The sequence below is a fragment of the Oncorhynchus mykiss genome, chromosome 2 (genome assembly GCF_057628025.1).
Source record: "Oncorhynchus mykiss isolate SJ-2025 chromosome 2, ASM5762802v1, whole genome shotgun sequence".
NCBI classification, from domain to species: Eukaryota; Metazoa; Chordata; class Actinopteri; order Salmoniformes; family Salmonidae; genus Oncorhynchus; species Oncorhynchus mykiss.
Window position 1 is genome coordinate 36,698,845 of NC_143023.1, and position 72,089 is coordinate 36,770,933.

The 72,089-nt window shown below is 42.8% G+C and overlaps 1 protein-coding gene across 1 annotated transcript; it reads left to right on the forward strand.

Annotated features, from left to right (window-relative positions):
* The first annotated feature begins 5,919 nt into the window (after window positions 1-5,919).
* Window positions 5,920-54,851, forward strand: LOC110488976 (four and a half LIM domains protein 3). Its single transcript, XM_021561486.3, has 6 exons — window positions 5,920-6,308; window positions 48,255-48,439; window positions 49,480-49,654; window positions 52,248-52,417; window positions 52,650-52,836; window positions 53,149-54,851. The coding sequence occupies exons 1-6, from the start codon at window positions 6,230-6,232 to the stop codon at window positions 53,304-53,306; spliced, it is 954 nt and encodes a 317-aa protein (XP_021417161.1). The 5' UTR covers window positions 5,920-6,229; the 3' UTR covers window positions 53,307-54,851.
* Window positions 54,852-72,089: the final 17,238 nt, after the last annotated feature.

Consider the following 72,089-nt stretch of genomic DNA (forward strand, 5'->3'; position numbering starts at 1 on the left):
CCGAGCAGTTGCCAAACCAGGCGGTGATGCAACTGGTCAGGATGCTTTCGATGGTGCAGCTGTATAACTTTTTGAGGATGTGGGGACCCATGCCAAATCTTTTCAGTTTCCTGAGGGGGAAAAGGTTTTGTCGTGCTGTCTTCACGACTGTCTTGGTGTGTTTGGACCATAATAAATCATTGGTGATGCGGACACCAAGGAACTTGAAACTCTCGACCTGCTCCAATACAGCTCTGTTGATGTTAATGGGGGCCTGTTTGGCCCGCCTTTCCCTGTAGTCCAGGATCAGCTCCTTTGTCTTGCTCACATTGAAGGAGAGGTTGTTGTCCTGGCACCACACTGCCAGTTCTCTGACCTCCTCCCTAATAGGCTGTCTGATCGTTGTCGGTGATCAGGCCTACCACTGTTGTGTCATCAGCAAACTTAATGATGGTGTTGGAGTTGTGTTCGGCCATGCAGTCGTGGTTGAACAGGTTGGACAGGGGGGGACTAAGTACAAATCCCTGAGGGGCCACAGTGTTCTGGATCAGGGTGGCAGGCGTGTTGTTGCCTACCCTTACCACCTGGGGGCGGCCTGTCAGGAAGTCCAGATTCCAGTTGTAGAGGGAGGTGTTTAGTCCCAGGGTCCTTAGCTTAGTGATGAGCTTCGTCGGCACTATGGTGTTGAACGCTGAGCTGTAGTCATTGGACAGCATTCTCACATAGGTGTTCCTTTTGTCCTGGTGGGAAAGGGCAGTGTGGAGTGTGATTGAGATTAAGTCACCTATGGATCTGTTGGGGCGGTATGCGAATTGGAGTGGGTCTAGGGTGTCCGGGAGGATGCTGTTGATGTGAGCCATGACCAGCCTTTCAAAGCACTTCATGGCTACCTACGTGAGTGCTACAGGGAGGTATTCATTTAGGCAGGTTACCTTCGCTTCCTTGGGCACAGGGACTATGGTGGTCTGCTTGAAACATGTACGTATTACAGACTCAGTCCGGGAGAGGTTGAAAATATCAGTGAAGACACTTGTCAGTTGGTCCGTTCATGCTTTGAGTGCACATCCTGGTAATCCATCTGGCCCGGCAGCTTTGTGAATGTTGACCTGTTTAAAGGTCTTGCTCACATTGGCTACCGAGAGCGTTATCACACAGTCATCCAGAACAGCTGGTGCTCTCGTGCATGCTTCAGTGTTGCTTGACTCGAAGCGAGCATAAAAGGCATTTAGCTCATCTGGTAGGAATGTGTCACTGGGCAGCTCGCGTCTGGGTTTCTCTTTGTAGTCCGTAATAGGTTTCAAGCACTGCCACATCCGACGAGCGTCAGAGCCGGTGTAGTAGGATTCAATCTTCATCCTGTATTGACACTTTGCTTGTTTGATGGTTCGTCTGAGGGCATAGCGGAATTTCTTATAGTCTTTCGGATTAGTGTCCCGCTCCTTGAAAGCGGCAGCTCTATCCTTTAACTCGATGCGAATGTTGCCTGTAATCCATGGCTTCTGGTTGGGATATGTACCACAGTACCACAGTACGGTCACTGTGGGGACGATGTTGTCGATGCACTTATTGATGAAGCCGTTGACTGAGGTGGTATACTCCTCAATGCCATTGGATGAATCCCGGAACATATTCCAGTCTGTGCTAGTGAAACAGTCCTGTAGCATAGCATCCACGCCATATGACCACTTCCGGATTGAGCGAGTCACTGGTACTTCCTGCTTTAGTTTTTGCTTGTAAGCAGGAATCAGGAGGATGGAATTATGGTCAGATTTGCCAAATGAGGGTTGGGGAGAGCTTTGTATGCATCTCTGTGTGTGGAGTAAAGGTGGTCTAGAGTTTTTTTCTCTTCTGGTTGCACATGTGACATGCTGGTAAAAATTAGGTAAAACTGGTTTAAGTTTGTCTGCATTAAAGTCCCTGGCCACTAGGAGTGCTGCTTCTGGTTGAGCATTTTCTTGTTTGCTTATGGCCTTATTGAGTTGGTTGAGTGCACTCTTAGTGCCAGCATCGGTCTGTGGTGGTACATAGATGGCTACGAAAAATATAGATGAGAACTCTCTTGGTAGATAGTGTGGGCTACAGCTTATCAGCCAAGCAATACCTCGAGACTTCTTTAATATTAGACACCAGCACCAGCTGTTATTGACAAAAAGACACACACCCCCACCCCTCGTCTTACCAGACTTAGCTTCTCTGTTCTGCCGGTGCATGGAAAATCCCTCCAGCTCTATATTGTCTGTGTCGTCGTTCAGCCATGACTCAGTGAAACATAAGATATTACAGTTCTTAATATCCCTTTGGTCGGCTAATTGTAACCGTAGGTCATCCATTTTATTTTCCAATGATTGCATGTTAGCAAGTAGAATTGATGGCCATGGGAGTTTACTCGCTCTCCTATGGATTCTCAAAAGGCAGCCTGATCTGCGTCCTCTTTTCCTTCGTCTTTTCTTCACACAAATGACGTGGATCTGGGCCTGTTCCCGGGAGAGCAATATATCCTTCTCGTCGGACTCGTTAAAGGAAAACGATTCTTCCAGTCAATGGTGAGTAATCCCAGTTCTGATGTCCAGAAGTTATTTTTGGTCATAATTGATGGTAGCAGCAACATTATGTACAAAATAAGTTAAAAATAATCAAGATCTATGGCCTGTTTGGTTTTTAATATGACCCCATAAAAATAACAGCAGTGAAATAAGCCTGCTGGACAGTGGCTGAGTTCAGGACTCTGGTCCTGTCTCCACTGGCCCTGACTATTGCAGGGCCTTTTTTACAACAGGCCGACCCTGTCAGAAAAGTCCTCGAAAGGAGTTCCTTAGTGTGGTTCTAGATCTGTTTGTGCTGTCTGTCTAATTCCTATGGTCATTGGCGTGACAATGGCCATAGACGTTGGCAAACAGCCCAAACAGATCTGGGACCAGGTTAGGAGTTTAACATTTTAGTCCCCCGACCAAGACCACAGTATTTTTCCAGTACAATTACATTACATTTCTATGACGAGGCCCAGCCTCTAAGACATATAGTGCGAGACATAACATTTTTCCTGTCTTATCTCCCCCGCTGTTCCTCGAGAGCCAGCAACAGTGAGTGCACCCCTGGACCTGATTCCCACCCTCACTCTCCAACCACAAATTCCTATAAAACGTAAATCATCTACAATGAACTGTTAAATCTGCTGCTTAATTTCTCTGCTTGAGGTTGTGGTGTATATTACTGGATTACCTGTTATATTATGGAGCCTCAGAGTGAGGTAGAGTGGGTGGTGGGTGTTGTAAGTCTCCAATATATGTCTGCAATCCTGAGGTAAAGACAGTTCATCTCAAGCTTCAGCTCAAGCAGCTGTGAGCTTTAGGCCTAGGATTCTCTTATTGTCTTCTACTTATGCACAGCCTACATTTAATTTTTGGACAAGCAACCAATTGGATATTGCATTTGGACAAGCAACTACCACTTCTTAGACGTGGTCAAAAATACGTGGTCTTAGACATGGTCTATAGATAGCTACTCTAGCCTATGGTGACCCATTATGGCTAACTCTCTTGGCAGATGCGACAACACACTTCAGAAATGAACATTTCTTTTTTGTGTGCCAATGACACATATAGTACATGACAGTCACCTGGCTGAACTCATAACAGGTCATACCAGGTCGTATTCCGAACCACATCCAAATCTGATTCTAAATTGAATCTAAAACTCTAAATCTAAATCAAAGGTCAAAATGTGTCCTGACATTACTGGACTCTGATGGAAAATTGGCACTCGTGTTATTTTTGCTGTGACGGTTCCCAACCCGACACCACACACACGACAGGCTGGGTGCAGAGCAGGGTCAGCCGCAAAGCAACACCCCTGGAGCAGTTTGGGGGATAATACCTTGCTCAAGGGCACAATGGCTGTACAATAGGTGGTACCTGAGATAAATGCCAGCCTCCGAATGCCAACTCACTCCATATTTTTCCCATCAGCACGGGTAATCCCCCCCCCCCCCCCACCCCATCAGGAAATGTATCATACTCATATCTCTAGAGTCATAGGGCTTCAATTAAACTCTGTGCTTCTTTTCCAAAATTGAGACAGAGAGTTGTTCTGTGTTGGGGTACAATATGGATCTCAACATCTCTGGGAAGAAGATCACCTTTTTCCCTGTGTGAATGAATAGAGCAGCTTCGATTCTCTAATTTGTTGTGCAGGACAGACAGGCTTCCACCGAGGTGTGTAAAATAAGAATGTATAATTAGGTGAGTGAGGTGTTGATAGGTCCTGACAGTATCAGAGACACACTCTTCCAATTGTCTTGCCTTTGAACCGTGAAGACTGAGGAGTCTCACATGTCTTAGGAAACATGTGAAGAATCCTTGCTCATCAACCCTCCCTCATCATTTTAAGAAATGTGACACAATAGTTTTTTCCATAATGTTTTGCAACCCATGCAGGTTGTAAAATATAAAATAGGGGTTCTAATATGGTTCACATCACATGCGTGTGTTCTTTATCCCATCAAATACAGTATACTGAATCTAACGGTAAGGACCCTGCTTCAATGTCAAGACCATATCCACCCAGTTACTTTTCCAAATGACACTATCTTGTTTTCCATCTATGTACATTGATGATCTCGAGGCAGCACTCAAAACACTTTTTTTTAAAAGCTGCTTTTAAGAATAATCCAAGCAGTGTTCAAAACTATTTCCTTGTTCCCTTTTTAAATTATAATTTGAAAACCATAGATTTATTTTATCACATCCATCTTTCTCTTGACCAAGTCCTCCGTGAACTGGCACCGTTGGCACCCAGTTGGCACTCATGCCTAGTTATGTAAAATGTGTTTGGACTGAGTGCAGAACCATGTGAAATGGCGATCTGCTAGAGCTAGCCTTGGCACTTGTCTCCGTGTAGTCTAAATAAAATGTGACGGTCAAAACACACCAGTTCAGACCAGAACAATATCATGGTGCAGGGTGATGCATGTGTCAACATCATGTTCTACAGGCTCAGCACAGCTTGCTGATGAAACACTTGGATTAACCTCTCCTCTATTCCTGGAAGTGTATAAAAAAAGTTTATATAAGTACCTGATCTAGGATCAGGTAACGTCATGTCCTTATAATGTTATTCATTATGATCTAAAAAGCCAAACTGATCCTAGATCAGCAATCCTACTCAGAGACACGTTTTGCATACTGGCCCAATTTCTACCCCAAGGACATACAGCTGTTGACATTTATATTGAGAACGCTCCCTCTTGTTGACTCATATAGACAAGATGAGACAAATGAAAAAAAGAGGGGAACAGAAGACAAATCGTATGAAACAGGAAGTGAGATCATTACCCATATTGGGGCAAAGTGCGCCAGAAAGATCATGCCTGAGTTAAGAGAAAGAACAGCTGTGCAGTTTAAGGAAAATAAGAGAAAGTACTGATTCTGGTCACACACACACATACACACATATAGGTTTCAGTTTAACACGTGTAAAAGCTATCAATAAACTTACAACAGGAAAAAACGTAATGAAAGAATGACCAAAGGAATTGAAAGCAATACCAATCCCAGAGGGCCTATTACGCACTTGTTGACAACATTGGATGAACTCTACGCAATGGCAATTCAAACCATTCAAGCTAGGCCTACTTGTTGTCTGTTATCCCCAACTACATGTTATGTGTCTAGCAAAAAAAATGATATCAGCTGTAGCCTAGATTGCAATCAAATCACAATTTCCATTAAAATATTTTTGGGAGGACTTGCATCTGTGTAAGGTGTGAATATACTTTGTTAGGACTAATTGAGTGACTGTCAGTGACTGACATAACAATAGAAAAACTACTGAGGCACAACCCAATTTAGAAATTGCACCTTGTGTATTCTACTATTAGAAATTGCACCTTGTGTATTCTACTATTCTTACTCTCAACAGTCAATTGAGACCCCGACTTTTGGAGGGGAATTCTTCGCGGGCCTACAAAAGGGGGGCTGTCAGTTCCCCATCCCTGGCCTACATGACCAAAGCACAGCACAGTACAGTCCGAAGGTTCGAAGTCAGAGGGAGGAGATTTTTCTCCAATATCGGGGCGGGGTCTTGTGACTCACCATCAACTTCCTCATAGACAGTAGAGCCGGTGAACTGTGTTACACTTCAACATTGTACAGTTAGAGGTCTGAGTAGACTGCAGGGAAAAGGAACGGGAAAAATTGTACAGTATAATAATCTGCCACTGGAGTAGCGACCGGCAGAAATTCACATCGTTTGAATGTCTGGTGACACAGCGCGAGAGGTGGGCTTCGATTGTCAAGTCGCAAAGGTGCATTCAACAGCAGATATAACGTCGGGTAAGCGCGATTACCTTGAATAGTGAATTGCAAACTTTTCGCCATCATATCTCCACTGTTCTTAGGTAGACCTACGTAAACTCTAGAGTAGGCCTACACACACGTTTCTTATTCTTTGCACATGGATATACTGATGAAAACCATTCTTTCTTTTTAATCATTCTATTGTGCTATTTTTGAGTCGTCCCATTCATTGCGCATTTTAGCCAGATGTCAGTAATGTAGGCATAATATGCATTTATTGAAGGAAATACGTTTAATTTGAACTTTTCAGTTTTGAACTTTTCATTTGCAATGTGAGGCAGAAAAGAAGTTGAGCAGTGCTCCCGGATTCTGAATGAATGAATGAATGAAGGATAGATACAACAATGTATATAATGCATTTCAGGACAGGAAGAAAGGAATATCCGACAATTTAGAAATAGCCTACTTTGTAGCAGTTTTGTCCATATTATACTAATGAGACTAAGTAACCTGAGAACAACTGGAAATTGAGACTAGACTATACTTATAAACTAAAGCTTTCTACTGGACAATGGAACAACGGGAGTTATAAAGTAATTCCGTACGCTTTTGTTGTCTCACGTCAAGCATAAGAGCCTCAGAATGGGATCTAGTGCCTAATGATATGTCAATTTCCATATGACGTTTCTACTTTCCACATTTCTAAAGCAACAAATGGTCAATAGCTCCCACCTAAACCTCTCCAATTATGTCCTTATAAGTATAGTAGGTAAGGTGACCTAGTAGGCTATATCACTTCGTTCGTGGATTTCTGCAAGTCTCAGTTGGTTGGAGAGATATTTAATATGTCTGCATATTGTTCTGTCTACTAACTCAGTATTTAACCATGTCTTCTATACAAGGGTATAGAAGTGCTGAGATAATTGGAGGTTCTCTAGACTTTGTAGTGTCCCTGAACATGCTCCAGTTGCACTGAGGGAAATGAACATTCTTGCCACTTAGCACCTTCAGTAATTACACACTGTGATAACTGGGACTGAAGACAGACGGAGCCATGAATGGAGAAGAGGGAACGATTGCAGGGAAAAGGGGACTATTCTTGTCACATGGAGTGCTGGCCTGTCCAGTGCCCACAGATGGGGCTGGAGCCCTATTCCCCACAGTGGAGGCTGCTGAGGGGAGAATGGCTCATAATAATGGGTGGAAAGGAGCAAATGGAATGGCATCAAACGCATGGAAACCATGTTTGATCCCATTCAACTGATTCTGTTCCAGCCATTACCACAAGCCCGCCCTCCCCAATTAACGTGCCACCAACCTCTTCTGATTCCCTACAGAAACTGCAACACATAGGGCCCCATATGGCTCTGGTCCAATGTAGTGCACTATGTAAGGAATAGGGTACCATTTGAGACGGAGCCATGGGATACTTACCACCACTATTCCCTCTGTTTTTCCTTGGCTTTCGTGCTACATGTTGTACCCCGATGCTGTCATCAGGACTGGCATGCCTGGGGCATCCTGGCACTGATGGAGGTAGCTAGCTGAGCAGCTATCTCCTCATTGACTCGGTGGTCAGTCCCCAAGGCTGAGCAGTTCTTGGTTAGAACACTTCTGGAATCAGTATGGACTAAGCAGGAAAACCTGGGAATTTTGAAACCCTAGTCATGTTTCTGTCTCATCTGTTGCCGTTTCACACGTGTTACATTGGGCGAGAAAGGGAAGATAAATCATACCCTTAAAATAGCTGTGTTACCAGGCTTACTGTGAGTTCCAGACCGACTAGCTAAGGTGCCAGCGCAGTTGGTTCTCCTTTGCATGCTGCCTGCCTCCTGCTTCACCTGGGACAACTTTAGAGATCCCTGTTGTCCTAAACTTAAAAGACTGCAATAGCCACAAGGCTGTTGACAACCAAAGCATCCATTACTGCAGTTGTTTCGCAGTTAACCCATTTCCTGTAGTTTGTTTCATGTAATCATTTTATTTTCAATTTCTACTTCAAGTGGCACACACTTTGTTAATAACATGTATTAAATAATATGAAATGTAATTTAAAAATAAGTTGACTCACCCACATAAGTATACCTTGATGCACATGTATCAACATTGAAATATGTTTTTCTTTGTTTGGCTAATGGCTAGGCTAATGTGGATTCTACCTAAAGCGCAGACATGGCAGTGGCAATAGCCTGCAATTCACGTCACCCATGTAGATGGCAAACATTTGTTTAACTCTCAGTGCCCGGCCTCTTTCCCTCCAAACATTGTTCATTTAGCAGCATTGCTGCGTGAGCTAGGCGATGGAGACCAACTACAGCACTGCTCAATTCACTGCCCTTTCGCCCACACAGGCAGTGACTCTTCTTCTGTCGGTGGCATCATTTAGGTTGGCCCCTAGGTATACTTTTTTTGGGCTATGAATCTAGCGCGAACCGGCAGAGTTCCCACATTTGTTGTTGCGTCATCTCGCCTTAGCTGAGGAACGCACCCTTAACCTCTGACAAACTACAGTGTTCTTTGAAGGATCCTCTCTTCTGGGTGTGTTGGTACAATATAACAGATGCTCAAGCTAATTCATAAATCGGCACCATTCCAATTACTTTTGTGTATATAGTGTATGTGGACACCCCTTCAAATTAGTGGCTATTTCAGCCATACCAGTTGCTGACCGGAGTATAAAATCGAGCACACAGCCATGTAATCTTTTTGGACAAACACTGGCAGTAGAATGGCCTTACTGAAGAGCTCATTGACTTTCAACGTGGTGCTGTCATAGGATGCCTCCTTTCCAACGAGTCAGTTCGTCAAATTTCTGCCCTGCTAGAGCCTCCCCGGTCAACATTAAGTGCTGTTATTGTGACGTGGAAATGTCTAGGAGCAACAATGGCTCAGCTGCGAAGTGGTAGGCCACACAAGCTCACAGAATGGGACCGCTGAGGCGCGTTTGCAGCACTCACTACCAAGTTCCAAACTGCCTCTGGACGCAACGTCAGCACAAGAACTGTTAGTTGGGAGCATCATGAAATGGGTTTCCATCGCCAAACAGCCCCACACAAGCCTAAGATCACCATGTGCAATGCCAAGCGTCTGCTAAAGTGGTGTAAAGCTTGCCGCCATTGGACTTTGTAGCTATGGAAACGTGTCCTCTGTAGTGATGACTCACGCTTCACCATCTGCCAGAAGAACACTACTTGCCCGATTTGTATAGTGCCAAATGTAAAGTTTGGTAAAGGAGGAATAATGGTCTGGGGCTGTTTTTCATGGTTCGAGCTTGGTGTTCATAGTTCCAATGAAGGGAATTCTTAACGCTACAGCATACAATGACATGCTAGACAATTCTGTGCTTCCAACTGTGTGGCAACAGTTTGGGGAAGGCCCTTTCCTGGTTCAGCATGACCATGCCTCTGTTCACAAAGCGAGGTCAATACAGAAATGGTTTGTTGAGATCGGTGTTGAAGAACTTGACTGGCCTGCACAGAGCCCTTACCTAAACCCCATCAAACACCTTTGGGATGAATTGGAACACCAACTGCGAGCCAGTCCTAATCGCCCAACATCAGTGCCTAACCTCACTAATGCTCTTGTGGCTGAATGGAGGAAAGTCCCTGCAGCAATGTTCCAACATCTAGTGGAAAGCCTTCCCAGAAGAGTGGAGGCTATAGTGGCAGCAAAGGGGGCATCAGCTCCATATTAATGCCCATGATTTTGGAAAGAGCTGTTCTACAAGCATGTGTCCACATGCACTACAATACCAAAAGTATGTCTTATAAAAGATCTCATACATTATTTAAAATAAGAAAATAAGCTATTGATTTCATAAACAAGGATGGAAATAAGTGTCTTACCACTGTAAATCTTATGCAAAAACCTTCATTTATTAGATCAAATACAACGCTTGTTTCATAAACATGGATAGAAATAATAGTAATCCTTGTCTTTGCTCTATGCTAAATTACATTTGATTTATAAAATTAGGTTAAATGAGAATTAGATTACTTTCGACATCGATGCTCTTCATTTTTCTGTAGCATCACATTGTCACTTATGAAAGTCCAAGGTCATACCCCCAAGACATGCTAACCTCTCACATTACCAATAACAGGGGAGGTTAGCATGTCTACGGGGTATGATCTTTGACCCTCTCTAGGGTCCTATAAAATCAGTGTTGCGGAGAACGCGGACGGAATCACAGAATCCAGACATTTTTAAAAAGGAATTCAACAATATGAAAACATTTATTGACCATAGGAAATCAACTAAATGCATTAATATGCCAAAGATTATCACAAGACATGAACAAAATGCATCAGTGAATCATATTTTCCTGTAAGCTTTCTGAAGAGGCAACGGCCCAGGAATTCCCCTGTCTGAATTTGCGCATTTGTCTACCACTTTGTGTAGCCGGTAGCGATGATGCTAATTTAAGACAACCTCTTCTGGTAGATGGAAAGGTTCCCAAAAACCTTCTCAATTAAATGTTAACTACAAAGTAGCCTATGCCTACCTGGCAGAATGTTAACATGATTGTTTGTATCAATCCATTGGCCACTTGTTTTGTAAAATCTGCAATCACATGATCATTACAGAAACATTGCTAACCAAATGGTTACAGGATGGTGCACAGTTAAATTTAAAGGGTAACTACACGCAAAAAACGAAATTGTCTTAGATTTTTCCAGACCCCAAGTGGTCTCCTGATATGGTTTAAGCATTGTTGTGGACTTAGAACATCCAATTTTGTTTTCTATTACAAAGGTGTGATTTTGAGAGCAAAAAGCAGAGAAAAACAGAAACCTGGAAAATAAACATATTTTTTGGGGGGGTGACTAACTGAATCAGGCATAAGATTTGACAGATTTTTTTTATAGGGCCCTACCTATGTAACTCAAATGTAACACTACATTATTTACCATTTCATTTCTCTTGGGCACAAAATAATCTGAAAAAGAAACTGCAAATGCATCCAACAAGTTTGGAGCCACAAACTTGATGCAGTCATGGCGTGCTAGGAATATGGAACCAAATACTAAACTTTTGACTACTTTATTTATAGGAATCTTTAGTAGTGATGGGAAGTTCGGCTCTTTTTACTGACTCAATCTTTTCGACTCCTTCAGTCAAAAGAACAAATCTTTCAACTCATTTTGTTCATTAGAGTCAGTAATGCCCAGAACACGCAGGACCCCTTACCAGTGAACAATGAACTGGTTCTGCAAGCCTCTCGTTCACATGTCAGTCATCATAAGGGGCTTATTGGAGCTGTCATTTGTCACTGAGACTTGGACATTGTTTTAAAGCACAATTTCATTTGTTTGCGAGGCATTTGAAGTTGTGGCCGTAACCAAACTAGATTGTGAACAACTCTTGGCATAATGCATTGCTTGACTGCCGTGAGTGTGATTGGCACTATATTTTTCGCGAATTGCAGCACCCCCACCCAACGATTCATTCTCGAGTTCGAGTTTGTTGAGCAAAGGCTGTGTGTACTGTATGATTTGGTTCTTCAAATCTGTCCATAACATTCAATAATAAATTAATTGCATTAATTCTTACACCATGCGATCAGTTATCAGTTCTATACATGTATATAATGTTTTGTGTGTATTTTACCCACTTTTTCTCCCCTATTTTGTGATATCCAATTCCGATCTTGTCTCATCACTGCAACTCCCCAACGGGCTCGGGAGAGGCAAGGGTCGAGTCATGCGTCCTCCAAAACATGACCCGCCAAACCGCGCTCCTTAACATGCGCCTGCTTAACCACGAAGCCAGCTTCACCAATGTGTCAGAGGAGACACCATTAAACTGACCATAGAAGTCAGTCTACAGGCGCCCGGCCCGCCACAAGGAGTCGCTAGAGCGCGATGAGCCAAGTAAACCCCCCCCCCCCCCCCCCCGGCCAAAACCTCCCCTAACCCGGACGACGCTGGGCCAATTGTGTGCCGCTCTATGGTACTCCTGTTCACGGCTGGTTGTGACACAGCCTGGGATTGAACCCGGGTCTGCCGTGCCACTCGGGAGGCCCACATGTTTTCTTCTTTATGCTGCCAGCAGCATGAAATGTTTCCTTGCCCGCATATATGACAGACAGCTGTTGGTCGGAGCACAGCTCCCAAGCCACTGAGCTGAAGGAGTGCGTATTAAGTCATTCAAATAATGAACTGTTTGCGAACTTCACATCACTAATCAATGTCGGTGTCAATCATTTGATAAAAAAAATACTTGCTAAACAAAATCTTTCTGAGCTATTTTTTTTTAGTGTAAACAATTTCCCATTTTTTGTTGTTGCATACAATATTATTTGAATAATTTATTTTCTAAGTCATTATTAAACATCTTTGTCAAGGGTGTCAATCATTTCTGACCCTACATGGACAGTGGTAGTTCCGCTCAAAGCCATGTACTATCGTCAACTTTTTAAACAAATAGCTCTTCCTCTCAATTGTACACCACAACTCAACTTCCTCCTATGAAGAACTGTGTATCTGTAGTGTCCTGCTGTGCCAACCAGGCCAATCTGATGGTTTTACAGTTACTTTTTTTCACAAGAGGGCAATAAAATCCAAAAGTAAACATCCTTTATGTAGCGTCTGGCATGCCTGCCTTGACCCAGCTTATGGAGTATATAATGTATTTGTTTGCCTCTCTCTCTTTCCTCTTTTCTCTCTATGGTGTTTTAAGCAATCACATTCTGTTCCCTGGGCGCCGAAGACGTGGATGTCAATTAAGGCAGACCCCCCCCCCCGTACCTCTCTGATTCAGAGGGGTTTGGGTTAAATGCGGAAGAGACATTTCAGTTGAACACATTCAGTTGGACAACTGACTAGGTATCCCCCCTTTCTCTTTATTTGGAGGTCTCTGTGTTTTTCTGAAGGTTAGCAGTTCTCTGTTTTGGAGTGGTGCCATGTTTAAACTTCAGTGGGACCATAATGACTTGTAATCAAATGTATCAGTCACATACACATTCTTTGCAGATGTTATTGCGGGTGAGGTGAATTGCTGGTGGGTGGGTTTGGGGGCTGACAGTTTCTAGCCCGTAGTACAACGATGACGGACAATCCACAGTCAATTGCTTGCAGGTTGTTAGACTGGAATGTTGAATTGTAGTTTTGACACTGCACCCCTTTCGTTCCCTCTTTCTCCAACTCTGTTGTCGAGGAAGCTACTGGAACCTGTTTCTTTTTGCGGTCTGCTTGCTGTCTATTTGCTGACTCTCAAACACTCTTAAGGGGAATCAGTATTGCAGTATGTGACATAGGTAAAGATGGCCAGTTACTTTAAGACCAACGTAAAAGCTACCCAGGCAATCTGAACACTAGTTCAGAAAATAGAACATTTATAAAGGTATTGAGCACACAAGTGAACCTGTCAAGCATTACCTCCAAAGCAGGCTTTTTTCTCTGTATCCTATATCCTCAAACCCCAACAGCCATTTCCCCCTTCTTCCTGCCTTCCTCTGGTAGTCAGACTAGCCACTAACCAGGCACCTTTCAATTGAAATGGGGGTGTGTGGCACGCAGCTTGAGTGTGTCTGGCCTGTCTGTGAATGGGGGGGGGCGGAAGTGACCTCATGTTTCCTGTGGGGGTGGGTGTCCAGGTGCAGCAGTGTTATTGTGAGGGGGCACAGCTTCCTCCAGTGGCTATTTTGTTGGAAAATGGCCGAAATACGATTCTGAGAGTTTGACCCCCTGCGGGAGGCATCGTAGTTTTTATTTATTTAATTGTTTTTTTAATTTCTCCTTTATTTAACCAGGTAGGCCAGTTGAGAACAAGTTCTCATTTACAACTGCGACCTGCCCAAGATGACGCAAAGCAGTGCGACAAAAACAACAGTTACACATGGAATAAACAAAAGTACAATCAATAACACAATAGAAAAATGTGTATACAGTGTGTGCAAATGAAGTAAGGAGGTAAGGCAATAAATATGCCATAGTGGTGAAGTAATTACAATTTAGCAATTAACACTCGAGTGATAGATGAGAATGTGCAGTAGAAATACTGGTGTGCAAAAGAGCAGAAAACAAGAACAAATATGGGATGAGGTAAGTAGGTAGTTGGTTGGGTGGGCTATTTACAGATGGGCTGTATACAGCTGCAGTGATCGGTAAGCTGCTCTGACAGCCGATACTTGAAGTTAGTGAGGGAGATATGTCTCCAACTTCAGTGAATTGATTGATGGATTTTTTTTGCAATTTGTTCCAGTCATTGGCAGCAGAGAACTGGAAAGAAAGGCAGCCAAAGAGGTGTTGGCTTTGGGGATGACCAGGGAAATATACCTGCTGGAGCGCGTGCTATTGGTGGGTGTTGCTATGGTGACCAGTGAGCTAAGGCGGAGCTTTACCTAGCAAAGACTTTATAGATGACCTGGAGTATGTAGCGAGGACCAGCCAACGAGAGCATACAGGTCGCAGTGGTGGGTGATATATGGGATTTGGTGACAAAACGTATGGCACTGTGATAGACTGCATCCAATTTGCTGAGTAGAGTGTCGGAGGCTATTTTGAAAATGATATCGCCAAAGTCGAGGATCGGTATGATGGTCAGTTTCACGATGGTATGTTTGGCAGTATGAGTAAAGGAGGCTTTGTTGTGAAATAGGAAGCCGATTCTAGATGTAATTTTGGATTGGAGATGCTTAATACGAGTCTGGAAGGAGAGTTTACAGTCTAGCCAGACACCTAGGTATTTATAGTGGTCCACATATTCTAAGTCAGAACCGTCCAGAGTAGTGATGCTGGTCGGGTGGGCGGGTGCGGGTAGCGATCGGTTGAAGAGCATGCATTTAGTTTTACTAGCAGTTGGCGGCCACGGAAGGAGTGTTGTATGGCATTGAAGCTCGTTTGGAGGTTTGTTAACAGTGTCCAAAGAAGGGTCAGATGTAGGCGCTCTCTGCTCTCCTCTGGTCTCCTCTCTCTCTTCTCTCTCTCCTCTCTTGTGTATAAAGGTTATTTAGGCCACATGTTGTTCACTTCTCCCCTCACCCCTTTCACTCTTTCTATCATAGATGTTTCTTTGGTCCCTCCTATGACATCTAATAATCCTTACTGTCTACCCGATCTTGCCAATGCATGTTGTGTAAGAGTTTGGCTATTCCAATAACATTTTGTGAGAAAGCCCTGTCCACTCTCCTAGCTGCGTTCGAAACCGCATGATGTCAGCGACAGTCCCATAGCTCTTGTGATGAAGCAGATGTTTTAGGTGCGTGATTCCTGTCGAGTCACCCCCCCCCCCCCCCCCCCCCCCCCCCAGTCATGTATCCGGCTTTGTGAGTCAGCCATGACTGGTTCCCTGGCTGCGCCCAGACCTACAGCATGAGGATGTTGTCTACTGCAAGACTATGAGAAGTACAACTATTGAGTAGTTGAAAGGCATGTAATCATATTTAGGCCCCTCTGCACAAAACAATCATGTGACATAGTACAATTTAAAATTGTAATTTTCTTATCCTGTATTTTAAGCCTCATCCAAAAATAAGAATTGGACAAATGAAAGTAATTGGCTGAGGATGATGCAGGACCATCTGACATAAAGAGGACAGTTTTGAAAAATAAAAAAAGTTCAAATCCAGGCACATCACATGATTGCGTAAAACACATCTCGTCTCGTCATCACGTCTCGTTAGCATCAACACCTCCCTCGTGATTAGTGTTATCCTGTTAGAAAAGGTTCACTGTTTTAATGGCACATCTATAGTGAGTTAACCTGCCGTCTAAGTTGAACTGTTGTGAAACAATAGTGAGGACCGTGTTCAGTCTGGTTTAGGCAGGCTGATGGTTGATTTCAGCATTTGGCATGCATTTCTATCCCCCTCGCCTAGACTTGCAACACTGTTAGAGAATGTGCCCTAGAACCCTGGCAGCCACACCACCGTGCCTTGTCAGTTGTAAACATCACTCTTATTCCCCATTTTCCCATAAATGGAGGCCATGTATAAATATTTATTTTTTTCAAGCAAACATGCCTCCAGAACCAACACGCAAGTCCCATCAAGCCGTTTAAAAAGTGCACAACGCACACATTGCGAGTTTGAAGACAAATTGCAGCGGTTTTGAGATGACGAGTAATGTGATGTGTATTATGAATTTCATATATATGTTGGGATGTGGCTAATGATTAAATCATAGGATAGGCCTATATGGTTAACAGAGGCACTTGGGGGGGGGGAAATGTAGGCCAATTTATACAGCGTGGTAGGGTGTGTAATTTCGCCTTGCAACAAACCTGGGAAAGACGGTGTGAAGAGGCCTCTGCTGCTGTTCACTCAGCAACCCTATGTCCTCCATTGAATTGGGAGTGTATATGTTTATACAGATATATTCACCCTACAGTAACCTAAACTTCCCTTCTGTAGCTGTCCCCTGTAATTACTTTGGCAACTCCCAAAGCATTTATCTTCGAGGACCGTGACCTACCAGAAAACTACTGTCCGACAACAATAAAAGGAATAACAATGAGGAAGAAGGATGACGTTTTATCGAGGAATCCATTTGTCAATCAACCACACAAACCCAAACCTTTTTCTGTTTGATTTCTTCCGATGATGATAATAATACATGGGTTTTATATAGCCTCTTTCAAGACCAAGACGCTTCTACTCTGTGAACTTAAGGGCGGGCCCAAAAAACACATCTGTGGGACAGACTGTCCTGAAGGATCACCCTCTCGTGATAAGCATGTAGTATCTCTTGTCGTCTTTCAGTAATCCTATTCTCGCCTAGATTTACACCTCCCGTAATGTATGTCATAGAAGTCATTGTTCATCTGGAGTGTCATGGATTTAGTCTTTCCTTTTTTGGGGGGTTGCTCTCACACACCAAGCATATGGCCTAATTGGCCTTCACTTTGAGGCATTGTGGCCTGCTATGATCCCCACCAAAGAGTGATGCTCAACAGCCCTGGAACAAGGCCCGGCGCTAATGCTAACGATACAACCAGAGAGCATTAGAGGGCCTGACATCTTTCCACGACAGCATTCTCACAAGGCTTTCGCACAACAGTGATGTCCTGGCGTAGCAATTTGTCTGCAATCCTTATTTGTTCCAACATGCCATCAGCACCATGGACACCACCGCAGTGGCTTTGTCTTTACATGGTTCGGCTACCCACCTCGCCCCAGCGCGCACATGCTGAGCTAAGTGCCGAGGCCGGTGTATTAGGCTTGATTGCTTCCCAACACTTAATGAGCCTCCCACCACATCTGCAAGAAATGAAACCAAATGACTGACATCATCACAGATGCGTAATCGGAGGAGAGTCTGTGTGTGTGTGTGTGCGCATTTCCTTGATTTGTGTGTGTTTGGATGTATGTGGACCCATTTTTGTGCAGATATTGAACCCTGTACCATAAGTTGTTACTCACAGCTTTTCTGGAGGAGCTGTGGTGAAGTGTGTACGTGCGTAAACTCCTCAACCCAAGTAATGGATTGGCTCACCCTGGACGCCCTGTCTTGCATGAATGTGTTAAAAGCTGTTACTTGTACAGATTAGATATGCATTTTTCTCCTCTGTTAAATTCATATGGCTGTTTATTTGGAGCACAGCTGCGAGTGAGTGTGTTCCCCTCTTTAAGTAACACAAGCAAATCCCTGTTCCGCATGATGAAACTGGTGGGCCATCAAGAATGTAACTCCTTATCGGGTATCTTCAGTAGCCGTCTCTCTCTCTCCATCTCCGTGGTTGAATAGACAGTGGAGTTCTCTACTCCGAGGAGGCAGGCTGAGACAGGCCAGACCGACCTGCCACATTCACACATTCCGATAAAGGTGTGAGCGCATGTCACTCCGTGGACCTTAAATCGAAGTGTATATGACAAGTTGCCTAAGTCCAACATAAACCTAGGGGAGTGTTTACTTGGCAGCAGCATGGGTACAGGCTGGCACTAATGTGCAAGAGTCAAAGGCAGAGTAAGGGGGGGGGGGGGCTGTTCCCATCACAATGACTTGTACTTGCAGGAGCCATAAATGGGAGAACGTGTCCTTGGCTTGGCTATAAAAGAACACCAGCTCTTGGTTGATGAGGAGAAGAAGACTGAGGTGATTTACGACAGGACGGGCAATGGAGAGCCACTGCCAGGGATCTTGAATGAAGGGATGAGGATGGCGAGAGGAGTGGCCCAAGAGGAACACCATTAATGCTCGTAGGCCACTGACTGGTGTGCCTGTCACAGCATGGCTTCATCTGAGATTACTGCAAGTCCCTTCTGTTTGGTTGAAGTGCAGTGCAAACTAATGTTATTGACTCTCGCTTGTAAGGGTTTGTGTTGGGCAACTAGGCCGGAGAAATTCCACTCCCTTTTTTTTCTGCGGATTTAAAGATAGACTCAGTAATATGACATAGATGCAGAAAATAAACCCATTTCCGCAGCAGTCTTGCATCTCTATCTGCAGCGCCGCTCATGGCAACGTTATTTAGCGGCGACTACCTTTTAATTCAACAGAGAGTGGAAGAGAACGTCATTTTATTTGACACACTTGATTAAACTGTTTACCTTTACTTTTTAAGGTCTTTTGTCATGCGGTCGGATCTATGAGATCATTGGACTAATGTTCTCCAAAGAGCGTAATCTGTTTGTTCGATAGGGCATGCAGAACCAAAGGGCGGATTAAGCCCAGGATGTTTGTGGTAATTGAATATATACACTTAAAAAAAAAAAAAAAATCTAGTTTCAACTAATAATAATTAGTATTTTTAACAGCCTTTTTTAGTTTTCTGTTAAAGTGTTACCTGAATTGAACTGTTTTTAGTTGGCCCAAACTTGGCACCAATTTAAGAAGTCTGTCAATTCTGTCAACATAAAATGTGTTTGCTCAATTTTTCTCATGTTTGTTCAACTATTATTTTGGCATGTTAACAAAAAAAAGGCTGTGGAACCAATAATAATTATACTTAACAAAAATATGAATGCAACATGCAACAATTTCAAAGATTTTCCTGTGATTCAGTCAATTGAAATACATTTCTAAGGCTGTAATCTATGGATTTCCCATGACTGGACAGGGATGAAGCCATGGGAGCCAGGTTGACCCACTAGGGAGCAAGGCCCAGCCAATTAAAATTGAGTTTTCCCCACAGTGGGCTTTTACTACAGACATAAATATTCCACCACCCCCGCAGGTGAAGGTCCTGGGCTGGCGTGGTTACACATGGTCTGCGGTTGTGAAGCCGGTTGGACATACTGCAAAATTCTCTAAAACAACATTGGAGGCGGCTTTTGGTAGAGAAGTGAACATTCAATTCTCTGGCAACAGCTCTGGATGACATTCCTGCAGTCAGCATGCCAATTGCACACTCCCTCAACTTGAGATATCTGTGCCATGTTGTGTGACACAACTGCTCATTTTAGTGTCCTTTTATTGTCCTCGGCGCAAGGTGCACCTGTGTAATGGTCATGCTGTTTAATCGACTTCTTGATATGCCACACCTGTCAGGTGGATGGATTATCTTGACAAAGGATAAAATGCTCCCTTACAGGGATGTAAATAAATTGAGAGAAATAAGCTTTTTGTGCGTATGGAGCATTTGTGGGACATTTTATTTCAACTCATAAAACATGGGACCAACACTTTACATGTTTTATATTTTTGTTCTGTGTAGTTGAAGCAACTACAATTATTTATTTTTTTCTTCAGTGTAACTCATTCCAGAGCAGAGACCAGAACATCTAACACTTTTACCAGCACAGATGGGACCCAGACCTTAAATGCCATAGAGGTTCTGTTGATGTTGTGTCTGCTGTTGTGCACATTTCTTTGAGGTTCCCAGGCCTGTTAGACTCCGTAATGTCCAGACTTTCTGGTTCTCTGATCAAGACTTTTATAAGTGTCTTGCTACTGTCAATCAAGACAACTTTTTTTGTGTCGTCATTCAAGAGGGAGAGATGTCTTCACTTGAAGGGGACTGTGACATCCATAGAAACAAAATCTATTGGAGTCTAATGTTCATGATGACATCACTCCCATGCCCCTGACCATCAAACACCAAGCTGACCCTTACTGCAGATGGAACCCTATCCCTACACATGACCACTGACTTTGACCGTGACCCTGACCTGAAAGGTTTAGAGGACCTTTGGTCAGAGTGAAATCTATAGTTTCCCAGCTGCATTACTGTTTAGGGTTTTACACCCAGAGAGGCAGTATTCTTGAATCTGTTTCAATACTATGCTTAGGTTGTGAAAAATACTAATGTTATAATTCTGCATTGGTGTGGGCTGGAATATAATCGCTGCTTTGCACTGTTCAGCTCTCCTCAAAAGGTGTAGAGCTGGGGTGCTGGGTAACCATCCATCCACGTTGCCATCTCCATTCAGACTTACTTAATGGGGGTTGCCAGATTACCTCTCTATTCTCTACTGAGACTGTCCAGCTGTACATTCTCAACGCATCCACCCATTCCTCTCGAGCAAAGTCTGGCAAACATTATTAGTTGTTTGTTCTATTCTTTTTGCCATACGTTAGCAATTCAGTTTTATTTTAAGGGGAGTAGGAGACCTAGGCATCCAGCATCAAACAGAATCCAATGCAAGTGTAAAATAAATGAAATCAAATGAGTAGAACGGGGGATTGCCAGACTGCTTGGAAAGTAGTACAGCATAGGGCCAATGACACCAACACCATGACTTCGCCCCGAAAATATTTCACCCCCCTCGGCTGAAGAAAGAATTAAGAAAACAGTGGCACCCCATTTGGTCAAAAACTGGTTGAATCAACGTTGTTTCCATATTTGAACCCCCAAAAAACTCTAAGTGATGACGTTGAATCAACATGGAAAAGAGTTGGATTTGCAAAAAGTCATCGACGTGAAGGTATTTTTAATCACTTTTTTCCCCCAACCATTTAAAAAAATTATAATAATAATCCAAATCCAATGACATTTTGTTGAATTCACAAAAGTTGACAACTCAACCAAATGTCAGTTCAATGTCTAGCTTTGATTTACGTCTGTGCCCAGTGGGACTATGATGTTAAAGAGGGCTTTCGGTCTTAAGTCTGCATATAGATAAGGATCATTGGTCAGACCACGTCATACTTGTTCTCTGTTGGACACCGAGATAATTTATGTATGGTGTATATGTGTGCTCCTACACATTCCTGTGTTTTGTGTGTGTGCCAGCTTTTTAACCTTTACAGTGTAGCCAGATTGAATGGTGTTTACTGTAGAGTGCTGTGGGATGCCTTTTGTCACCATCTGTGGTTGACTGTGACGCTGTGCAAGCTAGCAGCCCACTAATCAGGGGTTGTGCAGTAAATTTAGTTAATTTACACCTTGTGTGACAAACATGTACTTTTAGTTGATCGATGGAGACGTTCTCAGAGCAGTGACTAAACCTGGCGCCTTTGACTAGGGAGTGTCAGTCTGTCTGCCAGGTTTCTGTCTTTTTCTGTCTCACTGCTAAAGTAATTTTCCTGTTCCTACTAGTGTTGCATGGCATACCGAAACTTCAGTACTTTTTCAATACTAGAACATGAAAAACGGTTTGGTACTTCTGTGAAATGTGTCTCACGTCGTCTACTGATTGAGAGAGGATCATGTCTGTCTTACAGCGCAGCCGATGTGCCCTTTATGGTGCGAACGCACCATGCCTGCTCCACTTACTCATTGCTAGCTCTAGCCTGTACTGAGGAACCACTGCACTCACTGGGAGTCTGGGCTGCATCACCACTTATGCTGCACAGAGGTTAACACACTTAAATAATGCAACACGGCATTTAGAAATGTTAAACTGTTAATTTACTGTTCGCAAAACAATGTCCATTACAGACTAGAACACTTTATAATGCAAGATTCCGGTAGCTTCCAGCTTTGTAGGCCAACTTTTTCTTACTAGCTTACAGCTGAAGCTAACATCAATACACTACCCCAGTACCTTGAAAAAAAAAAAAAAACATATTGTTGAAATCCAAAGCTGATTTGAATAAAGTTTTTGGTGACATTCACTTCGTCTCCCTTGCCTCACATCTCTCCCAGTCAAGACCATCTTTGCTCGAGCCTTGAACTGACTGTGGTGTGTGTGAATAAGTGCTAACTTTTGTAAAAAGATATTGCTTCTTCTATGCAAATGTTGTTGACCAGTATAATAACATAAGTCCCACATGGAAAGGAAACGGTTTCATCTGTAGCCCCATGAAATCAGTCAAACAAAGCTCAATAACAATGAATGCACACACTTCTATTGAATATGCATTCACCTGTATTGTGACTAGGCCTAGGTTACATCCTGATTTACCCAGTTTCAGTAGATTTACCATACAAATAAATCAATACCATTGTTACGTAGTTGGATTGGTAAAATAAAAAAAATCGAATGGATTGTATAATTGATTCATTAATGCATACATTCAAAATTCAAACATTTCATCAAATGTAATGACATTAAACTAAAAAAAGATCTGTCTGGATCAAGCGCAATTCTGTGACTTTGGGTAATACGTCTTTGTTTTTTTGTTTTGGTATCAAGTATTGTCATGGTATCGAGTATCGTGATACTAAACCTGGTATCGAAGTAAATATTCTGGTCTCATGTCAACACTACTTCCTACTCTGTTAAGCTGTTCTTATGTCCTAGTCTTGAGGTTTCCCCTATACTGTTTCCAATAGCCTACCGTCTCTTAAAGAAGAGACATGTATAGGACCAGAGTAAAAGAGGGAGTTGAGAGAGTGGGGAGATTGTGGTTGATAGAGCGAGGGAGAGATAAGAGATGTCTGATTGGGACTCAACATAATTCAACTCCACTACCTGTGTTTACCAAAACACCTGTGCTTGCGTACATTGTCTCTTTATTTAACCAAAGCGCTGGGTGGACTTTGCATTTTATCACTTTGCAGTGAATTAGGCGGAGAACACGAATAGTGTTTTGCATGGCTGCATGATAAAGAGATCCCATGTGACACAGTGAGATAAGAGCGTGACTGACTGTGGCTCTCCTCTGGTAAAGTCGAAATCGGATTTCTTAGATTGGGCTCTCCTTCAAGCACTTTTGAACACACCAACAGTCGAGTTCCCTGTCCATTCGCACCAAGGTATATCTGCAATTTTTTGATCATAATCATTATGATAAAAATGTGTCTTCTGAGCATCTACTTATAACAACCTGCCTCTCCCCAAATATCTTCTATGACAAGGATGCAATGACCTGCCCTTGACCTGGCTACTACTAGTTCTGACTCAGTCAGAAGAAGGACGGGACCAGAGTGAATGAGCACTGAGACTGTGCCTGCATTGCAAAGTCCAGCAAATATTGCACAATATAGACCCAGAATATGGAGTTTAATCTCTGGGTCCATGCTCTACCATCTTTCATGCACAACTGAACGTGGCCCAGGTTCTCAGTTTGGAGAAGGGCAGAGAGATGGAGGGGTGAGGGGGAGAGGAGCAGAGGGGAACGGGATGGAGTCCTTGGCATGGCAGCTTGATTTATGGACACCTTTTGAAGTGAGCTCATTCCAGCCGCATGCTCAGCCTGCGTTTTGAATATCAGAGCCGGGGGGGTGTGTTATGTGTGTGTGAGCCAGGGCGTTCTCCCTGCGGTACGAAGAGGGAAAAAATTGACCCGCGGGTCGCTGACCCCACTGGCTGCACTGTTGGCCTCTCCAACAGACACGTGACATTCTCTTTTCTCAGGTCCTATGTGAAGGTCAAAGAAAATGAGAGAAGTGAGGGAAGGAGGGGGGAGAGAAGAGGTGGTTATTTTTTGATGGGTCCGCTGGGGATTGTACAATTTGGGTCAGAAGAGGCGCGTTTCGGCACAAGCCAGCCGTCTTTCCTCTTTCTTCCCTCATGCCGGACTCTGGAAGGATGTTTAGTAACTGTGTGGTTGTGTAAGTTTTTTTTTTTTTGTGTGTGTGTCATTATTCCCTATTGGCCTAATGCAGATTTATTTTTATTTTTTTCATTGCCGGTGTATATAAAAGTTGACACTTTTCCCTGTTATGTCAGCTTCAGTGAAATCACTGTTTGAATGAGCACAGCTTTTATTGGTCTCTTATACCAGTGAGGAGAGTAATTTGGCAGGATTATGCCTATTAAACCCTAGTGCTTCTTATCCCAGTCTGGTCCGCTCTCCGTCTGGATTGATTATCCACTCGGTGTGCTTTGATGACTATGACCAGGATCTGCCCACTTTTGTTTTTAGAGCTCATTTCCTAAATATATCAAGTTGTTTGATGTTATCGGGTTCATTTATGAGTGGAACAGTCGGAATTGTGAATATGAGCATGAATGACACTCAATGGGAAGTCGCCACAAATAGACTTTTGTTTTCATCCCAAATGGCACCCTGTTCCCTATATAGTGCCCTATGTTTGACCAGAGCTGTACGTGCCCTTGTCAAAAATAGTGCACTATAGGGAATAGGTTGCCATTTGAGACTCTGCTTTAAACAAACAAACTGCTGGTTGCTCACCGCTTCTGGTCTTCCTGCACTAGTCACCCATTGTCCCCTGATTTATTTTATTTTTTATTCATTTATTTTTTGTCTTAGAGGGTTCAATCTTCCTATTTAGCTTTTCAGCGTAAAGAAAGAGTGTGTGCATGCAAACTTTTGCATGTGCTGTATATGTTTGTATATGAGCGCAGTGGCCTGTCTGTTTCTTTGTCTACTTGCTTGTCTCTGTGTCAGGCGTGTTTATACAGTACGTGTCTGTTTTTCTTTGTGACCGTGTGTCTGTGTTTGGGATCTGTGAGAGCTCTGGGATATATCTCTGTTCTGGGGACAGGAAGGAGCAACTGGCCCCCGCATTGTCTTCGACCCCACGCTAGTCATAGGGGTCACCCTCCAGCAGGAAAGGAACCTACTTCTGGCCTCCCCTACAAATACCAAAATGAAAGAAATGGTCATTATGTTTTTATGAGTGGAAACTTCAAATTTGATACGTATCAGACAGGCCAACTGGTGGAATGGGACTCTCGAAATAGAAATGCCTGTCGCTCCACCACCATTATCACACCTAGTTATTAGGTCTATTATTCTATTTTTGTACAGTAGATCTTTAGTACGATGCTTTTAATATGCTTCTGTTATACGGTCCTTTACTGTACAGACATGGATTGACCTGATCCTCAGGTTCTGGAGGCTTTTGGCCAACTTTCCAAGAGTTGCATCAGTTTTGTATACAAGTTTTTTATTTATTTAGGGCACCTTAGATCCATAATGTGTTTTTTTTTTGTTTGTTTTTTTATCGGGGTAAAAGGAATGAAGTCAGCCCACGAGTCATGTACAGTATCCGATGAAAGTGAAATAGTTCATTGAGCATATGCGTACTCATTCAGTGCATAATTGATCAAGAGTCAACATATTTCGCATTGCCACGGTATCACCTCCAGAACGCCCTCGGTGAACTCTGGGAGGACTAGAAGCAAGGGAAGACTTCACTGCCAAGTGTTTTATGGTGCCGGGGAATGAGGGCACTGTTTACACATTTCCAAGGAGACCTTACTCTGTGTGTGTGTGGGGGGGGGGGTACTCTGCATATTACTGGAAATTACTTTTAACGGTGATTCATCCCAGTCGTTTCCCATTTGGCAGGTTCCCTCAGCATTTTCTGGACATACGTAATGTTTTTTCCCCCCCCTCAAATAAACCCATCTTTTCAAGGTCGTGGAGCGAGTGAGCGAGAGCGAAAGGGCTAGTTTTTGGTGACCGGAATTTACTCTTGTGAGTTGCAGAGAACATAGCTAGGGTAGATGTCAGCTTTGAGGCTCATTACAAGTGTACGTAACTAGGAACGTTGTGCAACACTTCTAATAGGACATGTCTCAGATGCCTACACCTGCAAGCCACAAAGCCTCCAGATAGTCCCTATATAGGTTTGAAATAGAGAGAGCGAGCAATGGGGAAAGAGAGCATTGCCACATTGACCAAAAATCTGGCATCTTAACCCAAGGATCAGGTGCCACCATAGCAATCATGAGTGGCCATGTGTGTGAGAGGAATAATTGCTTGCAGTTGTGGCGAGCAGCAATTGCATGTGGCCATCAAAGGGTGCTCAAATTGCTGACTGTGCGGGCTCTGAAACTCTACACCAGCTCCTTGATGCCCTCGCTAACTGTGCTGAGTCGGCAGAGTCAGGCGACCACCTGGGAATGGCCAGTTTACAGGAGCCATTTTGGCTCTGTGGCGCGTGGTCTAGCCTTGGTTTTTGGTCCGTGTGGGTTGGAAATAGCCATGGACCTATAAAAGGCGGCGAGGATGTCAAATCAACTTGCTGACGTATTCATGAACATTGTGCTTACTCTATGTTAAATGGGCTGTGTAGCATTTGACTAGCCAACTTTGTGTCAAAGGTTTAAAGGAACTACACAGATGACCATTTGGTAAGCAAATACAGAATGTGAAGGGTCATTCAGGTCAGATCCCTAGAAACCAGGAAGGATGGAATTTGCATTGCCCGTTACAGACGATAAGAGGCAGTGTGTATCTTTCACCACTGTCTCTGCATGACGGACCGGGCTCTGAGAAATGCCTTAGGACACCAGTAACTTGATATACAGTACAATCTCAGCCTTGAGACCAGTCCTACTACAGCAGGGGTCTCCAACATTTTCTAGCTACTTTTAAATTATGAAATATGTTGCAAACTACTCATGAATTCTTTCCTAGCTAAATAGGCACTATTTAGTATTTTCACATTGTTTTATTTTTCCTGGTTTGGGATTTTTTTCTTCAGTTTTTCACTCTCAAAATTGCAAGTATCCATAGAGAACAATGACATTGGATGTTCTAAGTCCATGTCAATGCTTAAAACCTCTCTAGGGTATGTGGGATGCTAGCGTCCCATCTGGCCAACATCCAGTGAGATTGCAGAGCGCCAAATTCAAATACAGAAATAGTCATTGTAAAAATTCAGAAAACAAAACATATTTTACATAGGTTTAAAGATTAACTTCATGTGAATCCAACCACTGTGTCAGATTTAAAAAATGCTTTACGGCAAAAGCATACCTTACAATTATTTGAGAACATAGTTGACAAATTATTACAAACAGTAACCAGCCAAGCAGAAGCGTTACAAAACTAAAATTAATCCCTTACCTTTTGATGAACTTCATATGGTGGCACTCAGAAGACATTCATTTACTCAATAAATGTTCCTTTTGTTCGATAGTCTCTTTATATCCAAAAACGTAGTTTTGTTCGCGTTTTCTTCAGTAATCCACAGGCTCAAACTTAGTCAAAACAGGCAGACAAAATCCTAATTGTATCCGTAAAGTTCATAGAAACATGTCAAACGATGTTTATATTCAATCCCCAGGTTGTTTTTAGCCTAAATGATCTATAATATTTCAACCAGACAATAACGTTGTCAATATAAAAGGTAAAAAAGAAATACACTCTCTCGGGATTGCGCATGAAAAAAGCTGGTCTTACTCCCTCATTTATAACAATTTCTAAAGACTGACATCTAGTGGAAGGCATAGGAACTGCAAATTGAGTCCTAAGTCAATGGATACTGTAATGGAATTGAATAGAAAAAAAAAAGAAAAAAAAACTTCCTGAATGGGTTTTTCTCGGGTTTTCACCTGCCAAATCAGTTCTGTTATACTCCGACACTATTTTAACAGTTTTGGAAACTTTAGTGTGTTCTATCCAAATCTACCAGTTATATGCATATCATATCTCCTTTAATTTGGGCATGCTTTTCATCCAAAATTCTGGATGCTGCCCCCTACCCTAGAGAAGTTAAATTGCAACAGAAAATTTGAGGGCTGGGGGAAAGAAAAAAAAACATGAATTTTTTTTGGTGTAATACCCCTTTAACGCAAAAGAGGAATGTGCTGGTCTAGTGATGTTTTTGCTGCTGCATATATCCAGTGGTGGAAAAGTACCCAATTGTCATACTTGAATAAAAGTAAAGATACCTTTTTTTAAATGAGACGCACCCAGTAAAATACTACTTGAGTATCAGTATCAAAAGTATAAATAATTGCAAATACTTTATATTAAGCAAACCAGATGTCACAATTGTTGGGTTTAAATGTTTTTAACTATGGATAGCCAGGGGCACACTTTGTGTTTAGTGAGTCCGCCAGATCAACGGCAGTTGAGATGACGACCAGGGATGTTCTCTTGATAAGTGTGTGAATTGGACCATTTTCCTGTCCTGTTAAGCATTCAAAATGTAACAAGTACTTTTAGGTGTCAGGGAAAATGTATTGAGTAAAAATTACATTATTTTCTTTAGGAATGTGGTGAAGTAAAAGTAGTCAAAAATGTAAATAAAGTACAGTTACCCCAAAACATGACTTAAGTAGTACTGTATTTTTTACTTAAGTACTTTACACCACTGCATATATTACGGCAGAAAGCCCGCCCGATTTTATATAAATAATCATTATATAATTCTGCCAGGTAAGCTTACTTTGCAGTTAACATTTAATTGAAGGTTTTGGGGAAAGTATTTTTCTACCCAGAAGACAGTTCTCATTGTCACAAACTGAATACACGAAGTGAATAAGAGACAAACGTGCGCAGCACACAGACCTACAAGGGCAATATTGATGGAACTTAATTGGCAGATATTGTGTCACATTTGGCTTTTTAAGCCAATTCTGGCTAACCAGGAGTGGGATAATGTGTATTTGATTGGTTAGAGCTTGAGGTGTCTGATACTTGTGAGATTTGTTTGACAGTTTGCGCTGGAACACGTGACAAATACATGCATTTTCAGAATTGTTTGGCGAGCTAGTGATAGGTGGGCTGCGAGCTACCAGCGTTAAACCTGTTAGAGACCCCAGTACTACATCATAAAATGTGTGACTGAATCTATTTCTATGACTGAATCACTGACCTCTAAATTAGAAAATCACAATTTCCATACCAATTTCCGTACCAAAGTGTCAAGTCTTCACAGTTCAGAGTTTTTTTTTTTTCTGGGTCCAGACATAACAGCCTTGTGTCTGACGACTGGGGAGGTTGTTGTGTCTAGCTCTAGGTACAAACGAGGGGGGGAGGGAGGCGAGATGTAAAACACCGGCAGAGATGAAATTGTCACCACGCCAGTAAAGATATTGCATAGGAGGACTCCCTCCGTTTCCTCTTCTGAAGATTAGTGCAAACACCATCCTCTCCGGAGACCAGCTAGGCTGACCTGCTGCTGAAAGGGAGCCAGAGTGTACTGACCCACTGTAACTAAATATTCTGGTCATACTGCTCTAGTAGCACCATTCCCCTTTAGGTGGGAGAAATGCAATACTTTTTCAAGGATCAAGCTAAGGCAGCATGTTTTAAGTTCTGTTGCAAGCATGAAGGATATTTGCCACACACAAAAAAAAAACACAGCCTTTGACAGATATTCAAACAATCAACTTCCCATGTTATCTACACGTCTGCGTTTCCACCTTGCTCCAATGAAGCCTCAGCGGATGCTTTTGAGCCAAACCCTCCCCTCACTCTGCCAGTGTCTGTAGTATTCAGTAGGGTTCTGTTTTCAAAGAGATGAAAGGGAAGCCCTGACCTATCCCCTGGATCGGAGTGCAGATGACCGGCAGCCCAGCCAGGGGAGGACAGGACAGTGACGAGAATTATGGGATGGCCATGTTTGGTAATAAATCTGCACGGTGCTGCTGGTCAGTGGGACTCCTGGGAATCAGGGCCATGTTTTGTTTTGTTTTGTTTGTACAAGGAGGAATAATATACTCCACCTTCTCATACAGTGGCTTCTGAACTGTACTCACCCCACTCCATATAATCCACTCCCTACCCCTACCAATGTCCACTAGGGCCCTAACTGAGACGATTTACTGTAATGACTCTCGCGCTCTCTCTCTCTCTCTCTCCTTAGCGTTTAAGTCTATCTTGTTTATATATCTTTAGACGCTATCTTTTATTACTACGACTAGCTTTTTATCCTTATGTTGAACATTGATCTCTATATAGCCTTTTCTCTCAGCTCTTTTGTCTCTGCATTCTTTCACTTCCTGTGTTCCCCTTGCAATGCTGACAGTCTTGTCATTATCTCTCCCTCAACTAGTGTTTCCCAACTCAGATCTAGGCCGATATCGTTTCCCAGTTGCTCCCCATCTGTCACTTACTGTACGTTTCTCTTTCTCGCTCTCTCCGTTTTTCCCTCTGCCCTCTTAACATTTACCGGCGAATACCAGTGCTGCAGAGAAAGTAAAGACACCCCTTCCTGAATTCTCCAGTCAGTGACTGTCCAAAACCTCCTTTGGCATGCTGAAGTTGACTGCATACTTCCCCCGAATCCAAACCAGATGTGAAATTGTAATGTATGGCAGGGTTTTTTTCTTTCTCTTCAAAGGAAGTCGAATGTGGGCCAAAAATGTAGTCTTTTGACCATCCACACCGAGATATAAAAATGTATCCAGATACATTTTCCAGAATCTAAAGCTGTTTTTCATGATTGGTTGAAAAAGCACTGTAGGATTTAGGTACATTTTTCTTTCTGTTATCGTTGGGGGAAGAGTTATGGTAAGCTTGGATAGCCATTTGGGGGAGGGGGGGGGGGGGGGATATATGACAATTGCATTTCGGGCTGTGCTTTACTTCTGAGAGTAGCTATTCATTCTTTCCTCACAATGAACATGTCCTCTCTTGGCAAGTAAGAATAAGGTTTTATCACAATGTCATTTTTGGCATTTACAAAAGTCCGTAATAGGCCTACAGAAATTACTGATGAGCGCTGTGTTACCTCCTTTTCTGTGGTTAACTGACATTCTCCATAAGATATTCTAAATCACTATGAAACTCCTCCTGTTCCATGTTGAGCCCCATTTTTTTTTTCTCCCCCTTCGGGGCCAGTTAGCGCATATCCTTCTACTCGCTGTGCAAACCCTGCTAACATTCTAGCGGAGGTTTGTGTCCCGCATAGGCCTGTATTTTTCCTGTGTTTCCTCTGCCTCTCTTCAAATCTCTAAATCACATCTCTCCTCTACACCTGCTCGCTCATTAAAAGCTAAGAGGAGAGACAAATGCCCTGCCACAGGTACTCATTTGGCTAGCTTTATGTTTACGACACTCTCCCTCATCGGAAGCTCTCGGTGTCCTCCCACCAAATGCTCAGGGACAATGACCGGTTAGACCTCCTGTGTCTGGTCCTCGGCCCAGCCCTCTTTTGGTGAAGTCAAACCCTCCACATAGGAACAGTGTACTACTTTGTCACTACTGAGCAAAACTAAGATGAGCTGTACTGGGCCTGCCTGTTTACGGTTCCAGCATAGTTGCTGGAACCATGTGGGAAGGACGATATGAGAAGAAAATATCTGAGCCAGCACAGAATGGCTTGAGTCTGCATGATATTATGAAAATGGTCAGTAGAGACAAAGCATCTCGACGCTGTTATTTTAGGGATCACAGAGAGTAGCGATGTCCACAGCAGTAGTGTTTTAGTGGGCCTCGGGCCTACTGATTGTAGCCTCATGAAATGTGAGGAATGAGGATGTTGGTGGGTGGGCCAGGTTGTTCTCATCTGAAAGTGGGGGAGAAAAGACGTAGAAGTGGCAACTCTTCAGCTGGATCCTCTGTTTGTTTACCAACGGCATCCGATCTGTGGCTCCACTCCGTGTCTGGAAGTGTAAACAGCGGCGGCCACAGATTGCGCAATGGCTATGCATCCCGACCCGTGGAAGCTATGGAGTGCTGGGGCGGAGTTGGCCTGTTCCAACCGCAATTAAGGAAATTATGCATTGCTTAACAGGAAGTGTTGGTTTAACAAAGGTTTGACCTACCGAGACACATCAGTTTAAGATATGCCTCTGGCATTTTAATCGTGACGAGTGAGTGCCTTTGTCCTTGTTTTTTTTATGTTGGGTACTATTGGAAAGCAGCTAGCTAGGTTCTGTGTCATATTATCCCCATGTGAATCGTCATTTGTCAGTTAGAAGCAGAAAGCATCTTTGTGGTCTGAGTCTGTTCATTAGGTTGTTATAGTGACTGTGTGTTTGTAAGCGTGGTTATCTCGTTTTCATTGGGTTGTTATAGTCACTGTTTTTGCAAACATGGTGTGATCTCGTTATCGTGAGCAATTTCCTCTGCTTCCTCTGACTTCATTGGCTCACCCCTTCCTCACAGTTACTGTAGTGTCTTTATCTGATACAGCGAATGCCAGCGAGTGCAGCTCACAACTACAAAAGTACAAACACATGTTGCTCATGAAATGTATCCCCTAGTTTGACTTTGTTGCTTCATTGTGCCTCTAGTCTCATGTCAACCGACATGCATAGGCTGAGTTACAGTGGCTTCAGAAAGTATTCGTACCCCTAGACTTATTCCTCATGTGTCACGGATTAAATCCAAAATGTATTACATGGTTTTTTTCTCACCCATTTTCACGCAATACGCCAAAATGACAGTGAAAACCCTTTTTTTTTTTTTTTTTTTGCACATTTATTGAAAATATCTCATTTGCATAAGTATTCACACTTCTGAATCAATACTTTGTAGAAGCACCTTTTGGGTAAGTCTCTAAAAGCTTTCCACGTCTGGATTTTGCAACATTTCTCCATTCTCTTCAAAATTCTTCAAGCTCTGTCAAATTGGTTGTTGATCATGGCTAGATAGCCATTTTCAGGTCTTGCCATAGATTTTCAAGTAGATGCAAGTAAAAATCTGTAACTTGGCCACTCAAGAACATTTACTGTCTTGGTAAGCAACTCCAGTGTAGATTTGGCCTTGTTCAAGTTAATTGTGAATTCCAAGGGGAATTCATATCCCATTGTCTGGTGGAAAGCAGACAGAACCAGGTTTTCCTCTAGGATTTTGCCTGTGCTTAGCTCCATTCCGTGTATTATTTTATCCTGAAAGACTCCCTGGTCCTTAACGGTTACAAGCATACCCATGACATGATGCAGCCACCACTATAGTAAAAAATATGGAGAGTGGTACTCACTAATGTGTATGTTTGGGGCAAATCCGATAACACTTTGTATTCAGGACAAAAAGTTATATTGCTTTGCCACATTTTTTTGCAGTATTACTTTAGTGCCTTGTTGCAAACAGGATGCATATTTTTGAATATTTTTTTTTTAAAGTCACCATTGGCCTCATGGTGAAATTCCTGAGTGGTTTCCTTCCTCTTCGGCAACTGAGATGGGAAGGACACACATATTTGTTGTGACTGGGCGTATTCATACACCATCCAAAGTGAAATTAATAACTTCTTCATGCTCACAGGGATATTCAATATTAGCTTTTTTTTTTTATTTACCATCTACTTTCTTTGCGAGGAATTGGAAAACCTCCCTGGTCTTTGTGGTTGAATGTGTTTGAAATTCACTGCTCGACTGAGGGACCTTATACTGATAATTGTGAGTGAAAAAATTAAAGGCAAGGCAAGTGTCCTTTGGGATTTAAACAGTTGATAATTCAAGAACACAATGATCTAGCTACTGCAAGTCTTGTGCTGGATAAGTACAGTGCCTTCAGAAAGTATTCACATCCCATTACTTTTTCCACATTGAGACATTTTCAAATTGATAAAAAAAAATACTAAAAACTTGTCACTGGTCTACACACAATAACACAATGTCAAAGTGGAATTACGTTATATATATATATAACGTAATTCCACTTTGACATTGTGTTATTGTGTGTAGACCAGTGACACGTTTTTAGTATTTTTTTTTATCAATTTGAAAATAAAATGTCTCAATGTGGAAAAAGTAATGGGATGTGAATACTTTCTGAAGGCACTGTACTTATCCAGCACAAGACTTGCAGTAGCTAGATCATTGTGTTCTTGAATTATCAACTGTTTAAATCCCAAAGGACACTTGCCTTGCCTTTAATTTTTTTGTTTAAACATAAAGGGATTGTAATCCTAATGACAGTCTAACACAAACAGGTTCTGGACCATGAAAATATTGTTGTGTAATTCATGCAATCGACATTTTAACATTCGTCACCAAATGGAGAGTCTTATCTAGCTGACACGGCGTGATACATTGAGTAAATAAGGCAGGGAGAGGTTCCCCGTTTGGCTTAGTTTTGAAATGGCCATTGCGATTGGACTGTAACACAAATGAACTTTTCTCGATATGCTCAACCGGGCCTTAAATGATATACTGAAGTGTCCAGCGCTGTATTTTCTACCCGTCTCAAAGCCAGCCAGGGAGCTTTACTCTGTCTGGAAGACATCCAGACAGTAGAACTGAGGAGCATAATGTGGTGGTATGTGTTTATCCAAACCCAACGTTTCACTTTTCCTCTGCTCTGATTTATGACGTGTCATAGGTTTCAGATCCAACGCCAAGATTGGATTTTCCTCTAAATGTCACCCTCTTCTTTGCTCTTTCTATCTATTCCATTTGATTTCTCCTTAATTTCTTCTCACTCTCCGTGCGTTTTCTCTGTCGTTCTCATATTGCCCATTCTAGCCAGTTTAGCTAATGCAGCAATTGTCATGTTTTTAATTCGAAAAATACTAAGCAGGTTAATATTAACTGATACACTACATGACCAAAAATTATGCGGACACCACTTCAAATTAGTGGCTTCGACTATTTCAACAACACCGGTAGCTGAAAGGTGTAGAAAATCGAGAACACAGCCATGCAATCACCATAGACAGACACTGGCAGTAGAATGGCCCGTTCTGAAGAGCTCAGTGACTTTCAACGTGGCACCGTCACATTTTTATGACCTGCTAGAGCTGCCCCGGTCAACTGTATGTGTAGTTATTGTGAAGTGGAAATGTCTAGGAGCAACAACTGCTCAGCTGTGAAGTTTTTCCTAGCCACCGTGCTTCTACACCTGCATTGCTTGCTGTTTGGGGTTTTAGGCTGGGTTTCTGTACAGCACTTTGAGATATCAGCTGATGTACGAAGGGCTATATAAATAAATTTGATTTGAAATTTGAAGTGGTAGGCCACACAAGCTCCTGAAGCATGTACCATGTATAAATCATCTGTCCTCTGTTGCAACACTCACTACTGAGTTCCAAACTGCCTCTGAAAGCAACTTCAGCACAAAACTGTTCTCTGGAGTGATGAATTACGCTTCATCATCTGGCAGTCCAATGGACTAATCTTGGTTTGGTGGGTACCAGGAGAACGCTACCTGCCCGACTGCATAGTGCCAAATGTAAAGTTTGGTGAAGAAGGAATAATGGTCTGGGGCTGTTTTTCATGGTTCGGGCTAGACCCCTTAGTTCCAGTGAAGGGAAATCTTAATGCTACAGCATACAATAACACTCTAGACAATTCTGTGCTTCCAACTTTGTGGCAACAGTTTGGGAAACAGTCCTATTTCAGCATGGCAATGCCCCTGTGCACAAAGCGAGGTCCATACAGAAATGGTTTGTCGATTTTACGTGGGATAACTTGACTGGCCTGCACCGAGCCCTGGCCTCAACCCCATCGAACACCTTTGGGATGAACTGGAACGCCGACTGCGAGCCAGGCCTAATCGCTCCCAAGATCAATGCCGACCTCACTAATGCTCTTGTGGCTAAATTCTGCAGGGACTTGCTTCCAATGTTCCAACCTCAAGTGGAAAGCCTTCCCAGAAGAGTGAAGGCTGTTATAGCAGCAAAGGTTGGACCAACTCCATAATAATGCCCATGATTTTGGAATGAGCTGTTTGACGAGCATGTGTACACATACTTTTGGTCATGTAGTGTATCTGTAAGTATTGACTATGTAATAGTCACTTGTGAATATTCTTTCATTGCACTCTAGGATTTATTTTGAGGGTGCATTGTGGGCTGTATTCCCTCTCCCATTCACAACATTCATTGTTGAGGTGACAACACAAGTATGAAAGGAAGCAGAGGTATTTGGCAACTACAGGAATTATAGGTCAGCTGGATGCTGGAGACTCAGATTCCCTGTGCTCTACTGATTTGCGCATACTTGCCAATACTCAATGAAACCTATTCCCACACGTCTATAGAAACACAAAACCATCTAAACAGACACAAACACAGGATAGACACAACAAAAGCTATAGACTAAACAAAATTGTACACTTGTCGTGCCATTTATAAAACCTTTGGTCAAAACAGAGGACACTGGCTCTAAGTCCCTGGAGAGCCACAATGTGGTTTGTAGGGCTCTATGAAATCACTAAAAATGTTTGCCTGATTCCAATGCCCCCGTGCACAAAGCGAGGTCCATACAGAAATGGTTTGTCGCTCTTTGTGGAAGAACTTGACTGACCTGCACAGAGCCCTGACCTCAACCCCAACGAATATCTTTGGAATTAATTGGAACGCCGACTGCGAGCCAGGCCTTATTGCCCGACCTCACTAATGTGCTTGAGACAGAATGCAAGCAAGTCCCTGCAGCAATGTTTCAACATCTAGTGGAAAGCCTTTCTAGAAGAGTGGAGGCTGTTCTAGCAGCAAAAGGGGGGGACCAACTCCATATTAATGCCCATGATTTTGCAATGAGAAGTTTGACAAGCAGGTGTCCACATACTCTTGGCAATGTAGTGTATATGCTTTGATGTTTTTATATAGACCAATGGTTAGTTCAATGTGTGTAAAATATATGCCTTTGGGCTGCAATAGGAAGCCATCTTTGTTTCCTAACTGCAGAGCGCCGAGTGGTTAGAAGTAATATTCCTAAGGAGGCCAGCTCATGTCTAACACACAACCACTCCCCATATTCTGGTAGTCAATCCTTTCTTTTCTCACACTTTAAGATGGCCATTCATGTCCTTTTTTTTTCTTAATATATGTCCTTTAAAAAGAACAACAGTGGTCTCATTCCCAGTCAGTGAAATAGGTGTTTTAAAACCGGGAGCACACATTCTTGTCGAAGTTAAAACAGTTGTAGTCGGTAATAATAAGGTTTTGTTGACCTTGTTTGAGTCTCCTTTCCACAGCAGCATTGCTTGTGGTTGATGTCTGTGTGTGAGGACACTCTGAACCTTTTTTGAGGATGTGTGTGTGTGTGTGTGTGTGTGTGTGTTTGTATGTGTGCATATATATGTGCTTAATCATAGAGTACACACAGACAAGCAAGAGCTTGAACTCTACACAGAACACCTGTTGGGTGAAGTACACAGGGCGATGTCGCTGTCTAGTACGTCAAGGGCTCTCCTTGCCATGTTTACATCGGCTCAGCTCCAGCAGCCTTACGCTTACTCATCAACATTCTGATCCACTCCGACCAGACTAATCCTCAACGCATGATTATAGAGGAAATTTCCAGAAATGACACAAGTACAGTAGCTATAGCGTCACGTTTTTTTTTCAGCCTCTAAGACATGCATGTGTTTCCCATAAGATTGAAACGTGTTAGTCGTGTGCACTCTGGCTATAGATAGGCATATAATGTACTTGGTTTATTTGGTTGTCTTGTAAATATCACCCTTTCATATCCACATTTTGAAATCCTTTTCGAATAACTTTCTCTGCTCATGGTCTTCATAACATTTTCCTTCACAACAACTTGTCTCTCATCAATGCTATTCCTGTGTCTGTAATTGTGGAACATTAGATGGTTATGTCATAATTTGCTTGTGTAGCATACTTTGTGGAACTCGCTACAGTCTCTTTTTTTTTTTTTTTTTTTTTTTTAGACAGCCAGGGACTGTCTCTCTCATCTGTTGATGTAACACACTGTCTACTGCTTTGTCTGGCAACTCTGACCGTCGCCAAACAGACGTTTTACAAGCGGATACTCTCATCGGGGCGTTGGGACAGAGGAAGAGTGCTAGGGACTGTTCCCAGCGAGGAGTGCAACGGCCGGCTCGTTTAGAGTGAACCGAAGCGCGAGCAGAGTTTTTAATCAGGGGATTAGCGGGCCGTCAGTTAAACCGGACCGAGCACTGGGGTTGGTGTGAGGGAGCCTTAGCTAACCCATCTCTGGCGCACATCCTGAGTTTGAGCCTAATCAAACGGCGTATAGTGCTGACTGACTTGGCAGCAATGAGTAAACAACTTGCATAGACCCATAGAGAAAGCAATCAGCCGCTCTATTGTTTTATCTCTATGCATAGAGAGAATCACGTTTACATTGCTAGGGCTCTATCTCTACGCATAAACCTCTCCACCAACATGTTAATCGGGGGGGGGGGGGGGGGGGGGGGTTGTGATGGCTAGAAAAGACTGACCTTGACGTTCTCTAGCTATCTCACCGGATGTTCTGGCTGAGAATGAGAGACTTCAACCCCAATCAACGGCCTTGAAAGAGTAGAGAAAGTCAGAGGAAAAGGCACTGGTGAGGAGCCGCTCCATTTTTACCTACAGTATATAGCATTTGCAGCATCTGGATACGTTTCCATTGAGCTAAATGTCTTCCAGACAGTTACATTCCCTTTTGGGAATTATGCATGTAATATACCAGAATGTATTACAAGTAACCTTACTGTAAGATATCATAAACAGAATTGTTGGGTTGTTGGTCATCCTTGGCGGGGGAGGTAGTGCTTTCCTATAAGTCTCTCTCAGGGGAATGTGTCACTCACTACTCTAGTGTTTGGGAATGTTACGAGCAGAAAGTGGTTTTTCTTAGTCACTGCGCCCCAAGCACGGATAATATGGACTCCTTCCGGGAATCCGGGATACACTGGGAGCAAAGCAGTGTGAGAAATAGTCTCGATCGTAGTTCACTGAGTACCACTTCCACCCCCTACAACCTTCCATTCTCTCGGTCTCGCTCTCACTCTCTCTGAGCAAACAGCAGCCCCCTCACTGTCTTTTTAGGGGGTGGTGGTGGTTTGAAGGGTGGTCGTTTCGGTTTCTGGATTCAATCACTTGTGGAGCCCCAGGGTCGTACACTGACGTCATGCTCTCTCGCTGTGAGAGCCCATGTCCTGTGGCATCCGGAGTTCATTTACCCATCAGGGCTGTCCGCTCGCCCCTCACGGATTGTTACTCTTGCATTTCAATATTACAAGATGTGAAGACAAAACAACCCGTTCTGTCCTACCCTAATATGTATTTATGTATCGGGCTTTGGAATGTCGATGAGTGTAAAACTCCCATCCTTAGTTTGGAGTCCTTTGGAGCCACTGGCTGCTTCCTAATCTTAACTGATTGCTGGCAGGCGGGTTATTGTAGCTCAAGCCGTCGTCTCCCCAGGTGCCATAAATACTTGTAAACTCGGCAAAAAAAGAAACGTCCTCTCACTGTCAACTTTATTTTCAGCAAACTTAACATGTAAATATTTGTATGAACATAACTGAGACATAAACCTAACAAGTTCCACAGACGTGTAACTAACAAATTGAATAATGTGTCCCTGAACAAAGGGGGGGGGGGGGGTCAAAATAAAATCAAAAGTAACAGTAAGTATCTGGTGTGGCCACCAGCTGCATTAAGTACTGCAGTGCATCTCCTCCTCATGGACTGCACTAGATTTGCCAGTTCTTGCTGTGAGATGTTACCCCACTCTTCCACCAAGGCACCTGCAAGTTACCGGACATTTCTGGGGGGAAAGACCCTAGCCCTCACCCCCCGATCCAACAGGTCCCAGACATGCTCAATGGGATTGATCTATGCTCTTCGCTGGACATGGCAAAACATTGACATTCCTGTCTTGCAGGACATCACACGCAGAACGAGCAGTATGACTGGTGGCATTGTCATTAGAGGTCGACCGATTTAATTAGGGCCGATTTCAAGTTTTTATATATATATATATATATATATAATCTGACTGAGCATACAAGTATCTAAGTATCTGACTGAGCGGTGGTAGGCAGAAGCAGTCGAGTAAACATTCATTCAAACATCACTTTCGTGCGTTTTGCCACGTTGTTCGTCAAGCATTGCGCTGTTTATGACTTCAAGCCTATCAACTCCCGAGATGAGGCTGGTGTAACCGAAGTGAAATGGCTAGCTAGTTAGCGCGCGCTAATAGCGTTTCAAACATCACTCGCTCTGTGCCTTCTAGTAGTTGTTCCCCTTGCTCTGCATGGGTAACGCTGCTTCGATGGTGGCTTTTGTCGTTGTGTTGCTGGTTCGAGCCCAGGGAGGAGCAAGGAGAGGGACAGAAGCTACAGTGGGGCAAAAAGTTATTTAGTCAGCCACCAATTGTGCAAGTTCTCCCACTTAAAAAGATGAGGCCTGTAATTTTCATTATAGGTACACTTCAACTATGACAGACAAAATGAAAAAAAAAAATCAAGAAAATTGTAGGATTTTTAATTAATTTATTTGCAAATTATGGTGGATTTTTTTTTGTTATTGACCAAATACTCAATCTCAATACTTTGTCATTGCCAACAAAGGGTATATAACAGAGGTCAAATGTTTTCTCTAAGTCTTCACAAGGTTTTCATACACTGTTGCTGGTTTTTGGCCCATTCCTCCATGCAGATCTCCTCTAGAGCAGTGATGTTTTGGGGCTGTTTCTGGGCAACACGGACTTTCAACTCCCTCCAAAGATTTTCTATGTGGTTGAGATCTGGAGACTGGCTAGGCCACTCCAGGACCTTGAAATGCTTCTTACGAAGCCACTTCTTCGTTGCCTGGGCGGTGTGTTTGGGATCATTGTCATGCTGAAAGACCCAGCCACGTTTCATCTTCAATGCCCTTGCTGATGGAAGGAGGTTTTCACTCAAAATCTCACAATACATGGCCCCATTCATTCTTTCTTTTACACGGATCAGTCGTCCTGATCACTTTGCAGAAAAACAGCCCCAAAGCATGATGTTTCCACCCCCATGCTTCACAGTAGGTATGGTGTTCTTTGGATGCAACTCAGCATTCTTTGTCCTCCAAACACGACGAGTTGAGTTTTTACCAAAAAGTTATATTTTGGTTTCATCTGACCATATGACATTCTCCCAATCTTCTTCTGGATCATCCAAATGCTCTCTAGCAAACTTCAGACGGGCTTGGACATGTACTGGCTTAAGCAGGGGGACACGTATGGCACTGCAGGATTTGAGTCCCTGGCGGCGTAGTGTGTTACTGATGGTAGGCTTTGTTACTTTGGTCCCAGCTCTCTGCAGGTCATTCACTAGGTCCCCCCGTGTGGTTCTGGGATTTTTGCTCACCGTTCTTGTGATCATTTTGACCCCATGGGGTGAGATCTTGCGTGGCGCCCCAGATCGAGGGAGATGATCAGTGGTCTTGTATGTCTTCCATTTCCTAATAATTGCTCCCACAGTTGATTTCTTCAAACCAAGCTGCTTACCTATTGCAGATTCAGTCTTCCCATCCTGGTGCAGGTCTGCAATTTAGTTTCTGGTGTCCTTTGACATCTCTTTGGTCTTGGCCATAGTGGAGTTTGGAGTGTGACTGTTTGAGGTTGTGGACAGGTGTTTTTTATACTGGTAACAATTTCAAACAGATGCCATTAATACAGGTAACGAGTGGAGGACAGAGAAGCCTCTTAAAGAAGAAGTTACAGGTCTGTGAACCAGAAATCTTGCTTGTTTGTAGGTGACCAAATACTTATTTTCCACCATAATTTGCAAATCAATTCATTAAAAATCCTACTGTGATTTTCTGGATTTTTTTTTCTAATTTTGTCTGTCATAGTTGAAGTGTACCTATAATGAAAATTACAGGCCTCATCTTTTTAAGTGGGAGAACTTGCACAATTGGTGGCTGACTAAATACTTTTTTGCCCCACTGTATACTGTTACACTGGCAATACTAAAGTGCTTATAAGAATATCCAATAGTCAAAGGTTAATGAAATACAAATGGAATAGAGGAAAATAGTCCTATAATTCCTATAATAACTACAACCTAAAACGTCTTACCTTGGAATATTGAAGACTCATGTTAAAAGGAACCACCAGCTTTCATATGTTCTCATGTTCTGAGCAAGGAACTGAAACGTTAGCTTTCTTACAAAGCACATATTGCACTTTTACTTTCTTCTCCAACACTTTGTTTTTGCTTTATTTAAACCAAATTGAACATGTTTCATCATTATTTACTTGAGGCTAAATTGATTTTATTGATGTATTATATTAAGATAAAATAAGTGTTCATTTAGTATTTGTCATTATTACAAATAATGAAAATCGGCCGATTTTTAATCGGTGTCGGCTTTTTTGGTCCTTCAATAATCGGTATCGGCGTTGAAAAATCATAATCGGTCGACCTCTAATTGTCATGCTGGCGGGTCATGTCAGGATGAGCCTGCAGGAATGGTACCACATCAGGGAGGAGGATGTCTTCCCTGTAATGCACAGCGTTGATTGCCTGCAATGACAACAAGCTCAGTCCGATGATGCTGTGACACACTGCCCCAGATCATGACAGACCCTCCACCTCCAAATTGATCCCACTCCAGAGTACAGGCCTCGGTGTAACGCTCATTCCTTCGACGATGAACGCAAATCCGACCAGCACCCCTGGTGAGATGAAACCGCAACTCGTCAGTGAAGAGCACTTTTTGCCAGTCCTATCTGGTCTAGCGATGGTGGGTTTGTGCCCATAGGTGACGTTGTTGCCAGTGATGTCTGGTGAGGACCTGCTTTTCAACAGGCCTACAAGCCCTCAGTCCAGCCTCTCTCAGCCTATTGCGGACAGTCTGAGCACTAATGGAGGGACTGTGCGACCCTGGTGTAACTCGGGCAGTTGTTGCCATCCTGTACCTGTCCCGCAGGTGTGATGTTCGGATGTACCAATCATGTGCAGGTGTTTTTATACATGGTCTGCTACTGTCATGTCAATCAGCTGTCCGTCCTGTCTCCCTGTAGCGCGGTCTTAGGCGTCTCAGAGTACGGACATTGTAATTTATTGCCCTGGCCACATCTGCAGTCCTCATGCCTCCTTGCAGCATGCCTAAGTCACGTTCACGCAGATAAACAGGGACCCTGGGCATCTTTATTTTGGTGTTTTTCAGGTTCAGTAGAAAGGCCTCTTTAGGACACGAAGTTTTCAAAACTGTGACCTTAATTGCCTACTGTCTGTAAGCTGTTAGTGTCTTAATGACCGTTCCACAGGTGCATGTTCATTAATTGTGTATGGTTCATTGAACCAGCATAGGAAACAGTGTTTAAACCCTTTACAATGAAGATCTGTGAAGTTAATTTGTAAAAATCCAAATATCTTTGAACGACCGGGTCCTGAAAAGGGGATGTTTAATTTGGATGTTGGGCCAAAGCTGCCTGGATGGTCCACGCAAGGAGGAAAGAAGTGGGCTCCAGAATGCCTTGGATGATCCATGCCAGGCTCCGAAAGCTTGTACCCTTGGTTGTTTAGACATCTCCAATGCAATATTGGTCCAGCCTTCACAGAACTAGTGCTTACATCAAACGTAAGTGCTTTCTGGCCATACTACTGATACAAATGAACTGGGAAAGGGCAATAAACAGATCCTCCATTTTTTATTTTAGATGAAGGATGATGTCAGAACACAGGCTAACCTTTGCTTTCAGTACCGCATGAGTATGCACATGCCTGGTCTCGTTCACCTGTTTGGAAAGCAAGGCTAGCACATACCTGGTGCAGCAGGATATGCTTTGGTTTGATGGTGCAGCCTACACCGTAGCCTTGTGTCATATGTATAGACAAGTCATTGGCATGAAGCTAGCTAACATTTACTTTGGCTCACTAAAGAAAGTTCTAGGTATTGAACCGTGGGGTTGCAAGCTCAAATTCCATCCAATCATCCATGTTTGGTTTAACCAAGGTGGTTGTCAATGATGCCCCCCCCCCCAGTTTCATGACTATGAAGTGTATAATGGTTGAGTCTCTCAGGTCCTCGGGGGACATGTATCAGTTGCCTCATTAGTTGTAGAGCTGTGGTAGGCTAGTGACGTGAACCAGAGACCGCAGGGCTCCCTAACAGTAACGCTGCCTAATTTATGGTTCTGCTTATTGAAGGGGGAAGAGAGGGGGTTGAAAGTGCCTCGCCAAAATGGGTAAAGTGGTGTAATTTCAGAGAGAACACATCATTGGGTTATTTATGAACATTAGGAGCAGGTGAGGACATTTTTTGTCTTTACTCCATCACCCAACTCATTTGAAGCAATTCCACATGAATGACAGACTCCCATTTTTTTTTAAATCAAATAAAAGCTACGTCAAACAAAAACCAATGATTGCAAAGTTAAACGAACCTTACAACGCTATGCACAAGGACTACTTATAATCATTTCCAAAAATGTAATAAAAACACATTTACTTGAACAGTGGAATTGCCCCTCTCACCGAGAGCTGAAACATGATAGTTTAGGTCTGATGTGGTCTTTGATCCAGAATTGTTTGTGTGTGTGTGTGTGTGTGTGTGTGTGTGTGTGTGTGTGTGTGTGTGTGTGTGTGTGTGTGTGTGTGTATGAATATGAACACAGGCAGCACTAGACCTCTCAAGTCTTGATTTCATTATTTCTGGGTGGTTGAACACTTATCACAGGGCTTTCCTTCAGCGACACTGTAATATTTTGGCAACCAGATACCATTACCATAATGCGCAAACAATATTATTGTGTACTTCAGCTAAGATATAGTATGTCATCAAACTGATGTTCCTTTAAAAACTATGTATAAATATAACATTACAGTATATGTTAGTGAATATACACTACAGTATATGTTAGTGAATATACACCACATGACCAAAAGTGTGTGGACACCTGCTGGTCGAACATCTCATTCCAAAATCATGGGGATTAATATGGAGTTGTTCCGCCCCTTTGCTCCTATTAGGATCAAGTCAAATTTTATTAGTCACATGCGCCGAATACAACAGGTTACCTTACTGCACAGTGAAATGCTTACTTACAAGCCCCTAACCAACAATGCAGTTTTAAAAAATATGAATAAAAAATAAAAGTAACAAGTAGTTAAAGAGCAGCAGTAAAATAACAATAGCGAGACTATATACAGTGGGTTCCGGTACAGAGTCGATATGCGGGGGCACCGGTTAGTTGAGGTAATATGTACATGTATATAGGTAGTTATTAAAGCGATTATGCATTTATAATAATGGACAGTAGCAGCGGTAAAAGAGAGGGGGGGGGGGGGAGAGCAATGCAAATAGTCTGGGTAGCCATTTGATTAAATGTTCAGGAGTCTTATTGCTTGGGGGTAGAAGCTGTTTATAAGCCTCTTGGACCAAGACTTGGCACTCCGGTACATGTTGTCATGTGGTAGCAGAGAGAACAGTCTATGACATGGGTGGCTGACGTCGTTGACAATCTTTAGGGTGTTCCTCTGACACCGCCTGGTATAGAGGTCCTGGATGGCAGGAAGCTTGGCCCCAGTGATGTACTGGGCCGTACGCACTACCATCTGTAGTGCCTTGTGGTCGGAGGCCGAGCAGTTGCCATACCAGGCAGTGATGCAGCCAGTCAGGATGCTCTCGATGGTGCAGCTGTAGAATCTTTTGAGGATCTGAGGACCCATGCCAAGTCTTTTCAGTCTCCTGAGGGGGAATTGGTTTTGTCGTGCCCTCTTCACGACTGTCTTGGTGTGCTTGGACCGTGTTAGTTTGTTGGTGATGTGGACACCAAGGAACTTGAACTTTACTTTACCTTCTATAACAGTATTTGAATGTTTGGGTTTTTAAGTGTGATACGTCCATTTGTATAGTTTACTCCTCTACTTGAGTCATCTCGCTCTCCACACAGACCTAGTCCCATCCCCTGTCACTCAAGGAGCGCATTTGTTGTTGCTTGCCCACGAGACACCTTCGTTCAGTCTGAATGGTTAATGCAGCACGTGCAACAATGTTGATGACAAAGATAATGGTTTGCAAGCCCTGCCACATCCGATGAGCGTCAGAGCTGGTGTAGTACGATTTGATCTTAGTCCTGTGTTGACACTTTGTCTGTTTGATGTTTGTCGGAGAACATAGATAGCAAAACAGTCCTGTAGCTTAGCATCTGCTTCATCTGACCACTTTTTTTATTGACCAAGTCACTGGTGCTTCCTGCTTTAATTGTAGCTTGCAAACAGGAATCTGGAGGATAGAATTATGGTCTGATTTGCAAATGGAGGGTGAGGGAGAGCTTTGTTCTTGTCTCTGTGTATGGAGTAAAGGTGGCCTAGAGTTTTTATTACAATTTTTTTTCCCCCTCTGGTTGTCCAGAAGTTATTTTCGGTCATAAGGGATGGTAGCAGCAACATTATGTACAAAATAAGTTACAAACAACGCAAAAAAACTAACATAAACACACAATCTGTTAGGAGCACGTAAAACATCAGCCATCTTCTCCAGCGCCGTCTTGGAAGTTGGAAGCACAGAATTGTCTAGAATGTCATTGTATGCTGTTACGTTAATATTTCCCTTCACTGGAACTAAGGGGCCTAGTCCGAACCATGAAAAATAGCACCAGACCATTATTCCTCCTCCACCAAACTTTACAGTTGGCAGTATGCATGGGGTAGGTAGCGTTCTCCTGGCATCCACCAAACCCAGATTAGTCCGTCGAACTGACAAATGGTGAAGCGTGATTTATTACTCCAGAGAATGCGTTTCCACTGCAACAAAGTCAAATAGCGGTGAGCTTTACACCACTCCAGCCGACACTTGGCATTGCTCATTGTAATCTTAGGCTTGTGTGCAGCTGCTTGGTCATGGAAACCCTTTTCATGAAGCTCCCGACGAACAGTTTGTGTACCGATGTTGCTTCCAGAGGTAGTTTAACTCGGTAGTGAGTGTTGCAACTGAATGCAGATGATTTTTAAGCACAATGCAATTCAGCACTCGCCGGTTCCGATCTGTGAGCGTGTGTGGCCTACCACTTTGTGCTTGAGCCTTTGTTGCTCCTAGATGTTTCCACTTCACAATAACAGCACTTACATTTGACCAGGGCAGCTCTAGCAGGGCAGACATTTTACGAACTGACTTGTTGAAAAGGTGGCATCCTACATTAGTGCCAAGTTGAAAGTCACTGAGCTCTTCAGTATGTGCCTTTTTTTTTTTTTTTTTTTTTTACACCCTTTTTCTCCCCAATTTCGTGATATCCAATTACGATCTTGTCTCATCGCTACAACTCCCCAATGGTCTCGGGAGAGGCGAAGGTCGAGTCATGCATCGTCCGAAACATGACTCGTCAAACCATGCTTCTTAACACACGCCCACTTAACCCGGAAGCCAGCCGCTCCATTGTGTTGGCGGAAACACCGTTCAACTACGACCGAAGTCAGCCCGGCTTGCCACGAGTCGCTAGAATGCAATGAGCCAAGTAAAGGACCCCTGGCCTAACCCTCCCCTAACCCGGGCGACGCTGGGCCAATTGTGCACCGCCCTATGGGGCTCCTGGTCATGGACGGTTGTGACAGTCTGGGATCGAACCCGGGTCTGTAGGGCTTTAGACCGCTGCGCCACTCGGAAGGCCCAGGAAGGCCATTCCATTGCCAATGTTTGTTTCTGGAGATTGCATGTCTGTGTGCTTGATTTTTATACACCTGCCAGCAACGGGTGTGAAAACCCAATACACTAATTTGAAAGTGTGTCCACATACTTTTGTGTGTGTGTGTAGGCCTATCCTCGATTTGTGTTCTCACAAGTCGACTGTCATGAGTTTGACATGAGGGTAGTCTTCACCGCTGTCTCGGTTGGTGGTCCACACAGATCTCCATCTCTTCCCAACATAAATATTTACCTCATATTTGCATTTACCGTTTCATTCCTTTCATCTCGGAGACAGTAGATTCAGAGGGGTTGATAGTGTTACGGAGGAGTGCAAGCAAAGCCCAGAGTGATAGCTCTGTGCATCTCTCTCTCTCTCTCTCTCTCTCGTCTGCGTGTGCATCTCGCTTTCATCACTCAGCAATAAAAGTTAATAGCTGTTTTGAACTACCCCTCATGAATGCCAAGTCTCATCTCCTGTTCCCTCTCTTTCTCCTCTTTCACTCTCCCTGTCTCGCTCTCTCCATTGAGTGTTAAGTTTTAGTTCAACTTCAGTTCAGTTAAAGGTGAACAGTAGAAAGTGAACACAATGACAGACCGAAAAATGCTTGCAAATGACAAATTTAACAGACCAAAACACTACAGGTGTTAACATTTTAAGTTCACTGATGTCTCTCCTAACCAGAGTTCATCTCATCTCTCCTTCCACCCTGTGTGTCACCCACTCCCTGCCTCCTTGCCGCTCGCCTTCCCTAGCACAAAGGGTTCATTTTAAAGGCTCATGTTCATACCAACACTCTTTTTCTGTTGCAGGGATGGAACAAGTCACAATGAGCGACCGGTTCGACTGCGACAACTGCAAGGAGTCCCTATACGGACGCAAGTACATCCAGGCAGATGGGGGAGAGGGGGACAACCCCTACTGCATCCCCTGTTACGACAGCCTGTTCGCCAACACCTGCGACGAGTGCAAGGAGCTAATAGGCCATGACGCCAGGGTAAGACTTTTGATTTTGGATCCACTAGTGGGTTATGTTCATTAGGGCATGAAATACTTGTTGAGTCATTTCAACACCGCAAACTGTTGTTACATGGTAATGAGTGGTAGTTAGTAGTCCTCGTTAATTATGCATTCTGTATGCTAAATGGGGCAGTTGTCTTTCATGGTGTGAATGTGGAAGTGCAGGGTGTAGGCAAACATGCCATTACAGATGGTTTCCAACCAAGCTCAACTAGCCAGCCATGCCATGTCAGACCATGAAATGTTGTGAGGAAAATGTCTTCTTGTTCTCCACAATGAATGCAGTTTTAATATTTCCTTAATGGAAAACAAACACATGATGCTGATTATTTGCGATAGTAACAAGAGGGAGTGGATGAGATAAGCGATGAGGGTGGGTGTGTTCGCTCTCTCAGCTGCCTCTCTCTCAGCTGCCTCTCTCTCTCCCTCTCAGCTGCCTCGCTCTCTCCCTCTCAGCTGCCTCCCTCTCTCTCTGCCTCTCAGCTCGGGGATTTGACCTGCCGCCCCAGCTAGCCTATTCCTTCTGTTCATAACCAGAAACCCCAGTGTTAGCTTGAGTTTTCCTGGTACCTGCAGTGTCGGGATGACCTGAAAGTCACCAGAGTTGTTTTCATTACAGATCCAAAACGCACTATTTTTAGATCATTTACAATGGTGGTCACAGTAGTTCACTGGTCATTTGAAACAATTTTATCCAATGTACATGTGTAGCCAATCACTTCTACATTACATGTTCCGTTACATTGTGTAGCCTACATTGTACTCCTTTCCAGGAAGTCCTAGGAATTTGTGTCTGTAAATTGTCTTGGATGGAAGAATAGAATGAGCATAAAGTACTAATCTTGCAAATGTAACTGGTATTTTGACCTGCTCCAAACACGACAAAAAAGCACTCGGTTAGCAACAGTGCAGCGCCCCTGGAGCAGTTTAGGAGTTAAGTGGCTTGCTCAATGGCACAACGGTAGTGGATGGTAGCTCTGATTCTGATCTCGACTGTTGCCCTTGTCGTATCTCCAGGAGCTGTTCTACGAGGACCGGCACTACCACGAGCACTGTTTCCGTTGTTTCCGCTGTGACCGCTCGCTGGCGGACGAGCCCTTCACCAGCCAGGACGAGGCGCTGCTGTGTAACGACTGCTACTGCAATGAGTTCTCATCCAAGTGTGTGGCCTGCGACAAGACCGTCATGCCAGGTACTGTGCGGGGGGGGGGGGGGGGGTAGGTAAAATGACTGGAACTTTTTCAATCTTTTCCAGCCATTACAACGAGCCCGTCCTCCGATTTAGTGACACCAGCCTCCACTGACATAACTCACTTCTAGCATATATATTTAACATATGCTACACATACTGTACACTATGTGACACAAGACTGTAATCATGATCTCCCCCACGTCCTTGGAAATGGTTTGTCCTTGCGTCACCCTGGCACTGTTCATAATTTGTGCAGCTGAGTGTTTAAGATGGTCTGAAGATATAGGATAGTGAACATGAAAAGCACAAAGAGGCTTTGTCGTAAAGCTTGAGATCTCGAGAAATATCTTTGACAACAAAACATTTGCACCTAGCCAGAGAAAGAAATGCAGAGGAAGCGAGAATGTCAGAGAGACAAAAGAGCGATAGAGAAGAAAGAGTTAGCGAGTCAGCGCGGCCGGGGCAGAATGTGACAGGGTAATTGCCAGTTTGCCTTACTTGCTGTCTCTGAGCCAAATCCCCGTGCCTTGGAGAGGGGCCAAGTGTCTGATGCTAACGAGATAAGCCCGTAAACTATTTCGGCACCACTGTATCAGCCAAAACAGAAAATGATTCCAGGAAGAGTGTGGAGGTGTACCTTCTTTTTTCTCTCTTTTTTTTCTTCTTTTTTTTGTGGTACTTCTTTTAGTTTAGACGAATTCCCTTCACTGTATTCAGTATGCGTTGATGGTGTTGGATGGTGTCAGTAAGAGATGTCAGATAGCGAACTGTAAAGATACAGATATCATCTGAGCCTGGAAAATAATGACATGTTTTAGTGCCAACCAGATTGGGTATAGTGTCATATTATTCCGTCACACTTGATTTGGACAAATACTTTTTCTTTAATGAGTTGGACGAGAGGGATTTACTCCAGACACCCCAACAGGCCCTCATCCCCGTCATTCACAGGAGAAAGAGGCAGAGGTAGGGCAGAAGGAGATCGGGGTGCCTTGTGAGGATCTGGCAACGTGTGGCTAATCTGCCTTAGCCAATTGTAACGATGGCAAACGTACAATCGCTGGATAATAAAGTGGACGAACTAAAAGCACGTATATCCTACCAACGGGACATTAAACTGTAATATCGTAGGTTTCACTGAGTCAGGGCTGAACGTCGACCTCTTCTTGAACTGCACTGTTGGTTAAGGGCTTGTAAGTAAGCATTTCACGGTAAAGTCAACACTTGTATTTGGCGCATGTGACAAATAAAGTTTGATTTGAATAACATACAGCTGGCGGGTTATACCCTGTATCGGCAGCAGCCTCTGGTAAGACACCCTAGTCATAGACTGTTCTCGCATGGGGGAGGAGGTGTGATGGTGCTTTGCTAGAATTCAAGGCACACTGAACCAGCATGGCTACCACAGCATTCTGCAGCGATACGCCATCCCATCTGGTTTGCGCTTAGTTTTTAACAGGACAATGACCCAACACTCCTCGAAGTTGTGTAAAGGGCAATTTGACCAAGAAGGAGAGTGATGGAGTGCTGCATCAGATGACCTGGCCTCCACAATCACCCAACCTCAGCCCAATTGCGACGGTTTGGGATGAGTTGGATTGTGAGTGAAGGAAAAGCAGCCAACAAGTGCTCAGCATATGTGGGAACTACAATGTAGAAAATAGTAAAACTAAAGAAAAACCCTTGAATGAGTAGGTGTGTCCAAACATTTGACTGGTACTGTAGATGTACAGATAGTAATACTATCAACAACGTATCTTTTAGCATCTAGGGTTAGAATAAGGGTTAGGGTTAGTGGATTGTTTGTTGAACTGTTGTTGAACATCTCCAAACCATATACTGTACTTGGGAGTTGGGACTATCCAAATAAAGTGTTACCTATTATTCAGATGTTGTGCTATCGCTAGTGGCCTCTTGCCTAAGGTGTAGTTTTGCACTGTCAAGCTTCACTTGGTAAAGCTCAGGTGCCATTTTTCTTAGAACTCCATACCAAACTTCAATCTCCTCAAGAATATCCCCTAAGCCATTCGAATGGAATCCTGGAATCCTCAGAAGCACTCTGTCACTTAGACGGATCTGATAGAACAAGACCTGGGTTCAAATACTATTTGAAATCTTTCAAATACTTTGAGCATTTGCTTTAGCCTGCCTGGTGTACCAGGTGGGCGGGGTTTGCAAATGTTGGACTTTTCTATTGGTTCCATTGCAACAGGCAAGTTCAGTCAAGCACAGCTTTAAGTATTTGACATGGTTTCAAAAAGTATTTGAACCCAGGTCTGGATTGAGCCACAGCAATGTCGGTTGCCAGGGATATTCAGCCAAGCGGTGAAATGTTGTGCACTCTTGACAGGGCTTTTTCTTTTTGTTCTCACTCAATTTTCCCTTCAACAAAATATTTCCTCAACAGTGGGACATTCTGTTGCTATTATCGCTGTCAACTGCCATTCATCTTCTGACTTTGGACCTATTTCGTTTAAAAAAAAAAAAAACGTTTTACTTCGATATTGTCTTCTACCAAATAAATATCTCCTCCTTTCTCACTTCATTTTTCTCTCATCTCTTTTCTCTCCTCTCTCTATCTCTGCACTCCCAGGCACGAGGAAATTGGAGTATGGTGGCTCCACATGGCACGAGGGATGTTTCATCTGCCACAGCTGTGAGCAGCCCATCGGCTCCAAGTCCTTCATCCCAGACAAGGATGAACACTACTGTGTGTCCTGCTATGAGGACAAGTTCGCCCCGCGCTGCACCCGCTGCAAAAAGGTCCGTGTGAAAACTTCCCCCAAATCCCCTCTTTATTTCCTGCTTATTCCTTATTTCCTGATTCTGGGAACCAAAGGGGTTAAGGAGTTGTGTGGCAAAAGCCTTAAGAGGGTATCCATTCTGTATTATTATGAAACATTTTTATCACATCTATTGAGTGTATTCCATTCTATCATTTTGACTTGTGGTCTTTGACTAACTATGATGACCTTTGACCCTCTCTTCCCTCCAGGCCCTGGCTAAAGGGGGCGTGACGTATCGGGATGAGCCGTGGCACAAGGAGTGTTTTGTGTGTTCGGGCTGCAAGGTGCAGCTGGCAGGGCAGCACTTCACCTCGCGCGAAGACAACCCCTACTGCCTCAAGTGCTTCGGCAGCCTATACTCCAAGAAGTGTGAGGCATGCAGCAAGCCTATCACAGGTAGGGTCAAAGGTCACAGACAGCTATTATGACCCAGGAGCAGGGGACAGTTGAGAAAGGCTGCTATAGACATGTCTTTTTTCTCCTGAGGATCCAGGTTTACTAAGTAACTGCTGGCCATGTTCCAGACTGCCTACATAGCAGTCGCGCACCAAATCTTCAAAGGGATGGTTAACATGGCATTCAATCAGTGGTTATCTTTACTCGTGGCGACTGCTTTGCGGATAATCTGATTACACATGTTTATTTATGGGAGGAGACCTCAGTGGCTACTTGCTGTTTTGTTAAATAACACCTTCCTGTCTTGTCCAGGTTTTGGCGGAGGGAAGTACATCTCGTTTGAGGAGCGCCAGTGGCACCAGCCCTGCTTCACCTGCACAGAGTGCTCGGTCTCTCTGGTGGGGGCGGGCTTCTTCCCCAATGGAGACCAGATCCTGTGTCGCGACTGCAACACCAATAGCAATCTATAGACCACACACAGACACCGTATCGCCCCTCTCCTCACACACACACACCTAGGTCAACCCCAGGGCCCCCCATCACTGCCAAGGTTGTTAACACAGACCCACAGACTGCCTCTCAGGTCATGCCAACACACACAACTTGCTCACTAGACCACAGCTCGATCCCTCATCCTCCCCCAGAGCTTTCTGTTGCTTGCTGTCAAATACCAGAGCTAAGCATCAGGCTACTGAGGCACAGACAGACAAAAATCAGCCAGACTAAGGTTGATCTAACTTGGCAGAGGCACGTTTTCATTGTCTTCTTTGCCAAATAGACCTACTTTTCCTTCACCTGTATGTATGAGTGACTTTTAGGTCAGATTATGTTTGGTTTAACAGAGGAAAAAGTCTTATCTTTGAACAGAACTGAACCGTTATGAACGATTAACTGATTAGTGGTGTCATTTGATGGATTGCCAATGATCTACCAACCAAAAGAATGATCTACCAAAGAAATGTAATATCTGCCATCAAAGAATTTAACTGGTATGGGGGAAAACCATGGTTCTGAATTCACTGAAGAATTTAATTCCAGTATCACTACTCCAATATGCTGTATTAGAGGCTATAGCATTTTAATGTGAGGATAACATTGACCAACGTGCAAATTGTCCTTCGAACATTGGCCGAAATCATACTATTTTTGATGTAGTTGCTATCTAGACTGGAGAGGGGAGATCCACTCCAAGGCTTTCATTCTCCACAATAAGTTGTGACTGTGGGAAAGTTATGTGCCTTTAAAAAAATGCCATACTTTATATAGTATGTATTATCAAACCAAAGAAAAGAGAAATGCTTACAGCTATGCATACTTTTTGCTAGATTTTTTTTGTATGAACGCATCACCACTAATCTATGAATGCAACACTTTGCAAAGCAGCCACAGAACACTGATATTTACTACATTGTAAATATGTTATGCAAGTAAAATACGTTTGAGTGATTTCAATGCTGATAATTGCAGTTTTGTGACATACGACTGTTCTCCTGTGTCAATTAGGTTTCAGAGCAGTATTTGCTGTCATGCTTTAGTTGTTACTTAACCTGTAGTCGTATCATGATTTATTTGAAGAGAATAATATGTTGCAGTGGTTTGTTTATGCAGTTGTCAAACACTTTATAGTATCCCGAAGAATAGGTCCAAGAGATGAAGAAAAAAATAGAAATTGAGAGAACGTGAAAAGAAAGAGAGCTTGGTGTACTGGAGAAAACCAATGAAGTCAGTTAAGACATAAGGAAAGCGTTGTCATGTATTTGCACTATGGCTAAAATATTCCCCGTGCTCCCAGAATTTGTGAACATACAAACGCAACTCGAGCATTTTATATATGGAGCAACACCTAAACCACTCTTTGCCTTTTTTAAATAACTATTGTTTACTTTTTTTCCATATTGACACTTATCTATGATGTTTTTTTGTCAAGCATATTTCATTTTTTCGCCTTTGTATTTAATCTTTCTGTTACTATCGCTGTCGTTTGATAATAAATGGGCTAGTCCCAAAGAAGCTGAGCTGCATTTCATCAACTAAGTGGTATGCATGTCTTTGTAATTACCAGACATGGGTTCAAATACTATTTGAAATCATTTCAAATACTTTAGCTGGGCTTTATTGAGCTTGCCTGGTGCAATGGGACCAATAGTATAGTCGCAGAACTGCAAACCCCACCCATTGGCACTTCAGGCAGTCTAAGGCAAATGCTAAAGGTATTTGAAAGATTTCAAATAGTATTTGTTTGCCTAAAAATTATATTGATTGTTGCTGTTGAGATTGTCAGGTATACAACAAAAAAAAAATAGAAATATATCTTTATTTCATTATTTTGAGCTTTGATGCTGGCAAGTCAGAGTTGGCAAATGTGCTTTTTATAATTCTAAAAAAAGATGGAGAAACACACCATCGGCGTGATGGAAGAGTTGATTCAAATCAGTTAAGTGTATTCTGTTAAATTGTCCATTTGTATGACCTGTTTATAAAATCTTAATTCAAACAAATTTTAATTTAAAAATGTTTAATCGAAAACCAGATATTTTAGACTTAGATTTAGTGAAACACCTTAATTTTGACAGTTCATTGCAAAAGTGATATTTTGGTATTTTTAGTTGTAAATCTAGCTCTTTTTGCTCTTAGTGGTTCTACTCTACCTCTAAGTCATCTCAAGGGAGGTATTCGTTATGAAATACACTCCCTTCTATATGAGCTGGTGGTACCACCTCAAGGATAAATATAAAAGCAGGTGACACAATGGTCTTGGAAAGTGGAGTGTGCCAATTATACCGTATATTGCAATATTAATCCCGTGCCAACACGATTCTAATTCTGAAAAGTGAAAGCAAACTTGTAAGATAGGTCACCCTGGTAGTAGTTGGAGGTTTTAATACAGTAGCCAAGACCAATCTGTGAGTTAATTTGACCATTGGAAAAAAAGGTACTGTGTAAATACTGCAATGCAGGTTGGATTGAAATGAACCCCTAGTCTTCATTTTCAAGGTGATGATTGCACTTTTCTTCCCAACACAATACTGCAATAAATGTGAGTCCACATTTCAAATATTTTTTTGCGTGCCCAATGGGGGATTTGAACTTAATCTACTCTTAAATTTACCCACCCCCAAAATGAATATTTACGAGAAATTGCCCCCACCCACAACTTCTCACCTGAATGCATTTTTTGTACTTATGTGAAGGGGTTGGGTAAAGGTTGAAATTGGGGTTGAGATTTACCCTAATGTGTGGGTTGATGTTGTGCTAGTGATCTTATACTGTATACAGTAAGTCATCCAGTTCGGCACTTGTTTGTGCAACTAGCTTTTGACAGTCAATGTATGTAATTCAAATGGTATTTTACTGGCAGTATAGTATATGTCCAGATACCTACTTCTTTGTTGGCTGAGCTTCAGTGTAACCCAACTACTGGAAACCTCTAGACCTGATTCAGCATATAATACAAGGGTGTAGGAACTACACATCTTTGCTATGACAGTGTGTGTGTGTATGCATGTATGTGTGTTTAATGCTGAGTAGGCCGTTTCATCGCCTTGATAAAGCAAACAGGCCAATAACAAACAGACCGCCAGCTACTCTCTCCTGCGGGCATTGGTTCAATGTCTTTCTCCCTCCTGCCTTTCAGAGTTTTTCACCAAAAAAGGAAATGGAAAACTTTGCTCATGGGAGGGGAAGAGGACTGGAGGGAGGGAGAGAAAGAGGGAGGATGAGCACATCTGGAGCTGCTCCATGGTAAAATTCACTCGGTGCCAGTTGCACACACATGGTCCCTCAGATTTATGGGAAGATGACTCGGGTAGTGAGGTGAGGGCTGATCGGAGTGGTCAGAGCAAGCCCATATGACTGAGCCATCTCACAAACAGACGTGAGCTGAAGTTGTTTATATGGAAACGGACCTTAAACATGGTATAGGCTACAAGACTCTGGGGCTCTAAGAAGTTAGACTATATTTGTAATGACTGATTATTTTTAATTAGTGGCCCCTAATATTTTTTTTTAAATTACACAATCTAGCAGGGAATAAAGAAAGATTCAGAGTATTGATGTAATAGTATATTTTACACCTTGTTCTATAGTGATTGGTCAGCCAACAGCAGTGACTGAAAAGTGGTCCTCAAGTAGACAAATTGCATACCGCCTCAATAAATCCACAGACAATGCAATTGCACTGCACACTGCCCTATCCCATTCAGACAAGAGGAAGATCTATGTAAGAATGCTGTTCATTGACTATAGCTCAGCCTTCAACACCATAGAACCCTCCAAGTTCATCATTGAGCTCGTGGCCCTGGGTCTGAGCCCCGCCCTGTGCAACTGGATCCTGGACTTCCTGACGGGCCGCCCCCAGGTGGTGAAGGTAGGAAACAACACCTCCACGACACTGATCCTCAACACTGGGGCCCCACAAGGGTGCATGCTCAGCCCCGTCCTGTACTCCCTGTTCACCCATGACTGAGTGGCCATGCACGCCTCCAACTCAATCATTAAGTTTGCAGACAACACAACAGTAGGCCTGATTACCAACAATAACGAGACAGCCATCGCGCACCAGCGACTCCTGTGGCGGGCCGGGCGCAGTGCGTGCTAGCCAAGGTTGCCAGGTGCACGGTGTAGCCTCCGACACATTGGTGCGGCTGGCTTCCGGGTTGGATGCGCGCTGTGTTAAGAAGCAGTACGGCTGGTTGGGTTGTGTATCGGAGGACGCATGACATTCAACCTTCGTCTCTCCCGAGCCCGTACGGGAGTTGTAGCAATGAGACAAGATAGTAGCTACTACAATTGGATACCACGAAATTGGGGAGAAAAAGGGGTAAAATAAAATAAAAAATGACGAGACAGCCCACAGGGAGGAGGTGAGGGTCCTGGCGGAGTGGTGTCAGGAAAATAACATCAACAAAATGAAGGAGCTGATCATGGACATTAGGAGACAGCAGAAGAAGACGCCCCTATCCACATCAACAGGACCACAGTGGAGGAGTTCCTCGGCATACACATCACTGACAATCTGAAATGGTCCACCCACACAGACAGTCTGGTGAAGAAGGCGCAACAAAGCTTGGTCCCTAAGACCCTCACAAACTTCTACAGATGCACAATTGAGAGCATCCTATCATCAAGGACAACAACCAACCAAGTCACTACCTGTTCACCCCGCTATCATCCAGAAGGTGAGGTCAACACAGGTGCATCAAAGCTGGGACCGAGAGACTGAAAAACTGCTTCCAACTTAAGGCCAACAGACTGTTAAATAGCCATCACTAGCCGGCTACCACCCGTTTACTCAACCCTGCACCTTAGAGGCTGCTGCCCTATGTACATATACATGGAATCACTGGTCACTTTAATAATGGAACACTAGTTAACACTAATAATGTTTACATACTGTTTTATTAATTTCATATGTACAGTTGAAGTCAGAAGTTTACATACACTTAGGTTGGAGTCATTGAAACTCGTTTTTCAACCACTCCACAAATTTCCTGTTAACAAACTATAGTTTTGGCAAGTCAGCTAGGACATCTACTTTGTGCATGATACAAGTAATTTTTCCAACAATTGTTTACATACAGATTATTTCACTTATAATTCACTGTATCACAATTCCAGTGGGTCAGAATTTTACATACACTAAGTTGACTGTGCCTTTAAACAGCATGGAAAATTCCAGAAAATGATGTCATGGCTTTAGAAGCTGCTGATAGGCTAATTGACATAATTTGAGTCAATTAGAAGAGTACCTGCTGATGTATTTCAAGGCCTACCTTCAAACTCAGTGCCTCTTCACTTGACATCATGGGAAAATCAAAATAAATCAGCCAAGACCTCAGAAAAATAATTATAGACCTCCACGAGTCTGGTTCATCCTTGGGAGCAATTTCCAAATGCCTGAAGGTACCACGTTCATCTGTACAAACAATAGTACACAAGTATAAACACCATGGGACCACACAACCGCCATATCGCTCAGGAAGGAGACGCTGTCTCCTAGAGATTAACATACTTTGTTGCGAAATGTGCAAATCAATCACAGAAAAACAGCAAAGGACCTTGTGAAGATGCTGGAGGAAACAGGTACAAAGTATCTATATCCACAGTAAAACGAGTCCTATATCGACATAACCTGAATGGCCGCTCAGCAAGGAAGAAGCCACTGCTCCAAAACCGCCATAAAAAGGAAAGGAGGAAAGGAGGCCTACAAACCTGACTCAGTTACACCAGCTCTGTCAGGAGGAATGGGCCGAAATTCACCAAACTTATTGTGGGAAGCTTGTGGAAGGCTACCCAAAACGTTTGACCCAAGTTAAACAATTTAAAGGCAATGATACCAAATACTAATTGAGTGTATGTAAACTTCTGATCCACTGGGAATGCGATGAAAGAAATAAAAGCTGAAATTAATAATTCTCTCTACTATAATTCTGACATTTCACATTCTTAAAATAAAGTGGTTATCCTAACTGACATAAGACAGGGAACTTTTATTAGGATTAAATGTCAGGAATTGTGTAAAACTGAGTTTAGATGTGTTTGGCTAAGGTGTATGTAAACATCCGATCAATCATCCATTCAACTGTATATACTCTATTCTACTGTATTTTAGTCAATGCCACTCCAACATTGCTCGTCCTAATATTTATATATTTCTTAAATTCATTATTTTACTTTAGATTTGTGTGTATTGTTGTGAATTGTTAGATACTACTGCACTGCTGGAGCTAGAATAACATCTGCTAAATATGTGTATGTGACCAATATACTTTGATTTGATATGTCGGCTCATTTGGAAATGACCTTCACATTTCTATCGCGATATCTGTAATACTTCAGCGGAACAGATTGAATAGAGCCCTTAGTGGCCGAAGACTACACACTGTCTGTTGAGTCTCGTGCAGTGTCTCTCAAGCTAAAATATACAATCTCCAAATTCCATGTCACAAGTGCTATAAGACAAACAATCAAACGTATCTCTCACTGGCCTCAAGTGTCCAGATCCTAACTTGAGATGATTGTGCACAATTTAAATTTCAGTGCCAATAAAATCCAAATAAATCCAAAACAGACTGTAAAATAGACTAATGCTATTTAGCAACCACCCAGATGCTTACGAACAACCTTGGCCTTTCAAACATTGTCTACAGATGTTTTTAGATGGTTCACAGTAGGACACAATGAAACAATTCAGGTTTGGCATCTGTGTACTGTAAAGGCTAAGCTCCTCACCTGCGATTTGAAAATGCAATCGTCTGGCGAACAATCGCCGTCTTTCGTCACCGCACCTAGTAACAACATTAGATTATGTTCAATTAGGAAGATTTTCTTGGAAATAGAATTGTGGAATTGAATCACAGTGAATCTCTGGTATCTAGCCACAACTGGCAAATGAGAGAACATCACATACTCCCTCAAGGTTTCTACCACAAACAGGAATTCGGAAGGGCACAAAAATCTCCCGCTCTCTCTCTCTCCCTCCCTTCCATTGAATTTGTTTGCCATCTGTTTCTCAGTTCCAAGCCAAATCATCATTGCCCAGCAAAAATGTCCAGGAAACATCTCAGGCCAGAAAGCTGGACAAATATCTAGTATAGACTGCATCCAATTTGTTGAGTAGAGTGTTGGAGGCTGTTTTATAAATAACATCGCCGAAGTCGAGGATCGGTATGATGGTCAGTTTTACGAGGGTATGTTTAGCAGCATTTGTGGATGCTTTGTTGTGAAAATGAAGTGAGTTGATGAGTTCATGTTGCATATGCATGATACACTAAAGTATGGGCTTTCACTTGGCTCCATCAGGCTCTAGTGACACATTTGGTTTAGTTTGATGTCCATTTGAAAATGGCTTCACAAGTCAGTTCTCACACGCATCCAGGCTATTCAGAAGTCCTTAGTTTCTGAAAAAAGACGGTAGCTACAGTATCTGACTTAACATACACAGTTTGACCAAACCGCTACGCAATCATGACAACCATGAGTGAAAAGGAAATAGTAGCTAATACATATTTAGGCTGGGAGGCCAGTAAGAATGACAAAGTAGTCATGACATTACTTTAGTTTCTCACTCAATCAAACATACTGACAATCTTTGTCATTCAAGACTGCCTGACTTTTTTGAAATTTCTAATCTTTAATTTCCACTGTTGTGGGGGAAAGGAATGACAGTTAAGAAAATAATATGATGCCTTTGACTCAAAGTCTAGAATATTTCTCCCAAAATATTTTATTTTAACAAACTAGATGTTTTATTTTTTATTCTTAAAACTCTAAGCCTTGGTTGGGGTGGGGGTACTATGAGTTTTTATTTTAGGGCCCCTTTAGGTGTAAATTTTTTTTTTTTTTTTATGTATTGGATAAATATTGAATTAGGCCTTTACTAATATAGCCCAGAGAAACGCATTGAATAGCACATTCATAAATGGCAAAAAAGACAGTCAAAATAGAAATCATAAGAAACAAGGTGTTGAAGTGTTTGTCATATCTAGGTGATATAAGAAAGCTCAGGAACATTATTTTTTTTACATGTTTTTTTTAAAAACACATTAACCCCTTTTTTGGGTAGGCACAAAATACCTTCTTATACTTCCAATCATTATTTTTTTTACCGGTACTGGCTACCTTCAAATGATCATAGAGCAAAACGGAGCACACCATTGTGTTTGTGAGAATCTCCCCTTTCCACATTAGTTTGTAGGTCAAACGTGACAGACGTTTACGTGAGAAGACTGATTTTCGGGATGTCTCCTGGTCTGACCAACACCACTCTAGCTCTGTCACTTTTCACCGATGCGGAGGTACGACATAGGCGGATGCAGCGGATTGAGACGCGTACGATGCAAAAACATACAATGCACCAGTGCGTCAATCACCTCTAGGGGGTTTACACAAAGGCAGTCTATTGCTCCACATCTCCAGCTAAGGCACGTCTGGTGCACATGTGAGTTTCATCCCGCTAATAATTATGCTCATCGCACTTCCAGCACGTGGCACAAAATCATTTTCCCGACAATAAAGGGCATAACTGGTTATTATAAAGTCCATAAAAGTAGGAGGGAGGCCTGATTTGACACTAGTTCCAGTGATCCTCAGGCCTGACAGGAAGTTGGGTCCATAAAGCCAGCTGTATAGGGTGATAACAGGCTCCATGTTGTTCCCACATGGCCATTCCCATTCTCATTATCCTAGACCTAGAGGATCAAGACTGACGGTTACCGGACCAGTTAACAGGGGCAGCAAAACCAAATGGCTGGTTGAACAGTGTATTAATCATTGTTTATTAATAGTTTATAAGTATGCATATGTAAATACAAATACATAGTGAAACTTCATACTAGACTTGTAATGTTTCAACCACTGTTTCAACCATTGAATGACGAAGTGAGATCCCCTCCACAATTTGGATTTGTGGTAAGTGGAACACTTGGGTAACACAATTGTTGTTATTCAGTTAGGTTGATTTGATATGCCGAAAACATTACCCTTCTAAGAAACCTGTCGAAATATAATAGTTCTGCCTCCTAGACACGTTATCTCACTCTCATGATGAATCAGGCCTTTCATCCACTAAGTGGACACATTTGGGATTCTGAGAGCAGTTGAACAATTGAATAAAACCGTTTTTTTTTCTGATAAAGCTGCTGCATTGTTGAAACAGGCGGTTTCATGGAAGACCGATAAAAAAAGTAGAAAGTAGGAACCAAAGCGTGTTATACTCAAGAGGAGGGGAGGGAACATAATTAAAGTCACACAGGAATTGCACAGATCACCATCTACACAGCAGCCATTCTTTGCATATGATTTCGGCACATTTGAAGGGAGACATTTTCAGAGATGAACATCACACCATTCGCACTTAGCACTGGAGTTGGAGAATTAGTCTACTGGTAGTCAGTCGCAAGTCAGACATGATCAAAGACGGATAAACCAGTTTTGTCGAGACATTTCGCTTCTTTTGTCTGTTCCAAGAATTCACACATACAGTGCTTTTTTTTTTTTTTTTTACCTCTTAAAGATAACTTCCACCAATATTTCTTTCCCCAAGCAGACATAAGCCTGATTGCTGTAATGCCATTAGCCTGTAGCCATTAGCCTTGTTAGCTACAAAACAGCTAAGCCAAAGCTTTGTTCTATTTACCAGACAGAAGACTGTGAGGTCATTGGCTGTTTGAGGCAGTACTAATGATCAAAAGACAGTGGTTAAGTGTTTGACTTGCGCTGCCACTATATTCTTAGCTATGACAACGAATGAACCTTTAAGGCCTACACCTTGACCGTGTGAACAAGAAGCCATGTTGGGAAGAGTATAGGATCATGGCCATTAAAAAGTATAGCCTACTAAGTTCATTGAACAAGTTGCTAAAATCCAAAATGGAGGACAATCATAAACTAGTCTTCTCATTGCTCATGGACCAGTTGGTCAATAGTGAAGTCTTGTGACGCCTACAGTATTCATATGGCTATCCTAGTATGGACACCATACCCGTGTCAATTTCTCCTGTGATACTCGATGACGTAATCTGAAAACCTCAATCTGTCCTGCCACTCAAACAGCTGCCTTTCTCTCAGTAGTAACTCCTCGCTTTGCCCTGTGTGAAGTCTGTGCAATGTCTAGACAAGCACACCTAAAGATTAGTCACTGAGATGGTGTTACTAAATGTGTCTGTAATGTGCCCTGAAACAAACCATAAAAATGGAGGCCATAAATTATGCCATGTCATGGCAACTCCTGATGCTGGGCCAAGGGGAAGGGCCACGGAATGTGGTGAGATGACACCGTCACCATCTGATCTGACACACTTGTGTCCTCCGGCAGCACTGAGGCCACCTGCCATTCCTGACCCATAAACAGACAGAGCTATGAGAACAAATGGGATGGGCAATTTCACCCAAGCATTTGAGTCAGCAAATGCCCCCACAAGTTTGTAATAAATGTCTATAGACATTGCAATGCCATGATGTCATCAACTACTTGATTAGATACCAGTAAACAAGACAACATCAGTGTTATCCACTTTTTATTATGTTTCTCATGTTAATACAAATGCAATATTAACTTTACAATAATAGCATTATAACCTGCATTGGTTCAACTGAGATGTGGAATATTAAAGAGAAGAGCTGAGCATGCATGAGAGAAACTTTGTTGGATTGCAAAAAGATGACTTGAAGAAACCTCAAAGCTGTCTTCTTACTACCTCTTCCAAAACAAATGATAGACCAGGGTTTGTTCGTCATCATTTTTGATTCCATCTGAAAAAAAGCACGTCAGAAGTCATCTCAATGTAATTGAAGAATCCCATAACCACTTCTGGGAAAATTGGAAAACACTAAACGAACAACACAAAAAGTGATCTATTAAAAATGGAGATGTATGGGTAAACCACTTCTCCAATCTTTTAACATTTTTTATTTAAGTTAAGAACAAATTCTTATTTACAATGACGGCCTAGGAACAGTGGGTTAACTGCCTTGTTCAGGGGAAGAACGTCAGATTTTTACCTTGTCAGTTCTGGGATTCGATCTAGCAACATTTCGGTTACTGGGCCAACGCTCTAACCACTAGGCTACCTGCCGCCCCTATAACAAAGAACAAACAGCAAAAACATATACATGATCAAATACAAATCTTAGAATCAACTATTAAAGACTACCAGAACCCACGGGATTCTCCAATTACATTGAATGAACTACCAAACTAAATACAAACCCTCCAACCCAAAAAGGCCTGTGGTGTTGATGGTACTGTATCCTCAATGAAATGATAAAATATACAGACCACAAATTCCAATTGGCTATACTTAAACTCTTTAACATCAATATTGGCTCGGGCATCTTCCCCAATATTTGGAACCAAAGACTGATCACCCCAATCCACAATTGACCCCTAATCCATTATAAATAATACATTATAAAATCCATGTACACAAACAACAAGTGTGTGGTTAACATTTGTTTAAAAAAAACACACATTTCTTTTCATGGGGCCGTGGGGTGAGACAACTTTCTTCAACATATATATCAACAAATTAGCAAGGGCACTAGAACAGTCTGCAGCACCCGGCCTCACCCTACTAGAATCTGAAGTCAAAAGTCTACTGTATGCTGATTATCTGGTGCTTCTGTCCCCAACCAAGGAGGGCCTACAGCAGCACCTAGATCTCCTGCACATATTCTGTCAGATCTGGGCCCTGATCTCAGTAAGACAAAAATAATGGTGTTCCAAAAAAGGTCCCGTTGCCAGGACCACAAATACAAATTCCATCTAGACCCCGTTGCCCTAGAGCGCACACAAAACTATACATACCTCGGCCTAAACATCAGCGCCACAGGTAACTCCCACAAAGCTGTGAACAAGCTGACAGACAAGGCAAGAAGGGCCTTCTATGCCATCAAAAGGAACACAAAATTTGATAATTAGGATCTGGCTAAAAATATTTGAATCAGTTTAGAACCCATTGCCCTTCATGACTCACCAAACAAGAATTCACAAAATGGGACAAACACCAAATTGAGACTATGCATGCAGAATTCTGCAAAAATATCCTCTGTGTACAACGTAAAACACCAAATAATGCATGCAGAGCAGAATTAGACCGATACCCACTAATTATCAAAATCCAGAAAAGAGCCATTCAATTCTACAACCAGCTAAAAGGAAGCGATTCCCAAACCTTCCATAACAAAGCCATCATCACATACAGAGAGATTAACCTGAGAAGAGTCCCCTAAGCAAGCTGGTCCTGGGCCTCTGTTCACAAACACAAACAGACCCTACAGAGCCCCAGGACAGCAACACAAAAAGAAAAACTACTTGACACATTGGAAAGAATTAACAAAAAACTGAGCAAACTAGAAAGCTATTTGGACCTAAACAGAGAGTACACAGTGGTAGAATACCTCACCACTGTGAGTGACCCAATCTCAAGGAAAGCTTTGACAGACTCAGTGAGCATACCCTTGCTATTGAGAAAGACTGCCATAGGCAGACCTGGCTCTCAAGAGAAGACAGGCTATGTGCACACTGCCCACAAACTGAGGTGTAAACTGAGCTGCACTTCTTAACCTCCTGCCAAATGTATGACCTTATTTGAGGATATTTCCCCCATATATTTCCCTCATATTACACAGACACAAAGAATTTGAAAACACACCCATTGATAAACTCCCATATCTATTGGGTGAAATACCACGGTGTGCCACCACAGCAGCAAGATTTTTAACCTGTTGTCACAAGAAAATGGCAACCAGAGAAGAACAAAACACATATTTATGTTAATTTATTTTCCCTTTTCTATTTGAGCTATTTGCACATAATGACATTTGTAATGTCTTCATTCTTTTGGAACTTTTTAATTTGTATTGTTTTTAAACTTTTGTTAATGATCTATTTCACTTGATTTGGCAATGTTAACATATGTTTCCTTCAATTGAATTGAGAGAGAGAGAGAGATATTTGGGGTAAGGTGGGGCAGGGGCTTGATTTTTAAAATCTGTGTTAGAACAACATTACCACTGTACTACATCACAAATGCAAGGTTGAAATGTCTGAAAATGAACGGCAACAAAAAATATTAAATGCAAGGTTGAGTGACAGTGACAAAGCAACAATCTGTGCAAAACAGAGGCACAGGAACTGGTGTTGTCCTCAGTGAGTGAAGGTCAGACAATAATAAGCATTTTAGAAATTGGCTAGTACAATCTGGTGGAAAGGCAAAATGATATGATTGTCTCACTCTACACAATGGCGATTTAATTGTACTGTATGCTTACTGTGTCACACCCTGATCTGTTTCACCTGTCTTTGTGATTGTCTCCACCCCCCTCCAGGTGTCGCCCATCTTCCCCATTATCCCCTGTGTATTTATACTTGTGTTCTCTGTATGTCTGTTGCCAGTTCCTCTTGTTTGTCAAATAAACCAGCGTTTTTGTTCTCAGCTCCTGCTTTTCCCAGTCTCTCTTTTTCTCGCCCTCCTGGTTTTGACCCTTGCCTGTCCTGACTCTGAGCCCGCCTGCCTGACCACTCTGCCTGCCCCTGACCCTGCCTGCCGACCGGTACCTTTGCCCCACCTCTGGATTATGGACCTCTGCCTACCCTGACCCTGAGCCTGCCTGCCGTCCGGTACCGTTGCCTCACCTCTGGATTATCGACCTCTGCCTACCCTGACCCTGAGCCTGCCTGCCGTCCAGTACTGTTGCCTCACCTCTGGTTTACTGACCCCTGCTTGCCTTGACCTGTCTATTGCCTGCCCCTGTTGGATTATTAACCCATTGTTAATTCCATGTTTCTGCATCTGGGTCTTACCTCAATTCCTGATATACTGGGAGACAAAATGAGACTGGGAGACACAGTGGGGTGATGTCACCAGAGTTTAGATTTTAAAAAGTCAAAACTGCATAAAAGGATTACATTTGAGGAGCCTGATCCTAGATCTGTTTGTGCTGTCTTGCCCACTCGTATGGTCAATGTCATGCCAATGACCATAGATGTAGGCAAGGCAGCACAAACAGATCTAGGATCAGGCTAACTTTTGAGTGTGGTCTCAGTGAAACGTGGCACCAGACGTGCTCTGTATGGGAGTGGGATGGTTACGGTGTAAAAAAAAAAAACAGGGAACGCATTCCGAGGGTTTACTCATCATTCCAAAGAGGCTCTCCCCTAGCCTGTCTCGGGGCTTTGGGTTAGCCTGGGTGTCTTTAGCAGACGTGACTCGACCGCAACGTGTCAGACGATAGGTCTTTCTTCCCAGTAACTGTACATTAACTGTATAGCCATGCCTTACCGACCACTGACCAGTAACAGCATGTTTGTTACCAAAGAAATTGTGTTTGTTACCAAAGATATGAGGACAAGTTTTATAGTGAGTCAGTAACTACACCAAACATGTCTATGTACTGCCAGACTATGTATCGTCTATGAAATCATAATTGTTATCACAGCAATAGGAGGACAAGTCAAAGCTACTGTACACTGGAACAAGAGATAGGCCTTGTTGCACAGTGTAAAGTCCGTAACTACACCAAACATGTCTATGTACTGTACCAGCATTGATACATATCAGACTGTTAAGGATGTTGCTCCATCAATGTAAGATGATGCTTCCTGTACTAATATAGCAGTTCCATGGTTCATTATGTCCAAACCTCCACATGCAGTCCTGATTTGATAAGCTGTACAAGTACTAGTACTGTAGCACGGAAGACATTACATTGGAGCTACCAGAAACATTCAAACGGAGCAACCAGAAACATTCAAACGGAGCTACCAGAAACATTCAAACGGAGCTACCAGAAACATTCAAATGGAGCTACCAGAAACATTCAAATGGAGCAACCAGAAACATTCAAATGGAGCAACCAGAAACATTCAAATGGAGCAACCAGAAACATTCAAATGGAGCAACCAGAAACATTAAAATGGAGCAACCAGAAACATTCAAATGGAGCAACCAGAAACATTCAAATGGAGCAACCAGAAACATTCAAATGGAGCAACCAGATACATTCAAACGGAGCAACCAGAAACATTCAAACAGTGCTACCAGAAACATTCAAATGGAGCTACTGTAAGTCAATGTATAATTGTACAGAGAAAACACAAGCTTCCTTAGCTCTCGTCTTCTCCATTCCCTCCCATCTGAGGTCAAGGAGTTAGGCTTTCTTGCAGATCCTCGGCTCTGGAGTGGGAAGCTTCTGTACTGTCCCATAATGAGTTCTCTCTGTGGGGAAGACCAGGCATTTCTTTTCCAGAGGCAGGGATGGATGGATGGATATAGCCTTGGGTCCAGACAGCCAAACCTCCAGACAGAGGCACTTTGTTGTGTCAGTAAATGGCTACATTCTGAGTGGTAACATTGTACTCTAAACAAGACAGAAAGACACAGACAGACAGACAGAAAGACACAGACAGACAGACAGACAGACAGACAGACAGACACAGATACACAGACAGAAAGACACAGACAGACAGACAGAAAGACACAGACAGACAGACAGACAGAAAGACACACAGACAGACAGACAGACAGACAGACAGACAGACAGACAGACAGACAGACAGACAGACAGACACAGATACACAGACAGAAAGACACAGACAGACAGACAGGACAGACAGCCACACACACACAGACAGGACAGACAGCCACACACACACAGACAGACAGACAGAAAGACACAGACAGACAGACAGACAGACAGACAGACAGACAGACAGACAGACAGACAGACAGACAGACAGACACACACACACACACAGACAGAAAGACACAGACAGACAGACAGGACAGACAGACAGACACACACACACAGACAGAAAGACACAGACAGACAGACAGACAGACAGACAGACAGACAGACAGACAGACAGACAGACAGACAGACAGACAGACAGACAGACAGACAGACAGACAGACAGACAGACAGACAGACAGACAGACACACACACACACACACACACACACAGACAGACAGACAGACAGACAGACAGACAGACAGACAGACAGACAGACAGACAGACACACAGACAGAAAGACACAGACAGAAAGACACAGACAGAAAGAAACAGACAGACAGACAGAAAGACACAGACAGACAGACAGACAGACAGACAGACAGACAGACAGACAGACAGACAGAAAGACACAGACAGACAGAAAGACACAGACAGACAGACAGAAAGACACAGACAGACAGACACAGACAGACAAAGACACAGACAGACAGACAGACAGACAGACAGACAGACAGACAGACAGACAGACAGACAGACAGACAGACAGACAGACAGAAAAACACAGACAGAAAAACACAGACAGAAAGACACAGACAGAAAGACACGGACGGACGGACAGACAGACAGACAGACAGACAGACAGACAGACACAGACAGACAGACAGACAGACAGACAGACAGACAGACAGAGACACAGACAGACAGACACAGACAGACAGACACAGACAGACAGAAAGACACAGACAGAAAGACAGACAGACAGACAGACAGACAGACAGAGACACAGACAGACAGACACAGACAGACAGACACAGACAGACAGAAAGACAGACAGACAGACAGACAGACAGACAGACAGACAGACAGACAGAGAGACAGAAAAACACAGACAGAAAGACACAGACAGAAAGACACGGACGGACGGACAGACAGACAGACAGACAGACAGAGTTCTCTCTGTAAGCATATGGGAACTATAGAATCGAAGGAAAAAGCACCACATAAAATAAATAATTAAGTAAAATCATCCTTGAAGAATGCAAATGTGGAGCATATGAGAAGAAGGCGGAACAATTACAAATACTCAGATTCCATAATCAATGTGTTTAAATTACTCACAGACCAGGTATAGGATCTTTAAGATAATGGCATCAGAACGTTTGAATACTGTTTCAGTAACTGTTCACACATGTTGCTTTGTTACCGTCCCATCCCTTTGTATTTCATACATTATGCAGACTTCTAAGTATGCATTAGCCTGTTCCCAGAGCTGTTTATACTGTCTTGTCAACGTCTATGGTGACTGACCGCACAAACAGATCTGGGACTAGGCTATGTATGCCTGATTTTCAAAGTAAATGCTCTACACACTAAAAATAAATGTTTCTAATTAGTACCAGATAGGGGTTCTTTGGCTTGTAACCATAGCAGAACCCTTTTTTAGTGCTATATTAGAACCCTTTTTTGAAGGTTCAATAAAGAACCATGCTCATAAGGTTCTGAATGGAACTTGTATGGTGCTATAAAGACCCCTTTCCTAAGGTTAAAAAAAGTTCTATATAGCCCCAAAAAATTGTTCCGCTATGGTTACAACCCCTTTTTTATGGTTCTTAGTAGAACCTTTATGGAGAATGGTTCTATAAAGGAACCTTTCTCAATCTGAAAAGGTTATTTGTAGATCATTTTGAAGAACAATACATGGTTTCTTATTCTGGTCAGCCATATAATATTGTTAAAATTTCATAAGGGTGTTAATATTGTGTTAATGAACAAGTTGAGTCAAGTGAGAACTACCTCTGGCCAGCTGGGGGTCCCTGACAAGAGAACTGAGAACCACTGGCTGATTTAGTCAACGGTTCTAAAATGACAAGGCCATACACAAGTCTTTTACAAGACACCATCACTGCTGGCCATGATCATATATCCTTTTAACGGCATAACACAACACATTTGATCAACTGGAATGACACTCTCACTCACGATTACACAAAAAGAGCTATGAGGCAACCATGCCCCCACATATTCAAATGAGTCACCTCTCCTACATTTCAATTAATCACCAAAAGAGCAAAGAACCCTTTTGTGAACTCAAAGGGTGAGTGACTCAAAGGGTTCTTTGAGTCATTATGGTTCCACATAGGAAGATCACCTTTTCCAAAGAACTCTTGAGGAACCCTTATTTTCTAGATTTTTTTATTAGTGTTTTTAGCCACACAGTTTGTAACATACAAACCTAACTTTGCTCCTTGTCTTGTTTTACTGCCAAATCCCCTTTTGCAATGACACTAGTTTACCCATAATGTCTTTGATCTCTCCAGTATTCAGAGTTTCCTCAGAAAAGGCGTACATCAAATTAAGGCCAGCGAGACATTGAACAAGTTGAGTTGTGTTCAAAGAAAATGTTTGGGGCACATTTAACACAACACATCACTGACTACCACTTCATATGTTCAATCATGGTAGTGGCTACATCATGTTATGGGTATGTTTGTCATCTGCAAGGACTAGGGAGTTTTCTTGAAAAGAATGAAAGCACTAGAGCTAAGCACAGGCAAAATCATAGAGGAAAACTTGGTTCAGTCTGCCCTCCACCAGACACTGGGAGAACACAGTTTTCAGCAGTACAATAACTTAAAACACAAGGACAGATTTACACTGACATTGCTTACCAAGAAAACATTGAATCTTCCCGAGGGAAAATTGCTTATTTTTTTGTGGTTTAAAATCCTTCCAAAACTTAGCGGATCACCACAAGGGTCAGAAATAGGATTAATGAATGAGCTTGACTTAGCCCTTTTTATGGAAGCAGTACATTTGTTTCTAAGACATACTGTATAAGGAGATACAAATGTAGCTACATCTGACCGCTAACCAGGTGACACATCATGGTCACACGTGGAGGATTAAATTAAATGTTACTCAGTCCGTTGATTCTGTGAAATCCCCTTGTTAGCAGGATCTAACGTATGTAAATGAGAGCTAGACAGGCACTGCATCTGTGTAATGGCGAGGAACTTAAAAC

Coding starts and splice junctions, on each gene's coding strand:
- LOC110488976 (XM_021561486.3), top strand. CDS start 6,230: ATGTCTGGTGACACAGCGCGAGAGGTGGGCTTCGATTGTCAAGTCGCA. Junction 6,309..48,254: donor AACAGCAGATATAACGTCGG/GTAAGCGCGATT, acceptor TTTCTGTTGCAG/GGATGGAACAAGTCACAATG. Junction 49,655..52,247: donor CGACAAGACCGTCATGCCAG/GTACTGTGCGGG, acceptor CTGCACTCCCAG/GCACGAGGAAATTGGAGTAT.